Source organism: Arachis hypogaea, chromosome 10, assembly GCF_003086295.3.
Source record: "Arachis hypogaea cultivar Tifrunner chromosome 10, arahy.Tifrunner.gnm2.J5K5, whole genome shotgun sequence".
Lineage (NCBI taxonomy): Eukaryota > Viridiplantae > Streptophyta > Magnoliopsida > Fabales > Fabaceae > Arachis > Arachis hypogaea.
The window spans coordinates 12,522,496-12,594,584 of record NC_092045.1 but is presented as its reverse complement, the minus strand read 5'-3'; the positions used below and the strand labels follow the sequence as shown (position 1 = coordinate 12,594,584).

The window sequence follows — 72,089 nt, the reverse complement described above, 5'->3', positions numbered from 1 at the left end:
CAATTCCACCGCCCATTGTAGGATTCGTCCTGCCATGTCTGTTTTTTGTAGGATGTGTCTCATGGGTTGGTTTGTCCGGACCTTGATGGTGTGGGCTTGAAAGTAGGGACGGAGCCTTCGGGCTGTGAATACTAGGGCGTAGGCGAATTTTTCTATTTTCTGATAGTTTAACTCGGCCCCTTGTAGTACCTTGCTTATAAAGTATATGGGGTGTTGTCCTTGGTCATTTTCTCGTATTAATGCTGAAGCAACTGCCCGATGTCCGACCGAGAGGTATAGTACGAGCTCTTCCCCTTTTAAAGGTCGGGTTAGGATTGGTGGCTGCCCGAGGAATTCCTTGAATTCTTGGAAGGCTTTTTCGCACTCCGGGGTCCACGCGAAGGGTTTCCCTTTCTTTAGGAGTGAGTAAAGAGGTAGTGATTTTATCGCTGATCCTGCCAAGAATCTTGATAGGGCGGCTAGCCTTCCATTCAGTTGTTGTACTTCTTTGACACACGTCGGGCTCTTCATATTGAGTATTGCTTGGCATTTATCCGGGTTTGCTTCGATGCCTCTTTGAGTCAGCATGAAGCCTAAGAACTTTCCGGCTTGTGCGGCGAAGGTGCACTTTGTCGGGTTGAGTCTCATGTTGTGCTTCCTGAGGGTGTCGAAGACACTGGTGAGGTCGGGCACCAAGTTTCTGTCTTCTTGTGTCTTTACCAGCATGTCGTCGACATACACCTCTAGCTGTAGTCCGATGTGCTCTGAGAACACTTTATTCATTAGCCTCTGGTAGGTTGCCCCTGCGTTCTTCAGCCCGAAGGGCATTACTACGTAGCAGTAGTTTGCCCTTGGGGTTATGAACGAGGTCTTTTCTTGGTCGGGCCCGTACATCGGGATTTGATTGTATCCCGAGTATGCATCCATGAAGGAGAGATATCTGTAGCCTGAGGCTGCGTCTACTAAGGCGTCGATATTTGGTAGTGGATATGGATCTTTGGGGCAGGCTTTGTTGAGATCTGTGTAGTCGACGCACATCCTCCATTTTCCATTGGGCTTTTTTACCAGGACCACGTTCGCGAGCCATAGGGGGTATTTTACTTCCTTAATGAACCCTGCGTCTAGTAGTGCTTGTACTTGTTCTTCTATTGCTTGCATGCGTTCGGGCCCGACCTTCCTGCGTCTTTGTTGGACAGGTCGGGATCCCGGGTACACTGATAGCTTATGGCACATTAGGTCGGGGCTTATGCCTGGCATGTCGGAGGCTTTCCAGGCGAAGAGGTCGGAATTCTCCCTTAAGAGGGTTATGAGTTCCTCCTTTAGGCCTGCTTCGAGGTTTGCTCCTACGTTTGTTATTTTTTCAGGCGTGTTCCCGATCTGGACTTTTTCGGTTTCGCCCTCAGGTTGTGGCCGAAGGTCTTCTCGGGCTTGAACTCGTCCGAGTTCTATTGTATTGACCTCTTTCCCTTTTAGGCTCAGGCTTTCGTTATAGCATCGCCGTGCCAATTTTTGGTCGCCTTTTAGGGTAGCGATTCCCTTTGTGGTAGGGAACTTCATACAGAGGTGTGGGGTTGAGACTATAGCTGCTAGTCTATTTAGGGTTGGTCGCCCAATGAGGGCATTGTATGCTGAAGCGACGTCGACTACGATGTAGTCGATGCTTAATGTTTTAGATTGTTCGCCTCTTCCAAAGGTGGTATGTAGCGAGATGTATCCTAAGGGATGGATCGGGGTGTCCCCTAGTCCAAATAGGTCGGTGGGATAGGCCTTTAGCTCTTTTTCTTCAAGCCCGAGTTTGTCGAAGGCCGTTTTGAATAGGATATCTGCTGAGCTTCCCTGGTCAACCAGGGTTCGATGTAGGTTGGCGTTTGCTAGGATGATGGTGATTACCATTGGATCGTCGTGCCCGGGTATTACCCCTTGAGCATCTTCTCGGGTAAACGAGATAGTAGGTAACTCGGGCAGGGGGCTGTCTTCTCGGACATGATAGACGTCTTTGAGGTGTCTTTTTCGCGAGGATCTGGATGTTCCTCCGCCTGCAAAACCCCCATTTATCATGTGAACGTGCCTTTCAGGGGTTCGCGGGGTTTGCTCAGCCCGATCTTCGTTATCTCCCCTCCTTCTCTTTTTGGTCTCTTCTCCCTTTTCTGCTATGTGTCTGTCGATTTTTCCTTCTCTGGCCAGCCTTTCTATAACGTTCTTTAGGTCGTGGCAGTCGTTAGTAGAATGACCGTAGAGTTTGTGGTATTCACAGTACTCGGACCGATCTCTCCCCGCTCTCTTATGTTTTAGAGGTCGGGGTGGTGGGATCTTTTCGGTGTGGCACACCTTTCTGTAGATGTCTACCAGGGAAACTCGGAGGGGAGTGTAGCTATGGTACTTCCGTGGCTTGTCCGAGTTGGATTCTTCTTTCTTCTTCTGTTCCCGATCTCGATCTCGGAGCGGGTAGGTTGATTCCTTCCTAGAAGAGTCTCTTAGCTGGGAGGTTTCCTCCATGTTAATATATTTTTCTGCTCGCTCCTGCACCTCGTATAGGGAGGTCGGGTATCGTTTGGATAGGGATTGGCTAAATGGTCCTTCTTTTAGGCCGTTTGCCAGTCCCATGATGGCCGCTTCTGTGGGCAAGTGTTGTATGTCCAGGCAGGCTTTGTTGAATCGCTCCATGTATTCTCGGAGGGTTTCTTGGTTTCCTTGTTTGATCCCGAGTAGACTGGGGGCATGTTTTGCCTTGTCCTTTTGAATGGAGAACCTTGTTAGGAATTTTTTGGTTAGGTCTTCGAAGCTGGTGATTGATCTTGGTGGCAGGTTGTCGAACCACTTCATGGCTGACTTGGTGAGAGTGGTGGGGAAGGCTTTGCACCGAATCGCGTCGGAGGCGTCGACCAGGTACATTCTGCTTCTGAAGTTGCTGAGGTGGTGACTTGGATCGGTGGTGCCGTCGTAGAGATCCATATCTGGTGGTTTGAAGTTTCGCGGTACCTTTTCCTTCATGATCTCTTGTGTGAAGGGATCATGATTGTTTTCGGGGGTGGTGCCGCGTTCCGTTCGGTCTTTCAGGTTGGCCTCTATTTTCCGCAGTTTTTCTTCTAATTCTCTGCGCTTGCGAGCTTCTCTTCTCAGATCTTGTTCAGTTTCCTTCTGCTTTTTTATGTCCTCTTCGAGTTGTTTCAGCCGGTTTTGCTGTGCCCGAACTGCTTCTAGAATTTCCGAGTTCTTTTCCTTCTCGGGATTTGGTGGATCTTTGTTTGGGAGTGGTGTCTTTGGGCGATTCTGTTTGTTTCCTCCTGGAGTGTGCGGTGATAGAGGGCTGTCCGGTCGTTCTCCGGTGTCAACTTCCTCCTCTTGTTCTGAGGTAGCGTGGTTATTGTTGGGAGGATCGTCCGCCATGGTAGAGGGATGACTTCCAGGTCCCCGGCAACGGCGCCAATGTTCCGAGGGTTACCTGAAACGCGTAGCTCGGTCGTCTGGCAAGACCCGAGGTGAGGGTTCTGTGACCCGAGCTTGATGAGCTGAGCGGCTGGTGGTTGTACCTGCAATGACACTCCGATGCTTAAGTTAGCATGGGTCCAAGCAGATATTTAGTAGAATTAGAGTATGAGTTATACCTGGGTGCTCCAGTGTATTTATAGTAGTTGGTCGTGATCTTCCCTGGATAAGATATTCTTATCTTATCTTATCTTTTGGGAGTTTTATCTCTATCTTTGCGGAACCGCCTTTCCCAGGCCTTTTCGGCCTTTAGGTTTTGGGCTTCGTTCCTTTTGATGGGCCTTCTTAGCCTATTTGTCCGAGGTCCGACCTCAGGCTTGGGCCTTGGGACGAGGTCGGGCCTTCTATGATCTTGACCGGTTTTGGGGAGCTCGGTCAGGGTATGAACACTTACTATCAATTAATAATTTGATTCAACATTTCAAGTATGTTGCCTTTTCTGTTGAGAGAGGTTTAATGTTTGAATCATATCTTTTCTTGTTAGTCAAGTTTTTAATTTTCAAAATCAAATCTTTTTAAAATGTTTTTCAAATCACATCTTCTCAATCACATTTTTTAAAAACCAATCATATTTTCTTAATCACATCTTTTTCAAAATAAGTTTTCAATCAAATCTTTTGGATTTCTAATTTCAAAATCTTTTTTTCAAAAAATCACTTGATTTCTTTTCTACTTTCATTTTCGAAAATTAAGTAATGTTTTTCAAAAATATTTTCAAAATTTTACACTTAATTTTCGAAAATCACTTTCCTTCTTCTCACATCCTTCTATTTATGGACTAACACTATTCCTTAATGCAAAATTCGAACTCCATCTTCTTTGATAAGTTCGAATTTTCTACTTCTGTCTTCTACCTTTCTCTTCCTCTGACACTTCAAGGAATCTCTATACTGTGACATAGAGGATTCCACATTTTCTTGTTCTCTTCTCTTTCTTATGAGCAGGAGCAAGGACAAAAGCATTCTTGTTGAAGCTGACCCTGAACCTGAAAGGACTTTGAAGAGAAAGCTAAGAGAAGCCAAAGCACAACTCTCTTTAGAGGACCTGACCGAATTCTTCAAAGAAGAAGAACATATGGCAGCTGAAAACAACAACAATGCCAACAATGCAAGGAAGGTGCTGGGTGACTTTGCTGCACCTACTCCCGACTTCTATGGGAGAAGCATCTCTATCCCTGCCATTAGAGCAAACAACTTTGAGCTTAAGCCTCAATTAGTTTCTCTAATGCAACAGAATTGCAAATTCCATGGACTTCCATTGGAAGATCCTCATCAGTTTTTAGCTGAGTTCTTGCAAATCTGTGACACTGTCAAGACTAATGGGGTTGACCCTGAGGTCTACAGACTTATGCTATTCCCTTTTGCTGTAAGAGACAGAGCTAGAACATGGTTGGACTCTCAACCTAAAGAAAGCCTGGACTCTTGGGAAAAGCTAGTCAATGCCTTCTTGGCAAAGTTCTTTCCACCTCAAAAATTGAGTAAGCTTAGAGTGGAAGTCTAAACCTTCATACAGAAGGAAGGAGAATCCCTCTATGAAGCTTGGGAAAGATACAAACAATTAATCAGAAAGTGTCCTTCTGATATGCTTTCTGAATGGAGCATCATAGGTATTTTCTATGATGGTCTCTCTGAACTATCCAAGATGTCTTTGGATAGCTCTGCTGGAGGATCTCTTCATTTGAAGAAGACGCCTACTGAAGCTCAAGAACTGATTGAAATGGTTGCAAATAACCAATTCATGTACACTTCTGAAAGAAATCCTGTGAACAATGGGACTAGTCAGAAGAAAGGAGTTCTTGAGATTGACACTCTGAATGCCATATTGGTTCAGAACAAAATATTGACTCAACAAGTCAATATGATTTCTCAAAGTCTGTCTGGAATGCAAAATGCACCAAGCAGTACTAAGGAGGCTTCATCTGAGGAAGAAGCTTATGATCCTGAGAACCCTTCAATAGAAGAGGTGAATTACATGGGAGAACCCTATGGAAACACCTACAATCCTTCATGGAGAAATCATCCAAATTTCTCATAGAAGGATCAACAAAGACCTCAACAAGGTTTCAATAATAATAATGGTGGAAGAAACAGGTTTAGCAATAGCAAGCCTTTTCCATCATCTTCTCAGCAACAGACAGAGAGTTCTAAGCAGAATAACTCTGACTTAGCAACCATGGTCTCTGATCTAATCAAAACCACTCAAAGTTTCATGACTAAAACAAGGTCTTCCATCAGAAATTTGGAAGGACAAGTGGGTCAGCTGAGCAAGAAAATTACTGAACTCCCTCCTAGTACTCTTCCAAGCAATACAGAAGAAAATCCAAAAGGAGAGTGCAAGGCCATCAACATGGCCGAATTTTGGGAAGGAGAAGAGGCAGTGAACGCCACTAAGGAAGGCCTCACTGGACGTCCACTGACCTCCAATGAGTTCCCTAATGAGGAACCATGGGAATCTGAGGCTCAAACTGAGACCATAGAGATTCCATTGGACTTACTTCTGCCATTCATAAGCTCTGATGAGTATTCTTCCTCTGAAGAGGATGAGTATGTCACTGAAGAGCAAGTTGCTAAATACCTTGGAGCAATCATGAAGCTGAATGACAAGTTATTTGGAAATGAGACTTGGGAGGATGAACCCCCTTTGCTCACCAAAGAACTGGATGACTTGTCTAGGCAGAAACTGCCTCAAAAGAGACAGGATCCTGGGAAGTTTTCAATACCTTGTACCATAGGCACCATGACCTTCAAGAAGACCTTGTGTGACTTAGGGTCAAGTGTGAACCTCATGCCCCTCTCTGTAATGGAGAAGTTAGGGATCTCAAAGGTACAAGCTGCAAGAATCTCACTAGAGATGGCAGACAACTCAAGAAAACAAGCCCATGGACTTGTAGAGGATGTTCTGGTAAAGATTAGAGACCATTACATCCCTACTGATTTCATAGTCCTAGAGACTGGGAAGTGCATGGATGAATCCATCATCCTTGGCAAACCCTTCCTAGCCACAGCAAAGGCTGTGATTGATGTTGATAGAGGAGAGTTGATCATTCAAGTGAATGAAGAATCCTTGATGTTTAAGGCCCAAGGATATCCCTCTGTCATCATGGAGAGGAAGCATGAAGAGCTTCTCTCAAAGCAGAGCCAAACAGAGCCCCCACAGTCAAACTCTAAGTTTGGTGTTGGGAGGCCACAACCAAACTCTAAGTTTGGTGTTGAACCCCCACATTCAAACTCTAAGTTTGGTGTTGGGAGGTTCCAACATGGCTCTGAGCATTTCAAAGGCTCCATGAGAGTCCTCTGTCAAGCTAATGACATTAAAGAAGCGCTTGTTGGGAGGCAACCCAATGTTTTATAATTAACTATTTTCTTTTGTTATTTTATGTCTTTTGTAGGTTGATGATCATAAGAAGTCACAAAATTAATGAAAAACAGGAAGAAAAATAGCACACCCTGGAGGACGCACCCACTGGCGTTTAAACGCCAGTGAGGTTAGCTGTTGGGCGTTTAACGCCCAGTCTGGCACCATTCTGGGCGTTTAACGCCAGAAAGGGGCACCAGACTGGCGTTAAACGCCAGAAAGGGGCAAGAAGCTGGCGTTAAACGCCAGAAATGGGCACCTGCCCGGCGTTTAACGCCAGAAATGGCCAAAAACGTGATTTAGTTTACCATTTGGTGCAGGGATGACTTTTCCTTGACACCTCAGGATCTGTGGACCCCACAGGATCCCCACCTACCCTACCACTCTCTCTCTTCTTCACCCATTCACCAATCACCTCAACACCTCTTCCCCAAAAACCCCTCACCTATCAAATCCCATCTTTCTCTTCACCACTCACATCCATCCTTCATAAAACCCCACCTACCTCACCATTCAAATTCAAACCACTTTCCCACCTAAACTCACCCTCAAATGGCCGAACCCTCCCATCCCCCTCTCCTATATAAACCCTCCTTCACTCCTTCATTTTCACACATCCTAAACACCATTTCTCTCCCCTGTGGCCGAACACAAAGCCATTCCCTTTCTCCTCCTTTCTTCTTCTTCTACTCTCTTCTTTCTTCTTTTGCTCGAGGACGAGCAAACATTTTAAGTTTGGTGTGGTAAAAGCATTGCTTTTTGTTTTTCCATAACCATTTATGGCATCCAAGGCCGGAGAAACCTCTAGAAAGAGGAAAGGGAAGGCAAAAGCTTCCACCTCCGAGTCATGGGAGATGGAAAGATTCATCTCAAGGGTGCATCAAGACCACTTCTATGAAGTTGTGGCCTTGAAGAAGGTGATCCCCGAGGTCCCTTTTTCACTCAAAAAGAGTGAATATCCGGAGATCCGACATGAGATCCGAAGAAGAGGTTGGGAAGTCCTCACCAACCCCATTCAACAAGTCGGAATCTTGATGGTTCAAGAGTTCTATGCCAATGCATGGATCACCAAGAACCATGACCAAAGTGTGAACCCGGATCCAAAGAATTATCTTACTATGGTTCGGGGGAAATACTTGGACTTTAGTCCGGAAAGTGTGAGGTTGGCGTTCAACTTGCCCATGATGCAAGGAGATGAACATCCTTACACTAGAAGGGTCAACTTTGATCAAAGGTTGGACCAAGTCCTCACAATCATATGTGAAGAGGGCGCCCAATGGAAGAAAGATTCAAGAGGGAAGCCGGTTCAATTAAGAAGGCATGACCTCAAGCCCGTGGCTAGAGGATGGTTGGAGTTCATCCAACGCTCAATCATTCCCACTAGCAACCGGTCCGAAGTTACCATAGATCGGGCTATCATGATTCATAGCATCATGATTGGAGAAGAAATAGAAGTTCATGAGGTTATAGCCCAAGAACTCTATAAGGTGGCGGACAAGTCCTCTACCTTGGCAAGGTTAGCCTTCCCTCATCTCATTTGTCACCTCTGTTATTCAGTTGGAGTTGACATAGAGGGAGACACCCCTATTGATGAGGACAAGCCCATCACTAAGAAGAGGATGGAGCACACAAGAGACCCTACTCATCATGAGATCCCTGAGATACCTCAAGGGATGCACTTTCCTCCACAAAACTATTGGGAGCAACTAAACACCTCCCTAGGAGAATTAAGTTCCAACATGGGACAACTAAGGGTGGAGCATCAAGAACACTCCATCATCCTCCATGAAATTAGAGAAGATCAAAGAATCATGAGAGAGGAGCAACAAAGACAAGGAAGAGACATTGAGGAGCTCAAGCACTCCATAGGATCTTCAAGAGGAAGAAAGAGCCGCCATCACTAAGGTGGACCCGTTCTTTAATCTCCTTGTTCTTTATTCTTCTGTTTTTCGAATTTTAGTGCTTATGTTTATCTATGTTTGTGTCTTGTGATCATTAGTGTCTTAGTGTCTATGCCTTAAAGTTATGAATGTCCTATGAATCCATCACCTTTCTTGAATAAAAACGTGCTTAAATTAAAAAGGAAGAATTGCATGAATTTTGAATTTTATAACAGTTTAATTATTTTGATGTGGTGGCAATATTTTTGTTTTCTGAATGTATGCTTAAACAGTGCATATGTATCTTGAATTTGTGGTTCATGAATGTTGTCTCTTGAAAGAATGATGAAAAAGGAGACATGTTACTGAGGATCTGAAAAATCATTACAATGATTCTTGAAGCAAGAAAAAGCTATAAAAAAAATCGAAAAAAAAAAGAGAAAAAGAAAAGAAAACGAAAAAAAGAGAGAAAAGAAAGAAATAAAGTTGTGATCCAAGGCAATAAGAGTGTGCTTAAGAACCCTGGACACCTCTAATTGGGGACTCTAGCAAAGCTGAGTCACAATCTGAAAAGGTTCACCCAATTATGTGTCTGTGGCATGTATGTATCCGGTGGTAATACTGGAAGACAGAGTGCTTTGGGCCACAGCCAAGACTCAATAAGTAGCTATGTTCAAGAATCATCATACTTAACTAGGAGAATCAATAACACTATCTGGATTCTAAGTTCCTAAAGAAGCCAATCATTCTGAATTTCAAAGGATAGAGTGAGATGCCAAAACTGTTCAGAGGCAAAAAGCTAAAAGCCCCGCTCATCTAATTGATACTGATCTTCATAGATATTTTTGGAATTCATTGCATATTCTCTTCTTTTTATGTTATTTGATTTTTAGTTGCTTGAGGACAATCAACAATTTAAGTTTGGTGTTGTGATGAGCGGATAATTTGTACGCTTTTTGGCATTGTTTTTAGTATGTTTTTAGTATGATCTAGTTAGTTTTTAGTATGTTTTCATTAGTTTTTAGTTAAAATTCACTTTTCTGGACTTTACTATGAGTTTGTGTGTTTTTCTGTGATTTCAGGTATTTTCTGGCTGAAATTGAGGGACCTGAGCAAAAATCTGATTCAGAGACTAAAAAGGACTGCAGATGCTGTTGGATTCTGACCTCCCTGCACTCGAAGTGGATTTTCTGGAGCTACAGAAGCCCAATTGGCGCGCTCTCAACGGCGTTGGAAAGTAGACATCCTGGGATTTCCAGCAATATATGATAGTCCATACTTTGCCCAAGATTTGATGGCCCAAACCGGCGTTTAAAGTCACCTTCAAGATTTTCAGCGTTAAACGCCGGAACTGGCACCCAAATGGGAGTTAAACGCCCAAACTGGCACTAAAGCTGGCGTTTAACTCCAAGAAGAGTCTCTACACGAAAATGCTTCATTGCTCAGCCCAAGCACACACCAAGTGGGCTCGGAAATGGATTTTTATGTCATTTACTCATCTTTGTAAACCTTAGGCTACTAGTTCTCTATAAGTAGGACCTTTTACTATTGTATTGGGAGACTTTGGTAGCTATATTCATTTTTATGCTATCTTAGATCATTGGGAGGCTGGCCATTCGGCCATGCCTAGACCTTGTTCTTATGTATTTTCAACGGTGGAGTTTCTACACACCATAGATTAAGGTGTGGAGCTCTGCTGTACCTCGAGTATTAATGCAATTACTATTGTTCTTCCATTCAATTCCGCTTGTTCTTGTTCTAAGATATCACTTGTTCTTCAACTTGATGAATGTGATGATCCGTGACACTCATCATCATTCTCACCTATGAACGTGTGACTGACAACCACCTCCGTTCTACCTTCGATTGGGTGAATATCTCTTGGATTCCTGATTGCACGATGCATGGTTGATCGCCTGACAACCGAGTGCTCGTCTGACAAACGAGCCAACCATTCCGTGAGATCAGAGTCTTCGTGGTATAGGCTAGAACTGATGGCGGCATTCAAGAGAATCCGGAAGGTCTAACCTTGTCTGTGGTATTCTGAGTAGGATTCAATGATTGAATGACTGTGACGTGCTTCAAACTCCTAGCAGGCGGGGCGTTAGTGACAGACGCAAAAGAATCGATGGATTCTATTCCGGCCTGACCGAGAACCGACAGATGATTATCCATGCTGTGACAGAGCATAGGCAACGTAATCACTGAGAGGATGGGAGGTAGCCATTGACAACGGTGAAACCCTACATAAGCTTGCCATGGAAAGGAGTAAGAAGGATTGGATGAAGACAGTAGGAAAGCAGAGAGACGGAAGGGAAGGCATCTTCATGCGCTTATCTGAAGTTCCTACCAATGAATTACATAAGTACCTTTATCTTTACCTTTGTGTTATTTTCGTTCATCATCATATCCATTTGAGTTTGCCTGACTAAGATTTACAAGATGACCATAGCTTGCTTCATACTAACAATCTCTGTGGGATCGACCCTTACTCGCGTAAGGTTTATTACTTGGACGACCCAGTGCACTTGCTGGTTAGTTGTGCGAAGTTGTGTAATGCCATGGTATTGAACACCAAGTCTTTGGGGTTCATGTCCGGGGGATTATGAGAGTTGTGAAAAGTATTTATCTTTTTTATTTTTTATTTATTTTAATAAAATATATTGACTTGGGGGCTCCATACCCATAACTAAAAAACACCGAGTTATAAACCATCATTTAAAGCTTAATCTACTTTATCAAAATATCACCAGGCCAAGTTTAGGGGCTATGATATATCTATTATAAATCGGTTACATATTATAACTCATATTCATACGTTATAGATCGGCCATTAATATCAATATCAATATCAATATTAGAGAAAAGAACAAATAGGTCTCTGACCTTTTTTTCCGAGGACATTTTCGTCCCCGATGATTGGAAAATTCATTCATGTCCCTGACCCTTTAAAAATGTGGACAAATCTACCCCCCCCATTAAACTCAGTCCATTAGCCCCGTCGGAAAATGCTGACGTGGCTCTCGTGGCGCTGACCTGGCCATAACGGGATGACAAGTGCACCGAGTCGTACCAAGTAATACCTTACGTAAGTAAGGGTCGATCCCACGAGGATTGATGGACTAAGCAACAATGATTAAGTGATTGGCTTAGTTAGACAAATAGAAAATAGTGTTTGGAAGTTCAAAAGTATTAACAGTAAATTCAGAATATTAAAGATAGGCAGATAAATAAGTTGGGAATAAAATATTGAGAAGGTAGTTAAGGCTTCAGAGTTATCTATTTTTCTGGATTTATTTTTCTTACTAATTATTTTAATTATGTAGGATTTAATTTATGGCAAACTATGTGTGACTAGACCCTAATTTCTTAGACCTTTCTAGTCTCCTCTAAAATTCATTAACTGCCAATTCCTTGGTCAATTAATTCCAATTAGAAGCTACATGATCAAATTCCAGTTTATATGCCACAAAAACTGTAATTACCCAAAAATAAAAGGATTATATGTCACGTATCCCGTTAAATCCAGATAATTAAAATTTAGGAGAATATATTTTCAAGCTGTTGTTCAAGTAAAGAGCTTTTCCAAATTTTACAAGAACTCAAATAGAAAGAGAGTTATACTTCCGTTCCACCCAAATTCATAAGATAAAGAGCAAAAATAATTCTTAAATTATAAATTCATACGTGAATTAAAATAGAAAAAATAATAAAATCAATCTATACAAATAGATAGAGCTCCTAACCTTAACAATGGAGGATTAGTTATTCATGGAATGTGGAATGTAAATTTGTATAGAATTCCCTAATAGAATCTCCCTAATAGAGTCTCAATAGAAGAGAAGTGTCCCCTTTTTATAACTAATCCTAATTAATTCAAAATCTAATATCTAAAATTAAGATAATATCTCTTCCTATTTTCAAATTCAAATTTGAATTTAAATCAGAATTAACTAACTAGTCTTTAGTTGATGGGTGGGGACCACTTGATTTCTTCACTCTGCAGCCTCTAATCTATACTTTTTGGGCTGAAAATTGGGTCAAAAGCAGCCTAGAAATCACCCCCAGCATTTTCTGCACGTGGCGCATATCACGCGTACGCATCAGTCATGCGTACGCGTCGCTGGTCTTTTTCGCAAGTCACGCAGACGCGTCAGTTACGCGCACGCGTTGCTGTGAAATTCTTCAAATCACGCGTACGCGTCAGTCACGCGCACGCGTCGCCATGGAAAGCTCAAAATCACCCATACGCGTCGCTCCTCGCTGCCATCTCCTTTGATTCTTGTGCTGCAGAAACTCCATCAAATTCCGCCAAATGCTACCTAAAATTAACAAAATTGTAAAAGACTCAAAGTAGCATCCATATTGGCTAAAAGATACTTAATTCTTTATTAAACTCAACAAATTAGATGCAAATTTACTAGAAAAAGATAGGAAAGATGCTCACACATCAGAGAACACGCCATCCTCTTCATGTCGAAGACGAGCAGCAACCCTAACAAATTATTTCTCGGCTGTCCGTTTTATAAGGTATGTATAACTGTGTGGAACTATGTTAGTGTTAGGGTCTCAAAACCAGTTTTTTATGGTGAATCTGTGGATTGATTTTGTGCATGTGAAACAACCCGATTGCATGTTTTTTTTTTGTGGTTGGATGAGCACATTGCAAGGCTTGGGTTGAGTGATTCAAAGGACCGGGAAGAGAAGAAATTTGGTGACGTTGAAGAGCATCAATGGAAGCAAGACATGAAAAACACGATCAGTTGTTTAGAAAAGAGGATAGTAGCTTTAGAGTTGAAAAAAAACCCAACAGGGTGGTGTATATGTGTGATTTTAATTATCCTGATTGCTGCTCTTTTAAGTTTTAAGAACTAATTGATGGTTGAATATGATAAATGTGGTTACTTGTAGCCAGGAAAAATTTGAACATGTTCTTTCTAGAAATGTATCAGTTTTTAGCCTGTATATTGCAATGTATAACTGAAAATGAAAGCTGGCAAAATAACAAATAATCAAACATTGAAGAACTGACATTAAAGCTATGAATGTAAACATTGATCATTGTAACTAACAACCCAAAAAAAAGACGACTAGTTGGCTAGTAATGTCTGCACATGTATGGCATACTACCATTAAGAAGTTTTTACTTAACCACCAACAGGTAACCAAAAAACCGGCTAATACAAAAAAAGATAGTTGTATCTGGAATTTGCCATAAAGTTATACAACAGGACACATTTGTCACAAAATAACATAATGACATGATGCTTCATTCCTTGGAGTCCTTAGACGCTGACACACTTGGTCCAGTTGGTAGTTGAGCCTTCTAATCCTGTGCAGTAGCTTGCGTGCTAGATAGAGTTGGTCCTTGGGAGGCTTGGGGAACTAGTGCTTACTGCTATGTGCTAGATGGTGTTGGCCCTTGACCAAGTGGAGCAGGGGGCCTAAAAGTCTTCTGCTTTGGTATGTACTTTGATGGTTTAGGGTGAGTTGTGCTGGTGACCATGGATGGAGCATTTTCTAGGGGCTTAAAGGAACGGCTTGAAGTTAGGGCGGGTGGCCTGCCATAGGTGACCGTTGGCCCTGGTGGTGCTAATACAAGTATTGATCTTGTAACTCTTGTTGGAACTGGTGCAACATTTAGAGCACTTGTGCCAGTCCCGCTCGGAACCTGAAAGAAGAAGGGTAATAAAACATGACAAAATAATTAGGCCATAATTACTCAATACATATACTAAACAGCTTATAATGACAAACAATTGAATCATTATAGTAGGGTATTGCTGCTGGGGTGTTGAGCTGCCTGGTTGGCTATTTGAAGCATCCTGGACATAGTGGTCAAATTAGTAGACAATTTAATAGGAAGACATATTAGTCCCTCAGGAATAATATACTAAGACAGATCAATCCTTGAAGATTGTGGTACCAAGATATAAAAATCCCTGAGGTTTCTAATACTAAGATATTTTAAAACCTGAACTACTTGCACATGGACACAATAGTGGCTGGATCATATAAGCAAAGATACTATTATCACGAAAGTGATCTTACCTCTGGTGGTGGAGCAGACTGTGACAAAGGAAGCACAACAAGTGCTTGGGATGTGCTAGCTCCCTTCTTCTTTGGCTGCTTTGTCTTCGGCTTCCAAATTGGGGTTCAAAGGAGCTCCCTTGCAAGTTTTGTAATTGTGGCCCTTTTCACCACACTTGCTGCAAGACACAGAGAATGACTTCTTCAGTTTACCCCTTGCATCAGTAGCTCAGCAGGGTCTTTCTGCCGATTATGAACCTTTGGCCGGCCAATCCGTCTTTTGATGATGGGTGGATTTGGCTGTGAGAATTCAGTTCTGGCCCAGAATTTTGAACTTGGCACTAGTTGAATGCAGGGTGCATATGTCCTCCAGATTGACTCCATACACAGCCAAGAGTGCACATAGTCCTGTGGTATGTCACATCTCTTCCTAATGTCAGCAAGTGCATGTATGCAAGGCATGCCTGAGGTAATAGGGGAAACAGTTTTAAAATTGGCAAAACAATTAGTGCTAATAACAACATAACACAGCAATGAATGAATCATAGTGACTATAGATGTTACCAGTAAGTTGCCATTTGTTGCACGAGCAAGTGTACTTAATTAGGTCCACGTCAACCTTGCTTGCTTTGCGGCTCACCTCAAACCTTTTCCTTTTGTTGTCACCAACCAATTCAGCCATCCACTTAGTGCTAAGATTGACTAACCTCTTCATCCTCTTTTGCTGGACTGGTGCTAGCTTTCCAGTGTAGTTGTCTAGGACTCTTTTGTGATTCACCATCCTCCTTATCAGGTAACACCTGATTTCTTTACACATGGTGAGGATGGGCTTGGTACGATAATTAACTATCTTGGCATTAAAAACCTCACACATGTTATTTGTGAGGTTATCAACCTTTGGCCCATGGGAGAAATATGCCTTAAACCAAGTTTCTAGCTGAAACTTGCTGAGGTATTCCCAAGCCCCATGGTTTACTTCCTTCAACTTTTCTATACATTCCTTGAATTTCGCAACAGTAGTGCATCTAGCACACTCCAACACAACCTCTCTAATGTACAAGTCCTTGAAGCGACTATGAAATTCTTCCACATGTGCATCACGCAATTATGGAGCTTTGCATGTGGCATGACCTCCTTTAGCGCAGGGAGTAAACCCTACATTGAACGATGACATAAAGGAATGATATATCAAGTTAAAGTGGTAATATGTGAACCAAACATATTGATTAACCAAAATTACATTTTACCTTTTGTTGGTCCGATATGAAGGTCCAGCCATGGCTGGCATCGTCTTCTATGTCTTCCTGAAGATTTGTCAGGAACCATTCCCAGGCATTCTTGGTCTTAGCCCTGACAACTCCATATGCAACAACGTAGAACTAATTGTTTGCATCTTGTGCAACTGCTGCTAGAAGCCAATCCATGTAGTAGGTTTTCAAAAAACAACCATCTAGGTGCACAAAGACCTACACCCATCCTTGAACCCTTTCTTACAAGCATCCAAGCATATGTATAATTTATCGAATACAAGAGATGATTCTGGAATTGGCATGAGCTCCAATTTGGCCGTTGAACCTGGATTACTTATCAGAATCTGCTCACAGTAGTCCCTGCTTCTTTTGTATTAGTCCCTCTCGTTGCCCATGATCTTCTCCCTGGCCTCCACTACAGCTCTGTACACCATCTTAGGGTGGGGACATAATGAAAACTCCTCCCTTAGGAATTCAATTGCCTCCTTGATGTTCATGTGGGGTTAGGTTGCCATCCTCTTTTCAATCTTCTTGCTAAGCCAATGCTGATCAGCTGCATTACTCCCTAAATTCCTTGCACAAGTATGTTCTTGCTGGTATGTCTTAACTTGATAACACTGCAAGATTTTGTTGTAGGACAAATGAACCAGGAATGGACACTCCTCATCTTTGCAACCCACTCTAACCCTCTCCTTGTTGTTCTTTATCCATTTCAGCTCCCTCCCCTTAGAAATGAAGGAATCATTTACTAAATCGTTAAACCTTTCAACAGTAGCAAATCTGGTTCCTAACTCAAATCTCCCCTCACCGTGAGCATAGTCATCATCAAACTCGGGAAATCTTCTGCTGTTACCTTCATCATCGGATGGAATCGGTGTATGCAACTCCTCGGACTCATACTCAAATACGATTTCCTCCATTTCTCTTGGCACTTCACTTATGTAGAATTCCCCTACCCCTACATTATTCGGCTGCACACCAGGATTATCACCACCACCTCTTTGATCATTCGGCCTATTAGCCCCCTGACCACCAGCATTACCGCCTGCACTATTTTCTCCTCTTACATTCACCCTTGTCCCATGCTGAACCCTCTTCTTTCCAACCTTCGACTTTTTCTTTTACCATTGCCTTCTTGCAAATGACTTCTTCGGGGTTACTACCTTTTTTCCACCCTTGGTACTTATTTTTCTCTTACAACCAACAACCCCGCTATTATTGTCACTTTTAGTACTATCGGTCTCCACTCCAGTTGGTGGAGGTTTGTACAGCACATCTTCCGGGCTTTTGTACCCGTCATCTAATGAAGAGGATGTCTTCAGTTCCTCTAAAATCTCATCCACATCCACATCCACTGCGCCATCACTATTCTTTCTAGCATCTTCAACAACCTCAGGGACATCGACTCCGTGATCAAAGTATATAAATCTTTTGGTTCATCGATATGTTCTCTCGCATTGCATTTATCCCTGCATCCCTAGTTAACATGTTCAACCCAAACTCAATGTCACTACTTGTGGGATCATACCAGTATACTTCCTTGTATGACTGGTATCTCAAACCCTTAAATAACGTTACAAGGTCTCCGAAGTTCACAAAGTTTAGGTCCATCTCAAGGAACCTCTCTTCTTTTCCAGTTTCATAAACCAGGGCTCCATCACTTCCTCTAACAAACTTACCTCCATGGCTCCATGGTGAAAAACCAGCACCACAAAAACATCAACCATCTGAAATTAACCAATGATCAACAACGCGTCAGTCCGAAAATAGTTACCAAAATTATGAACGAAGCCCTTTTACCCAAACACAATCCCTCCTTCTAATCCTACCCACAACATTTTCAAAAGAGTTTTTCCACTTCATTACACTACTGCTTCCCACACTCTCAACATGCACACATACTGCCTTCACCCTTTGTTCACACCACAACCAAAACTTAAACGCTAAGCATCACGATCTTACCTTCTGACGAAGACAGCAACTACGACCTCAACAGAAACCTCCTTCTTGGCCTTCCACAGCAACTTCACCACGCACTGATTGCTCTTCTATATAGTGTAATTTTTGGAGGGAGAAACAGGGGGGACTTTGATCGTTTGTCTTCTTAGATTTTTAGTAATTTAGAAGAGCAAACATGGGTGTTATAGGTATTGCATATGGGAGTTAAACTGTGTTTAGAGGGGTGGGGGAGAAACAACGTCATTTTGGAGCCTGGAGACTTATACGTCTTCTTTTCAGAAGGTCTAGTCCACGTGTCATCCCGTTACGGCCAGGTCAGCGCCACGGGAGCCACGTCAGCGTTTTCCAACGGGGCTAACGGACTGAGTTTAACGTGGGGAGGGGTAGATTTGTCCACATTTTTAAAGGGTCAGGGGCATGAATGTATTTTCCAATCATTGGGGACGAAAATGTCCTTAGAAAAAAAGGTCAGAGACTTATTTGTCCTTTTCTCTCAATATTATATAAAAAAACGCTTTAATGTGCTTTTATTGGTTATTAATGTAATTTGAACGGATAAACAACCACTAATACTTACTCCAATTATAAAAAGGCATAAGTAGAAAGAAAAATATGAGACTGATATGAGAATTACTCATAAAATAGAGTTTATTATTCATACATTAATTTAAGCATTGGAGTGTTTTTTGTAGATATTCATTCTTTTTGTTCTCTTAGTATCGAAATATAACTCGTCTTAACTGAAAACTAAAAGATAATCATTGAAAACGAACTATCTCCGAATTAAACTATATAAAAATATGTTGTATTTTTTAAAGTTATAATAATTAATTCAAACCATACAAGAATATCTTTTATCTTTTAAGGTTATAATAATTAACCACCATTTAGTCTAAGTTTTTCATATTATTTAAAATAAAATAAAAATATATCAGTATAAAATTTCACAAAATGGTGAAAATGCATTACTCCATTATTCAATAAATCATTATCAAACATGAACTGATGTAATCCTTTGAGGTTGACTGTGCTTTAGTGGGTGGTGGGTACCTACAAATTTTATCATTTGTTTATAGAATCAATGAGCCAAGTGGCGCCTCACCATCTTATATCAGTTTTTCTTTTCTTTTTTTTTTTTTTGGTTTCTATCTTATATCAATTTTGTACCATCATATATCATTACATCTGCTTTCAATCTTTTAATAATGCACTCTCTTAAATTTAATAATACTACTACGTATATATAACCCGCGATTCTTCAAACTTTGTCTCACTATACACCGGGTATGACCAAGCAGTATTTTTAACTGTAAAAATGAAGTGATGAATATTTATTCGGTCGTTTACATTTAAATTATTGTACGTATATACGTTGTACTTTAATTCTAAAGTTTAGAAATTACAAATTTAGTTCTTAAGATTATAAAACTTCTATGTCAAATATAACAAAATTTTAGTTGGTATAATGTCTATTTAAATATTTCGTAATTAATATTGTCAACTACCAAATTTTTTGTGATTAAAAATGATGATTCTTTTTAAGTTACTAAAATCAAACATTCATTTTAAGTTACTAAAATCAAACATTCATTTTAAGATTCATTGCTAACAAGTGTCCATCTGTCACTTTAAAATGAAGAATATCACTTCTAATTTAATAAATGTTATTATAAATAAATATATTTTATATTGAGAATAATATTTTTCAAATTAATAATTTAGATAATTTATATTGATCGAATTTAATTTTGATTTACAATTAATAATTTAATATAAAATAATTATATATGTATTTAATTACATATTATCATATTAATAAAAATAATTATTTTTTATTGATTATGTAAATAAATAAATATAATTAAAAAATTATATAAAACATTTTACATTAAGACTCTGTTTTCAAGGACAAGACACTAAGACAGGGACACGAAGATACAAAATTATGTTTGATAGATGAGATATGGATAGAGATATTATGTCTAGGAATACTGAATTAATGTATGGAAAAGTCTAGGAGCCAGCAACTTTTGTGTTTTCTGGTCAACATTTAACCATCAAAACAAAAGTGAGTGATCTCACACTATTAGATGTAATCTCACACCATTAAAAATACTATTGATGGCCAATTGATGGTTACAAAACACCAAAATTACTGGCCTCCTATCATTCCTCTGTATGTATTTTGTGTCTATTCTGACAGGAATAATAAAGAGACACTAATAAGAAATACAATTTATTTTTTTATTATTCTTATTAATTTTTTATAATTATATTATTTTATTATTATATTTTTCTTTTTAAATTTTTAAAATGAAAAAGAAAATGACAAATAAATTAAATTTTTATAATTTGTTTTAATTTATTATATTACCAAATAGAGGTATTTTGTTCTCAGTATCTTATTTTATCCTCTTCTCAAAAACAAAATTAAGTTGATATGAATTAATGATATGAATTAATATTTTATTTTTTTTACGGATCCAGCAGGTTAAGGAATTCATTACGGATTTAAGTTATATTTAAAATTCTACTGCTAACCAATAAATTATTACATACACAAGACAAAATTTAAACATTCCACGCTTATTTAAGAGCATCTCCAACGGGGAGCCCTCCCACTGTGCATGTCAGAGAGAAAGGAGAGATGGGCATTGGAGAGGAACTCAAATGAGTTCCTGCACGCCATTCGAAGCCAGGGAGTCCCTCTGAATGGGGACTCCCATAAAGCAATAAACAATTGCCACTTGGCAATTAAAATAAAAAATAAATAATTATATAAAATATTAATTAATTAAATAATTATATTAAATAATTTAATAATAATTAATTTAATAATAATTATAATAACTAATTAAATTAAATATTGATAATTTTATTTAATTAATAATTTATATTAATTAATTAACTAATAATTAATTAAGTAATTAAATTATAATTAATTTATTAATAATTATAATAATTAAATAATTAAATATTTATTTAATTAATAATTTATATTAATTATTTATATCATAATTAATATTAAATATTATTTATATTTATATTATTATATTAATTTAGCCGTTGTAAAAATAGCCGTTAGAAACTAGTCGTTACTATGTTACCGTTATTATTAATAAATTAATATTTTGTTACTCTATATATACCACTTAGATACACTTGTATTCTCACACTCTCTACAACTCTTCTTCATCTTCTTCTAAGTTTACAAAATCAAAATTCTGCTACTATTATTTTTTGTTCGAAAAAATGGATCCAAACCAACTCAACTCTTTCTTCAATTACTTACAAAACTTTCCTCAAATTCCAAATACCCAACAATCTCAAACCTCAAACTCTCAAGTTCCGAATCAAAACTTCATACTACCAAATACATTTCAAAATCCAAATCCACAAAATCTCTCTAATTTCAATTTTCAAACTCCTTATAATAATCAATTTCCTATATTCCAACCACAAAATCAAAATTCACAAACACCCCATTTACCATTTTCATCCATATTTAACCCTTCTATCGGAAATGTTACTCCAACTTCCTTGCCGTTTCCAACTCAATTTAGTGCATCAAGACATAACTCATCTGGTGTTGGTGGCTCTTCTAACCCATCCTCTCATACTCCTATACAATCTAGTCCAAATTCGCAATATTCAGATTTTGCCAACCCTCATGGATTAGATACTATCGACCTCAATGATGATATTGAAGATCGGAGGCAAGATAGTATTCAACACTGGCATTGGAAAGAGGATGAGATGTTGATCAGTGCATGGTTAAATGTTTCAACTGACCCTGTAGTTGGTACCGATCAAAAGGGGGAAACATTTTGGAGTCGAATTCATAGATACTGTGTAGAATTTTGCACCGACATGACAAGGGGGGTAGTTGCATGTAAGAAACGATGGTATAAGATCAACAAGGCTGTTGCACAATTTGCTGGTTGCTACGATCAAGCTAGTCGAAACATAAGGAGTGGTTCAAACGCTGATGATATAAAGGAGTTGGCTTATAAACTTTATTCCACAAATTATGGTCAAAAGTTCACTTTTGAGAGGCATTGGAACATGCTTCGATTGGAGCAAAAATGGAGAAGCCAACTACCTACACAGAGTGGTGGCTCAAAGAGAACCAAGGTTAGTGCAACTGGAGCATACTCATCCTCATCAAACCCAGAAACACCGTTGGCTGACGAACTCGGTGTGGACTCTCCCGTTCGCCCACAAGGATCAAAGAAGAGCAAGCGAAGAGGTAAGGGAAAAGCACAGATGTCTGAAGATTTTAGCGAAAGAAAATCATCGGTTGTCAAAAAATTATCTCTCATGGAAGATATTAAGAATGTTAGAGAAAAGGAACTAATGGAAAGGGAAAAAGAAAGAGAAGAGGAGAAGGAACATAGAGCTAAGATGATGGCAATCAAAGAGAAGGAGATACAAATTCAAGCGGCAATGAAAGAACAAGAATTACAAACTCAGAGGTATATTAAAGAAATGGAGATAAAAGCAAAAGAAAGGGAAATGGATATGCAAATACTTAATGCTGACACGTCTACAATGAGTGAGAAACGACGAGCTCTTCATGAGATTGCATGTGAGAAAATAATGGCCAAGTGGTTTACTTAATGGTTCCTTGTATTCGTAGAGTTTTGTAGTATGTTCTTATTTATTTATTGCGTATTACTGGTATGTGATGTAGTTTGTTTTATTTATTTCTGATGTAAGATTTGAAATTAGTCAACATTATTGTGTCGTTGTTGTTCATTAAAGTGACCGTTGCAAAACTAGCCGTTAATTAGCCGTTGCAAAACTAGTCGTTAAGTAGCCGTTAAGAAAAACTAGCCGTTGTAAAACTAGCCGTTGCAAAACTAGCCGTTGCAAAACTAGCCGTTACAAAACTAGCCATTAAGGTACTTATTGCAGACACACTTATAAATATCAACTATCAATGACTCCACAACTCCACTTCAACTCTTGTTTCTCACATCGACAGAGAACTAAAAATTACATTTCTCCATATGGCTAGAAATTTTGATGATATGTTCAATGAGGCTTTGTATGGCAAAAGAAGACGGCAAGATAACACACTCATAGATAATTGGATCGATGAGTATTTACTCGAAGATTCAGAAGAAGAAGATATCGATAGAAGCCCTATCCCAATTCCTCGTAGATGGATCAACAGAGATCGAGAAGCAGAACATGATCGCCTTTTCCAAGATTACTTTGCAGATGAACCGGTGTATAATGCTGACATTTTTCGACGGAGATTTCGAATGAGAAGAGATGTGTTCCTTCGGATAGTAGACGCTCTCTCAAACGTCTATCCGTATTTCCAACAGAGGGTTGATGCAACTGGAAGAAGAGGCTTGTCGCCACTTCAGAAATGTACCGCTGCGATACGGATGTTAGCATATGGCGTTGCAGCTGATGCTGTTGATGATTATGTGCGCATAGGCGAGAGCACTACAATCGAATGCTTGGAAAAATTTGTTGAAGGTGTCATTTTCGTGTTCCAGGATGAATACTTGCGAAAACCTAATCCAAATGACGTACAACGCCTGCTACAAATGGCGGAAGGTCATGGCTTCCCTGGCATGTTGGGTAGCATTGACTGCATGCATTGGCAATGGAAAAATTGTCCAAAGGCATGGAAAGGTATGTACATGAGTGGTTATCGTGGGGTTGCAACCATAGTACTTGAGGTTGTAGCATCTTCAGACCTTTGGATATGGCATGCATTCTTTGGAGTTTCTGGTTCAAATAATGATATCAACGTGTTAGATCGTTCTCCAGTGTTTGATGATATTCTAAATGACCGTGCTCCGGAGGTAAATTATACAATTAATGGTAATAATTATACAATGGGATACTATTTAGCAGATGGTATTTATCCTGAATGGGCCACATTTGTCAAATCAATCTCAAAGCCACAAGGTGAGAAACGCAAGTTATTTGCACAATACCAAGAAGGGCAAAGAAAAGATGTGGAACGAGCATTCGGAGTGTTGCAAGCACGCTTTGCAATTATACGTGGTCCAGCTCGTTTTTGGGAAAAGAAAAAGCTTGCCAACATAATGAGAGCTTGTATTATATTGCATAATATGATTGTTGAGGATGAAAGAGACAGCTATGCAGGAAATTTTGCTCAAGGCTTAGAGTATGATGATGTTGAAAATGGCTTATCACAACCTCAGCTGGGAGAGGAAGATTTTGCACCATACCATCAATTTCTCCAAAGAAATGCCCAACTTCGAAATAGGCAGCAGCATAGACAATTGAAGGAGGATTTGATTGAACACATATGGCAATTTCACAATGCTTGTCGTCAACTATAGAGTTTAATTATGTTTTTCTTTGTATTAAGTAATTTTACAAATTAGTGTAACCCCGAATTCATCTATTGTGTATTATTGTTATATATGAATTTATTTAATATTAATATATTTTAATAGTGAATTATTTTTAAATTTAAATATTTAAATTATATTATTAAAAAAAATTAATTACATTAATTACAAGTATTTTAATTAATTAATTAAGTGGGACCACAACAGGGACTAAAGTTAGTTCTTCCTAATGGAGAAGAGAGAGATGCTTTGAGTTCCTATTTACTGTTTATGACGCAAAAGCTGATGTGGAGTTACTTTTTATGACAGGTGGGCCATAAACAGGAACTGAGATGAGTTCCCTACTGGAGATGGTCTAAGGGAACAAAACTCCTTCGACCCAAATTAGTTCATTAATGTTCTAGTATATCTTACAATAGTCACGTGTCCTAGTCGTGGTTAAGATAAATTACAAAATCCATTGTGTTTTCCTTTTTACCGTACATATTACCATGTGTGCCACATGATGCACGCTCCAGTAGTCCTCTATTTATGAGACCAACTTTTTTCAACTCAAACAACAGAGCTTCAATGGCACTCTCCACAAGGTTCCTCCATCTCCTCTTCCTCCTCTCTCTATGCTTCATCACCACAACCGTCAGATCCGTAAGTCCCACCTCTCAATCTCACCGTCCCTCAAGAACTCTCAACTTTCATCTCATGTTTTTCAATTTTTCTTTTTCTATTTTGTGCAGGACGATGATTGTGTCTACACGGTTTACATCAGAACCGGTTCAATCATAAAGGGAGGAACCGATTCAATAATCGGTCTCAAGCTATACGACCAGTACGGCTACGGCATATACATAAAAAACTTGGAAGCATGGGGTGGGTTGATGGATCCCGGTTACAACTACTATGAGAGGGGCAATTTGGACATTTTCAGTGGCAGAGGCCCGTGTTTGAACGGGCCTGTTTGCGCTGTTAACTTGACTTCCGATGGGTCTGGAAACCACCACGGCTGGTACTGCAACTACGTCGAGGTAACTACCACTGGGGCCCACATACCCTGTGCCCAGCAAGAGTTTACTATTGAGCAGTGGCTCGCTACCGATACTTCGCCCTACGAACTATGGGCCGTGAGGAACTACTGTAATAGTGATATCAGTAAGGCCCGTGTCAGGCCCGCCGGCCCAGATAGTGGTGATAGGTTGAGGTCCGGGTTCTCTATTGTGGACTCTGCAGTGCGTGTGTAGGGATGGGGTGTGTGTTTTTAACTTGTGTTGTTGTGGTATGTGGTCATTTTTCAGAGTGTGTTTTTTATTTTATTTTATTTTATTTTTTTAGTAGTGTTGGGACATGGTTGTGGTGGTGGTAGAAAAATAGAGATGGCCAAATCGGAATTGATCGCCAGGTTCAGTAGTCAAAGAACCTGTATCCATCTTTGTTATTATTTTGTCTGAATAAAGATTTGGCATAACCAATTACCAATGGGCGGTGATTTTTATATGGAGAGAATATAAGGAACGATTATTATGTAAATAAAGCCTTTGTGTACAAACTGCCAAGAAAAAACGGAAGAAATCATTTATAAAAAATAAGGAAATTTTTATTTATTGATAAAAAAAACATATCTCCAAAGTCCAAACAATATGAATTTATAAAGTATGTATTCAATATTTCCTTTAGATAAATATACCTAAATTACATTATGAAGTTATTTGACTTAATTATTCATCAATATAATCCACCTATTTGCTTGAATGTAAATGAGCTGCAAATATTATTTTGGAGGTATCTGTGAAATTAGGGATTACTGCAGGCAGCTGCTTTCATTACAGCACCTAACTCCAACGGGCCAATGTTTTTTTTTAAATAAAGAATTAATTTAATTTAGTGACTACACAAGTACACAAGGCTACAAGCTTCCGGCAACTCCTAGATGCCTTAAAAATTAAAATAAAGGATATTCTTATTTTATTGCATATTTATTTGTTACTTAAAAAATATTTCCCGTCACATATAGTAGCGTAGGAATACTAAGTTCTAATTATAAATATACAAAATTCAACATTTCGTGTAGATTCCTGAATCATCATCTGAGATTATATATTGCAAATCAATCATTTTTTTTTATTATTTTGTATCATTTTTAAGGTTGTTACTTGTTAGATATATACAGAATTAATAGTCAAATTCGTCTCTAAAAGATTATTTATTTTTTAAATCAGTTCTTAAATGATTTTTTTAGTCATATTAGTACTTAAAAGATAAAACGTAAGTCAAATAGGTCTTTCCGTTAGTTAGATGATGGCGTGTCACGTTAAGTGTCACGTGTTACCAGATGATTGGTTGACATGTCAGGTTAGTGACATCTAATACGCCAGTGTCAATTGACATGTAAAAAAACTATTTATAATCAAAATAGTCCCTAAAAATCCAAACGTAAGTCATTTTCATCCCTAAAATTTTAAAAATTAATCAAATTAGTCCTTATATAATTTTTTTATTTTTTCATAATATTAAATTTAAAATATTTTTTGATAGTACTAATTTTAATATTATTTTTAGACCTTAATAAACAAAATCCTCTTTACATAAAATAATAAAAATAATTAAACTATTATAAAATTATTTTGTCATTTGTATTTTAAAGTTTTATATTTTAAAATTGTATGTTTTTTTATAGTGAAATTTTTTTAATTAAATGAGTTTATCAAATTATTGTTAATTATATATTTAAAATTTTAATATTTTAAATTTCACTAAATAATATAGTAGTTATTTTAAAATTTAAATTTTTAAATTTTTTAAAATTATAATTTATATTATTGTTTAATTTATATGATAGAACTCAATAATTTAAAAATTGATTTATGGGATCACTTGTTGAATAAAAGATTAAAATATTTAAAATAACTATTATATTTATTTAGTGAAATCCAAAATATTAAAACTTTTAGTATATACTAGTTGTTAATATTCAACAATAATTTGAGTTCTATCATTTAAATATTTTATATTAAAATATTAAAATTCAACAAGTGATTCGACAAATCGATTTTTTAATTATTGGGTTCTACCATATAAATTAAACAATAATAAAAATTATAATTTTAAAAATTTAAAAGATTTAAATTTTAAAATAACTACTATATTATTTAGTGAGATTTAAAATATTAAAATTTTTAATATATAATCAACAATAATTTGATAAATTTGTTTAAATAAAAAAAAGTTACTATAAAAAAGTTACAATTTGAAAAGGTAAAATTTTAAAATACAAATGACAAAATAACTTTATAATAATTTAATAATTTTTATTATTTTATGTAAAAAGAGAATTTTATTTATTAAAATCTAAAAATAATATTAAAATTAATACTATCAAAAAATATTTTAAATTTAATATTATGAAAAAATAAAAAATTATATAAGGACTAATTTGATTGATTTTTAAAATTTTAGGGATGAAAATGATTTACGTCTGAACTTTCAAGAACTATTTTGATTATAAATAACTTTTTTACATGTCAAGTGACACGTGAAGTGCTAGGTGTCACTGACTTGACATTAACCTGACATGTGACACTTAACATGACATGTCATCATCTAACTAACGGAAAGACCAATTTGACTTACGTTTTATTTTTTAAGGATTAATATGACTAAAAAAATCATTTGAGGACTAATTTAAAAAATGAGTGATCTTTTAGAGACGAATTTAACTATTAACCCGATATATATACTATCAAACTTATAAGAGAAACTGAGAAAGTATAAAAAACTACGCCTTTTTCTTTGTTTCTTACGTAAATAATGTTAAAAAAGAAAAACTAATTTTAAATTTGAAAATTAAATTTTGAATTAGTTAAATTTAACTTTTTGAATTTTTTTTGTTGCAACTACTCTCTCGTAATTCTGTGCCACTGCTGTCGCTACTGTATCGCGACTTTGGTTCCTTTGCAGCTGCTATTACTTGATTTTTATCAATTAAGTTGGATGTTCATTTTAAAGTAGATACTTATTTGGGTTTCTAGAGTAATTTTTATCCGTTGAGCGATGGCCCTTTCACTCGACACCGTCAGATCACTAAGGCCGACTTTCGTCTCTGCTCGATGGATGGGTCTTACAGTCAAGCTCGCTTCTGCCTTTGCACTCGAGGGTCAATCTCTGTCTGGCCCGAGAAAACCTTTGCACGCCTCCGTTACCTTTTGGGAGGCCTACGCCCCACAGAAACTGTCTACATGAGACTGTCCCTTGGCCCGTAGGTCCTGGCACAAGGTTAGAATCCTAATTCTTCCAGAGTGGTATCTCACTAATGGCTCGGGTCCCCCGGAAGGAGGCCTTCTTTGCCCTCCACTTAAGCTGCGCAGGAAAAGTCCAAAGCTAATTCCAAGGAACAGTGAAGCTTTATAGGGTCTTTCTATCCAGGTAGAGGTAGTCACATTTGCATAGACATGTCTATTTCACCGAGTCTCAGTGCCCAGATCGTTACGCCTTTCGTGCAGATCAGAACTTATCCGACAAAGAATTTCGCTACCTTAGGACCGTTATAGTTACGACCGCCATTCACCGGGGCTTCGGTCGCTGGCTCCCTTGTCATCAGGTCACCAACTTCCTTGACTTTCCGGTACTGGGAAGACGTAGCCCCCATACATGGTCTTACGACTTTGCGGAGACTTGTGTTTTTGGTAAACAGTCGTCCGAGTGTGGTCATTGCGACCCTCTTTGTGAGGGGCACCCCTTCTCCCGAAGTTACGGGGCTATTTTGTTGAGTTTCTTAGAGAGAGTGGTCTCATATCCCTAAGTATTCTCTACCTATCCACCGGTGTCGATTTTGGGTACAGGTACTTTTTTATTGAAGGTCGTTCGAACTGATATTTGAGTGAGCCTGTGGTGCTAACTGCGAAAATCAACATGTGAAATCGACACTATGTGACGGGCTGCAATTTGGACGCGTGCAAGTAATCTTTAGCTACAGCAACGGATTTGAAAAAACAACTGTTACAAAACCAGATATATTTAATTTTCCATTGAAGAAAGAAGATTAATTAAGCGTGATTAGGTAATTAAATTTAGGACGCTGATGGACTAAATTTTTGACACCTCAGGAGTGATATGGCCTGCCTTCTTTTTTAGTAACATTCATAAATTAGAATGCCATGCCAAAAATATTGGTCAGATAGGAAAATTTGGGTACCATGTATTATTAAAAAATTATCTTACCAAAAAAATTTTAATATATTATAAATGTTTGAATTAATTACCATTCATGAAATACTATAAAATAAATATCTATAGTAAGATGTAGTTATTTTTTTTGAAAAAAAAAACAACGATAATTACAAATTTGTATGTTTTTTGAATTAGTTACCATTTATTTATAAATTTATTTATTTATTTATCGTTGTATAATAAATTATTACTCAAATAATAAATAAAAAATTTATTATCTTAAATTTATTTGAGTAACAATTTATTACTCTAAAAAAATTATTACTCAAATAAATTAAAAAATAGAAAAGATCTTTTTATTATAATAGATTTATTTGAATCATAACTCAGTAAAAATAATAAATTATTACTCAAATAAATTTATAATAATAAATATTTATTTATTTAAATAATAATTTTTTAAAAATGATAAATTATTTCTCAAAAATAAATAAATAAATTATTAGATTAATAAATAAATAAATAGTAATTAATTAAAAATATATAATGACTAGAGTGATGAGTTATTTTTTTAAACAAATAATAAATATATATTATAACAGATATTTGAGACATTAGGAAGGGTTAATATAATAAAATTTTGAAGTACTCGATACAGAAAATTTAACTCGAACAGTAGTTAAATACATGTTAAAATAAATCGAGAAGTTAAGGTTTTACTATAGAATTGTAATATGGTTATAAGGTTAGTAAAATGTTTGATAATAGATTATATTATTTATATTCCTAATGTATTTGTGGTCCATATGAATAATTGCAATATAATTATAAGGTTAATAAATTTTTTAGCATGGCATATTACTCCTAGCCTATGAACATGTTAAAAATTCAGCCCATCAACGTTTCAAACTTAATCACCTAATCACACTTAATTAATCTCCTTTCTCCAACAGAAAATAGAAAATGGGATACATCTGGCTGCGTCAAATTTATTTCATCAATCCCGTCGTTGTGGTTAAAGGTTACATGCACGCATCCAAATTACATCTCGCCACGTAGTGTCAACTTCACTTGTTGATTTCCGCAGTCAGCACCACAGGCTTTTTCTTGGTTATTTTACTTGATTTGTTTGATTTTACATGCACATACTTCGCAGGATATTCTTTTTACTATGTATGCAGATGATTCTTTTACTAAAATGTGGATCTTTATTTGAGTAATACTATTTGGGTGTACGAGGCAAAGCGTCACGCGATGGAAGTGGCGAATATACGACGCCGCGACGTGGAAGTAAGGGCAGAGGTGCAACATTGGAGCAGCGGCGGAATAAGGCTTTTGGCTCAGTGACGGTGCGTGGTGCGACGTCACGAAGGGGAGAAGGCGCGCAGCGACAGCATCGCTTGTAAGGAGGACAGGGGCGGCGCAACGCATGGGAGAAGGTGTAGCAGCAACGTTGAGAGCAGGGGGTGCGACGCAGGGAAGAAGAAGGTGCAGCGGCAGCGTCAGTTGCAGGGAGCATAGGGGCGGCGCAACGCAAGGGAGAAGAAGGTGTAGTGGCGGTGCAGCGCGTTGCTTCTTCAAACGATGGCGGCGACTATGAGGTGCGTTGGTGACGGTGTGATAGAGAAGGGAGAGTAAAGCGGCTGCATTAAAAAGAGAGAAAGATGAAAGGTGAGAGGTTAGAGTTGTAGTGGATAAATAGAGTGAAATATTTTTTGTTTTAGTTGACTTGGAGTGTAATTTATTGTTCACGTTATTCAGATCTTATATCTACCTAACAGAACTCAACTTATAATAACATATATAGTTAATGAATGAAACACATCTTTTCCGATATCAATAAAAGTTGACACCCTCTAGTGTTTATTTTCAATTTTTATAGTTTATTTGAAAATTTTTAATAGTAAAAAATTAAATTAAATTCTAGTTTTTGGAATGAATTAGTAAAATGATAGAATTGAATTGAATTCTAGTGTTTGAAATATAAATGAATTGAAGTTTTATAGTGGACAACTTTTTCTTTTATTAATATAATATTATATTTAAATAATAAATATACTTATTTAGTAAATTATATGAAATAATAAAAAAATTATGTTTTTCACCTAAATTTTTTTAACTAAAATTTATTCACCTCTTTTAGAAAATTTTTTTGGATTAATCTAAAAATATTAAATTTAAAAAATATTTTTATTAATTAAAAAAATTAAATGGTTCTCCAATAACAAACCAACAAAAAAAACAAAATATAAACTATTAAGAATCAACTTATTGAATGGTCTAATGACACAACAAGTAAAAAAAAAGTCAGTTATTAACAACAAATTATAGCAACTAATTAATGTCATTAAAATGAGACAAAATTATGTCATCTTTTGCTAGTGTCATGATTGACACAATTCACTTGAAATATTCGGATGTAAGAGACTAACAAATATTTGGTGTCATTAATCTAAGTTAAACCCATAAAATCTATACGTGTGGATATTTTTTTTAGATTTACATAGTATACCTTCCAAAAAAAATAGGTATATATTATATTAAGTGAGTTGAAGGAATGGGAAGAAAATGGAATGAAGGCGGTGAGCGAAGAGAGAATATATGTTGAAAGGTGGGAAGCCTTAAGAGAAAGTGAGTGAGAAAATTTAAAGTGTTGCCGTCCAAATTCTTCGTGAGGAGGTGGCGAGGTGGTACCTCTAAAAGACTCCGATACTTAAGTTAGCAAGGATTTTAGACAGGTTTTTAGTAGATTAAAATTTGAATATACTTGATGGGTGTCAGTGTATTTATAGTAGAGTTGATAATCACTTTTGTTGAAGTAGTTCTACGTTTATTGATGGATAACCATTCTTTTATCTTGAGAGTTTGTTAAGATCTATCTTTTAAGAAAAATAAAAATAGTTGTAGAGATTCGAAAAGGCAGTTACTTGTTTGGGCAAGTAAGGTTGGACTCTCCTCGTAGTGTCCGACCTCCTTAAAGAGGTCGGATATATGATGGAAGCGTTCTCCTTTGAGTCAGGCCTTTTATCTTTATTAAGTTTGGCTTTTATGAGTTAAAATAGTGTTATAAAACAACTATAATTATTACTGTTAAAATTAATTAAGGGCTGAGATTAAACACCGAAGGATATTGACACCGAAGAGAATCCGCTCCTTAACGAGTCTCTTTACAGTTTACATAATGTATAAAAATAAATCTTATATCCCATATAAATTTTTTAAAAGAGTTATATTGAATTTGAAGATGGATCATAAATCTGGTTAGAGAGAAGTAGAGAACATAAAATCTATAGAAATGGATTAGTCAAGGGAACAAAACAAGAAATATATAATTAGCGCCGCCGAATTCCCTAAAGAATAAAATCTAATAATGTACACTGATGAATTCCTTCAAAGAAAAATCATCATACAATATATCTCCCAACGAGAATTTCTGTGGAATTGAGAAGAGACACATATCAAGTACTAGTTCTACAATATACATTGAGAATTTCTGTGGAATTTCGTTCCAGCTTGTAAACAAATGGGGCAATTTACTTCCGATGGAAATGTTTTAAAGTGCATATTGATCATCCAATCCTTTGTGTTGCAATTTGCTAACACGATAATAAGGCCTCTGTTTTCTTTGTATGATTCTCTTCTCTCAATTATATGAATCAAATATATTATTTCATCTCCTTTATCCACCTCTTTGCGTCTTTAGCTTTTCTTGGGCCTCCAGCAATGCCCGTTTTACTTGTTCATCATCTGGTGTCTCTTTTAACAAAATTTCATAGTCTTGTATGGAAGCTTCCCACCTTTCCAACTAAAATATCACAAGAAAAATCACAAAAGAGAGAATAACATTATTCACATAACTAGAAAACCAAATTTGGATTGCACTGAAACTTATTTTGTCTAACTTACATCCTTGTTAATTATGGACTTGGCATCTAGAAGGTGAAGTTCAATATTATGAATTGTTCATAAACAAAGATATATGCATAACCTACTGGATAGCCAAACTTATGATTTTTTCATCAATTTAAATCTTGCACTTTACCCTCTAAAAGTGTACCTGTAAGAATTCATTAATTATGCAAGACTATTTCTCTGTTTTAAGGCCCTCATTTGGTAACCGTTCCAAGATAACATGCAGAGACGTTGATAGAGATAAAAGGAAAATATATCCCCATCTTCCCTATACTTTTGATTGACAAAAAATATAGAGAAATTTGTTCTGATACAGATATTTTATTTGTCTTTGTAGCTGTCACCTTGTTTAAATTCGTTTGCGGCACTCAGTGTATTTATATTTCTGAGTAAATGTTCTTTTCGGTTCCTGATCATTTATTAGAAAGACAAAATGCCTCTCTACAATTCGAAAATTTTTAATGGGTCCCAAACCATTCAAATAACTGGTCTAAAAGGCCTCTGACACATCAACATGCAATTGTTGACAAGAGCCGCTTAGATGTGTTACTTGGACGGTTGGGAACTGAATAGATTGTAGAGGGGACTTCGAAGAAATGGGAGACCGGAAAGGACACTTGCTCATTTCTATCACGTGACAACCTTCGAAAGCAGCCTAAGTGTATGCTGCATGACATTGACATGAACAAAACAGAATAAGTAGGTTAGATTGTTCACCTTGGCATTGCAATCAGCTCTTCTCAACCTAGCCTTGGCATAAGATGGGCGCAAGTTAAGTGCAAGAGTGCAATCTTCCGCAGCTTTCTCATATTGGCCTAGTTTTGATCTGCATGCAGCACTGTTGCATAGTAAAACAGAGTTATATGGATCACGTTCAAGTCCCTCTCCATATGCGGCACAGGCCTCAGAGAACCTTGATGCCTTGAAAAGCTCGTTTCCCTTTGATCGAGCAGCGCTGACATCTCGAGCCTTTCTCATAACCATATTGGCCTCCCTATTATTGGGATCCAAACTAACTGCTTTCTGTGCTGCTTCTAAAGCATCTTCAAATCTACAGAGTTGATATAGGTTTCACTTTAGAATCTTGCTACATAGTTTGAAGGTTAATCGTACGAATCTATAACAAATTAATTTGATTCATGTAAAGATACATATTTTGCACAAATCATGGGTGGGATTTCTACTAATTGTGATGAACAAATTTTGCTGAATTTTTTACTGAGAACTTCTTAGTTAGCAATTTCAATGGTATGATCACTTCTATGCAGGTATTCGGTTTAAAAAGAAGAAGATCTGCATATAGGTAGCATGTATTAGTAAGTAGATTCTTACCATGGACCTTACAATATATATTGGTACTATAGTTATCTAATTTTTTAAAACAATATTAATTTAAAATGGATATGCATTATTAGTCAAGCATGAAGACAGTGGAGAAATCATTAACTGCTAACTAGCTATAATTCACAAACTAACCCTGCCTAACTCATCTGTGACCTATCTTCAAGAGATTGATAGGCACTCTACACTTAATTGAATTGTAGAAAGCAAATGCCAATTTGAGTGTTCAGAATTCAGATTACCTAATAAATTTCGAGGTTCAAATAATAAAATGAAACCAAAAGGATTCTAACCTCCCAGCTGCTATATCGACTTGGGCATGTGTCACCAACAAATTTGCATTGCATATAGGTCCAAAGAACCTAGTACACTCATCAACATCAAATTTCGGGCACTTTGACATTATTTTTTCTGCATCTTGATGTCTACGAAGCTTTAAGAGTGCTTCTGCTTGTAATGCAAATATCTTCCAGTAAGGCAAGACCATAGTCATATTAGCACATGTTTAATTAGCATAGTCATATTAGAACATGCAATGATAAATGTATATAATTTAAAACTACTCACCTGTTGAGCAGAATCTGCACCAGATGATATAACCTTGTTAGTTTCAGTGATTAGTGTGTTGCAATCACCCACCCTGCGAGCCTCCGTGCACTTGTTTAGATGAACCTGAAGAATCTTCACTTTAGCAATCTCATCAGGATCAGCCTCTGGTCCTGCTTGTTTATAATGATACAATGCCTTTTCTGGGTCTCCTAGTCTGAAAGAAAGTCAATGAGACTATGAATAACAAGTAAAAGACATTCTTATTGCTCCAAGCCAGAAACTGCTGTTGCTATGTAAATTCTCCTGATACATTGATTTTCGTATGTGCTACTTTGTCTAAATTGACAGTTAATTTGAAATGGAAGAACTACCCTTTTACCATTTTTCAACATTAGCAATACATTAAAATTGTATGTAAATGAAATACGAGGGACAATGAGATCGCGGGGGATGCTGAAAAATCTCTTATAGTTTATTGTTATCACCTTAATAATCAATTTTTATTGAAGCAACAAAAAGAGAATATAGTAGAATAAGAAATTTCTCTTATTCTATAAATACCTAAGAATCTCTCTCATATATACAAGGAAAATAATTAGAGATGCATGTTGGAAGATGTATATGAGAAACATAATCTTTTTTCTACTGAAAGGAAAGTGCTGCATGGATACTTACCTAAAGTACAAGTTTCCCAATCGTTGATGAGCTCTTTGGTAATGCTGATCAATCCGAATGGCTTCTCTACATTCAAACACAGCCTCCAAAAGCCTTCCAAGAGCTGTTAATGCTGCACTTTTATTGCTTCTATAAGCAGCCTTATTAGGATCAATTGCAATTGCTGCATCATACAGAGCCAATGCCTCAGCAAAGTTCCCATTCTTATAATCCTCATTCCCCATTATCTTCAACTGTTCAGGGTCCATTCTAGTAGACACAGCCCTACAAAGTGAACCTGATTCTTCTTTACTATTCCTAGTAACCTTTTTATTCCTATTATTGTTACTACCACCACCATTTTCCACTTTATCCATTGGAATGTTTGAACTAGGATAATTTGTTCCTCCTCCTCCTTGTCCAAGGTTACCTAAGTTACCATATATCATCACATTGCTAGAAGCTCGAACAAGCTTGTTGCTTCCCTTCGGCTTCTGGTAATCGTTTAACATGCTATCAAGCTCACCGGATATTCCAACGGCATCTTTTGGAACCTTTCTTCCTTGATTGACATATCCTTGTACAGGTGACACCTTTGACGACCTAGATGACGAACACACTGCCATTGATGCTGCTGCTGCCTCATCATGTTGTTGTTGTTTCCTTTGGTGGTTTTGGTTTACACTTACAACTACATGCTTTTGCCTTTGGGGAGTGTTGGAATTGCTTGATGCAGAAGAAGCAGATCTTCGGGCATCATCAGAGACATCACTCCGGGGCCGTTTTGAATCTTTGGCTTTTGATGGTTGCTTCCCATGATTATGAGCATCGTCATTACCAGAATATCTTTCAGTTTTGCTCCTAGATGAGCCGCGCCTGCGAAGCAATGATGATAGCAAACCACAACCTCTGCTTTCTGGTGAAGTGTCTCTCATTTTGTTTTTCCCTCTCTAATTTTCCTTGAATGTGTTCTAAGACTTATGTTTTTCTATACAGATTTGGCTATTGAGGATAATAATGGATGATCATTAGTGTTTTTAACAAGAGTAATGAAAATTCTATGTTATGTGAACTTGTCTTGATAAATCTAGTGAAATGGGAAACATTTCAAATTGAGACATTACAACAAACACTTGGAATGCAAAAGTAATCCAGAGATCGAAATGAACCCTTATGGCTAAGGATTATAAGCCCAATAATATTTCCAGCAGATAATTCTAATTTCTAAAGAACCTCCTCCTGGAAAGGCTGCAAGGGAATGATTTTTTTTTTTAATAAATTCTCTAATCTAAAAAAAATGGATAAAAAGAACCAAATGGCATGATCTCCAAAAGGAAAACTTATGGGGAAAAGGGAAGAAAAGAACGACGAAACGAAAATCTGTTATTTTATTGATGTATATACATTGCTCTAGCTGGCTTTCAATTTCCTTCTCAATATTTTTGTTTTTTCAGGTTAGTTTCATCGGAACAAGAAAAGCATTAGACCCGGTCTTGGTTACAACTCACAAGAAGGATGTCGAAAATTATGGGAAATGATTAGGTTTGTTATCTGTTTTGTTTCCTTGTAAGTTGTAACCTCAATGGCTGTAACATGCCAAAATCATAAGCACAGTAGTTACATATTATAGGATTATTTTATATGGACACTAAAACTCAATTATTAATGATTAATTGGTCACCATATAAAAATAAAAAAATACTAGTCATTAAAATTAATTTATATAATTGTGTATAAATATATAAGTAATTTAACTTATATTTTTAGCCAATGAGTAATAGCTCAAATGGCATAATCTTCTTATATTCAATTAAAAGGTTACGGGTTCGAATTTCTTATTTTTTATAAAAAAAATTTAACTTATTTTTAATATATGGATATTTATATTCTAATATGTATTTTATATTTATAGTTAATTTTAATATATGTCTAATATAATTTTTTATTATTTTGATATTACCATAGTTGATTATTTTATTGTGTAATATTTGATTATTTTGGCTACTAATTTCTTGTTAAAAAAATGTATGAAATAAGATTCCAATTTAGATTAATTGATGAATTTATGATTATAATTTATAAATGTAGATATGGACTAAATTAGGGTATGAAGATGAAAAAATTAGTCTCCATGGGGATAATAGTTGTGCCAGATAATTACTCTAATAGGTAATTTACTGCTAGAAAAGGACATAAATTAAGGATGTCAACAGGGCGGGGGGCGGGGGCGGGGATGCCTCCCTGCTCCCCATCTCGCCTCCAGATTTGCTTCTGCCCCAGTTTTCGTTTCTCGTCGTAGGGAAATATTGTTCTCCATCCTCATTTTTCACAGAGCCCCATGATCCACGGGGATCCCATTTCCCATCTATCTGATCATTCTAACTAATTATTAATTTTCATATAAATAGAGTTGCAAGTATCCATCTTATACAAAAACAAGATTTTATACAAAAAATCTAAACAACAAGATGGTGACTTCTTTCGAAATGACGCATTGGGGGAACGCAATGGCGAGCCAGAGGACAGAACAGTGGACAAGGTGGGAGACGGGAGAACAGAGAGGAGAATGGACATGACAGCAGAGTTACGAAAATGAACACCGCAAATAGAGAGCACGATGCGTTGAGGTGTGATGATGCAGTGAAAAGGGAGCGTGGCTGCAGAGAGGTTGGATGGAGTATGGACAGCGTTAGGGATCTTTGAATTGAAGAAGGGTTATCCAAATGAGAATTAGGATAATTCAACTATTAAGGGTAATTCAATAAATTTATGAATTTCGGAGATTAGCGGAGACGGGACGGGGATCCCCGCTTGAATTTTCGCGCCTGCCTTGGAGGAATTTTGTCTCCCGTCCCCATCCCCACAAATAAAATTCTCCACAGTCAGATCCCCATTCAGAATAGTCTCTGTAGAGATTTCCACATCTCGGAGAGTTTTGCTATCCATAACGTAGACACTGCTATAATATCTGTGATATGAATTCAATTTCAGTAATCTTAATAGTGTAATTAAAATTTTAATAAAGACTATTTTAATATACATGTCTACTCTTAAAATGCATACTATAGTATTTATACTATGGTTACTATAGTCGTTACAGCATTTTAAAAATTTTGATAAAATCTAAAGAATATTTTTTATTATATAACAATATTTCTTAATTTAAAAAAATTATTATTAAAATATAAAAAATATTATTTTAATTTTAATAAAAAATAAAATAGCATTTGAAAGATTATATTTTTAAGAGATATTGCTTAAAAGAATGAAATTGGTCTATGATATTTAAAAGATGACAACTGATTAACAAAATATTTTGATGGTGAATTTAAGTCTACATTTTATAATGGAAATACTTATATAATTGTTAGTCAAAAATAAATAAATTCGAAGGAAAAGATTGTTTGAATTGATAAGTAAGTTTTCGAAAGAGAAGTTTGTATCGAAGGAGGTCTATTTAGGGACATTAAGTAAGAGTTTGATTAGCTCAACAAATCGAGGAGTTACTCGAGTAAAGAAGATCGAAGATTATTGAAATCGAAGGTTATTCTGTAACTGTTATGTGATCAGGCAAAAGAGTTGGAACAGTTATCCATGTTTTCGCACACGTGGGAGTTTCATTTCAAAATTGATCAGTTAAGGAAATGCTTATAAATAATAGAAGACTCAAAGTCACAAGGGTTGGAACTTTGCTTCAGAAAACACTCAGACACACTCACATCCCTAGCAAATTTCTGAGTCTGCATTCGAGTTTCTTTTTTGTAGGGTTCCTTCCATGTTTTTTTATCTTTTCATGTTCAATTTATCTTTCGAGCAACTTTAATTTTCTTGTCAGATTTACCTTCCAGCATTTTTAATTTCCATGTCAAAATTCCTTTGATTCAGTCGAAGGTATTTTATATCTTTGTTTAAATTTAATGCAAACCATTTCGATTTCAGTCTATTTTACTTACAAAATTTTTATTTAACACCTTTTTCAGTCTTTCCTTTTAAATCTTGTCTGATTCGAGGATCATTGATACACTTCTAAAAAACTGGTACTCGCAAAAAAGAGGAGTAGGTTTTGCTCCCAGACCATTAGAATCGAACCACCATTGATTTGCTAAAAATTGACAAAACAAATTGGCACACCCGATGGGATAGTTTTAAATTGAAGTGTGTCAAATGATTTTGGTGTTACTTGGTGTATGCAATTAAGAAGTTGAAGAATTGTTCACATAGCTGATGAAATATCGAATGTGAATGGTGGTTCATCCACTAATGACAATGCACCAATAACTGTACAACCTTCAGACGTTACTTCACATTCTGAAGGGGTGGTTATCAGTGAAAGTGTCGCAGTTACAAATGTGCAGGCTGGAAATAACGAACGTAATACTCGTCCACGTGGTAATCCACCACCAATTCAGCCTTAAGTAACTGCTGGTTGGCCTCTTTATGGCCTTCCTTCTGGTTTTACTCTATCGGTGAGTGGTTTTATTCCTCCGATCCGATTTGGGGGTGTAAATGGAGTAAATAATGCTCAAAATTCACAACAACGATTCGAGTTTTCTAGAGATTATAATGTGGGCTCTACATCAAATGCTTCTAATTCAATAGCAACATTTTGACAACATGTAGAAGAAAGTCATCATGATTTGTTTAATTTATTGACCCAGCAAATAACCACAATTCTGAGTCTTATTATGGCTGATCACGAATCGAAATTCGATCACCTTGCAAGGCAAGTTGAGCGAATTGCTTGAATCGTTGATTATGATGAAGGAGAAAGGCAAAATGCCACAGGAAATAGTGAGGGTTTCAAAACCTATTTCAAAATGAGAATGACGTTTTTAGAAACAGAGAAAATCCTCAGGTAATTTCTCATGGTCAAAATGCAGATGATGTTCTGGCTCGATTACGCACTAATCAAGTCGGTGAACATTATCAAGTTACTAGAATTGATGAAAATGTTCTAAATAGGGTTGGAATCAATATAGGGTTCATGAATTGACCCCACTTTTTGTCAGTTTTTCCTCATCATGTTCAAATGGCTGAAGTGCCAAGAGGAGTGAAAAATCCTAAAATAATTACAAAGTTTGCAGGAAAAGTTGGAGAATCGACTACTAAATATGTTGCTCGATATTTGGTCGAGATTGGAAATTTAGCTAATGATGAAAGTTTGAAAATGAAAGTTTTTTCCTTCTTTGTTAACGAAGAATGTATTTACTTAGTTTTCGAATCTTAGACCGAATTCGATAACAACATGGGCTTAGTTAGAAAATGCCTTTCATGCCCAATTTTATCAAGGAGAATTGAATGTGGCAGTTACTGACTTAGTAGCTTTGAAACGAGAAGATGGTGAGACCATTGACGACTATATGATTTGTTTCAAAAACGCTAGAAGTCGTTGTTATGTATCACTACCTGAAAGTGAAGTAGTAAAGATAGCAGTTATGGGATTAGAATTTTATATGCGTCAGAAGTTACTCAATATGCATACTCTTGATTTAGCCCATTTGGCTGAAAGGGTGCGCCAGGTAGAAATTTTGAAGAAAGAAAAGAGAAGTATAAGAGCGAAAGGAGGTTGAAGAGTAAAACTTTTTCTCGAAAGGAAAAAGTTGCTTACGTGGCCATAGAATCCTCTGAGGAGGAGTCCGATTTAGAGGCGGATGTTGATTTGGCCGAACTTAAGAAAGGTCTTCCTTATGTGTGTTCTTTACTTAAGAAACTCCTTAGCAATGAGAAGTCAAATGATTCAAAACTGAAAAGTGGAAAGAGATACCGTTTTGATATTTCAAAATCTGATCAGATTTTTGATGTGTTGCTTAAAGATAAATAGTTAATTTTACTAGAAGGCAGAACTTTGCTTTCGGTGAAAGATTTAAAAGGTAAACCCTAGTATAAGTTTCACCAAGTAACTAGTCATTCGACTAACAATTGTGTTCGTTTCAGGAATTTAATATAAGAAGCCATCATGAAAGGACGATTGAAGTTTGATGATGGTAAAAAAGAGATGAAAGTTTATTCTGATCCTTTCGATTCTAAGGCCAGTTTTGCTGAGCCATATTTAGGTGTGAATATGGTTAGAATATCTTATGACTTTGACATGGCTCTGGAAAACTTTGAGTCAGATGTATGATCTGTATACCCTGGAGCAGATAATGGGTTGTTGGATTTTCTGGAACAACAGAAGATAAAAGATCGGGACGTATCTCTATGCCCTCAATGCAATGCAGTTTTCAATGCTGAAGCTGTAGCAATTTTTGAGAAGGAAATGATGAAGAAGGAGTTGGATCACAAGGAAGAACATGCCCGTCAGAAATAACCTATTCGACGAATAGAAGGGCAAAGTTCTGGTGGTCCTCAGAAAAACAATACTGCATCTATGAGTCGTTCTCAGGTTTTAGGTGTATAATAGATTCAAAATTGTCATGAATCCCAGAATAGAGATGCTCATTACAAACGTAACCCACAATGGGGGCACAGGGGGTCCTCCTCGAGGGCGTTATCCCTACTTCCATGGCAAAGCCAAGGGGTACCCACGAGGCAGAGATAGAAGAGGACGGCAGCCACCTAAGGTATCTCCTGTTGACAAGGGTAATAGGGCAACACTGTCTGTACACTCTCGAATAGTCTTACCAACTGATAGAGAGACATATCCGAAAGGAGTTTCTTCTCCAGTGAAATTGGACAAGGGCAAAGCAGTGGTTAGAATTACAGTCACTAATAAAGACAAGGGTGCTGATCTGGATGAAGAATATTTTGAAGAAAGAGACGAGGAAATGGTCAGTACCATTTTGATTATCCCAACTGAGTACTTGGGAGAATATGAAGGTGATCCTGAGGATGCTTATGACGTGGATGATGAAGAAGCATTCTTGTTCATTCGATATGAGGATGAACCAGGTTATTTTCAAAGACCTTCCGAGAAACAAAAATTCCATTTGCGCCCACTTCATATTACTGCAACTATGAATGGAATTAAAGTAAATAAAGTTCTGATAGATGGAAGGGAAGCTATAAGTTTGTTGCCTGAGAGGATGATAATGAAGGTAGGCAAGCATCCTGATGATTTGATCCCAACCAATATTTCAGTAACAAACTTTAGTGATGCATTGACCCCTGCAAAAAGGTTAGTTACTTTGGGGGTGAAAGTTGGATTTTCTGATCGAAACACTATCTTTGTGGTGGTGTCTTCGAAGGCAAGTTATAATGCCTTGTTGGGTCAATATTGGATTCATGGAGTTGGGACTGTACTATCTACTGTGCATCAGAGCATCCTTCTTTAGACAGATGATGGGAAACCTGAAGTAGTCAAGCTGATTCGAATTTATATGTCGAACAGTTGCATATCGATTTCAAGGTGTATAGTCCAAAACTAAAACCTTTGAATGTTGACAGGGTACTTAATTCTTAAGAGTGTGTATTGATTTTAGATATTTGAATAACCCGAAAGATGAATATTTTATGCCTATAGCAGATATGTTAATTGACCTGTTGCAGGGAATGAAATTCTAAGTTTTATGGACGGTCATTCAAGGTATAACCAGATCTTCATTGCTGAAGATGATGTGTTAAAAACTGCTTTTCGATGTCCCGGGGCGTTGGGCACTTATGAGTGGGTATTTATGCCATTCGGTCTAAAAAATGCTAGTGCAACATACCAACGTGCTATGAATACCATTTTTCATGAGTACATTGGAAAATTTATGAAGGTATATATTGACGATGTTATGGTTACGTCGAATTCGGCAACTCAACACATCGATCATTTGAGAAGAGCATTTCTTACTATGCGGAAGAAAGGATTAAAAATGAATCCTGTAAAATGTGCATTTGGTGTGTCAGCAAGAAATTTCTTAGGATTTGTTGTCCACAAAAAAGGGATTGCTATCAATAAGAATATGGCTGATGCAATCCTGGCATTATCCCCTCCTAAGTCAAAAAAGAAGTACAATCTTTTCTTGGAAAGGTTAATTACCTTCGAAGGTTCATATCGAATCTTTTAGGACGAACTCAAATATTTTTACCTTTAGTAAAGCTAAAAAATGAATCACAATTTGAATGGACGAGAGAACATCAAAAAGCTTTCGAGTCAATTAAAGCTTATTTTCCAAAGCACCAATAATGGTGAATGTTCGCCCTCATGAACCTTTGAAACTGTATTTGCCGCATCTATGAACATGATTGGGTGTATGTTGGCTCAAGATTATGAGAATGGTCATGAATGAGCCGTTTACTACCTTAGTCGAGTGTTAACTGATATCAAGACAAGGTATTCACCTATTGAAAAGTTGTGCTTATCTTTGTATTACACTTGCACAAAGTTAAAGTGTTATATGGTTGCCAAACCTGTGAAAATCATTTCACAAACTAACCTCGTTAAATATATGTTGACTTCTCCAATGTTGCGAGGTCGACTAGGAAAATGGATGTTAGCATTAACAGAGTTCGACTTGCAATATGTTCCAGCCAAGGCTGTGAAAGGACAGGTCATTGTAGATTTTCTAGTTGACCATTAGAATAATCTGAATGGCCAGGGGGCAAATATAGTTGATGTCCGTGTTGATTATTGAAAGTTGTATTTCGATGGTTCGAAGCATAAAGATGGTGCAGGAGTAGGAATTTTAATTATCTCACCAAAGGGAATTCCATCAGAATTTTTTGTTTGAGTTAAAATATTCTTGTTCGAATAATGTGGCTGAGTATGAAAATTTAATTTTGGGCCTTGAAATTTTGATCGAAAGAAGGGCTTTAAAAGTTAAAATCCTTGGGGATTCTCAGTTAGTTTTGAAACAATTGTCGAAGGAGTTCAAATGTAACAATGAGAAGTTACAAAAATATTTAGCAACGGCATAGGAATTGTTAACTTCCTTTTGAAAGGTTTCATTAGTCCATATTTCAAGAATTCAGAATGAAATTGCTAATGAGTTGGCTCAGATTGCTTCGAGATATAAAATAGGCCCAGAAACAATAAGAAAATTGGCAAATTTTGCCAAATATTAGTGCCAATGGATGAAAGAGAAGTTTTATGCTTGGATGAATAGGAAGATAATGATTGGAGGAAACCTATTGCCAATATTTAAAGAATCCTAGTATTCGGGTTGATAGGAACATAAAGTTGAGAGCAATGAATTTTGTGTTGATGGCTAGTGAATTATATAAGAAAGGAATCGATGGAAGCCTTTCGAGATGCTTGAGGCAAGTGATAAAGACATTGCTCTAGGGAAAGTCCATAGAGGTATACGTGGCGCTCATCAAGTTGGGAAGAAAATGAAATGGGTATTACGTCGAAATCATGTTTATTAGCCTTCTATGATTAAAGATTGCATCGATTATGCAAAAACGTGTTAAGAATGCCAACGCCATGGAGTGGTACAACAAATTCCAGCATCTGAGTTGCATTCGATCATTAAGCCATGGCCATTTCAAGGTTGGGCATTAGATCTAATTGGGTTGATATATCCCCCTTCGTCAAAAAATCATAAATTTATTTTGGTAGCAATAGATTATTTTACAAAGTGGGTTGAAGCTATACTTCTAGTAGAAGCTGGGAAGAATGAAGTGATAGACTTCATCGAGGAGTATATAATTCATCAATTTAGAATTCCTCAAACTTTAAGTACTAATCAAGGGACTATGTTTATTTGTCAGCGAATTAAAAATTTTGCAGCTTTGAGAAATATTAATATGGTAACCTCTACCCCTTATTATGCACAAGCCAATGGGCAAGTCGAAGCAGCAAATAAAATTTTAATCAGTTTGATTAAAAAGCAGATTAGAAATAAACATCGAACTTGGCACGAGACTTTGAGCCAGGTATTATGGGCTTATCGAAATTCTCCAAGAGGATCAACATGTACTTCTCCTTATAAATTGGTATATGGGTATGATGCGATTTTGCCATTAGGGATTTATCTCAATACCTTGAGGATTTTAAGGCAAGATGATTTGCCAGTTGATGATTACTGGAATACAATGTATGAGGAGCTAAATGATTTAGACTCAGAGCGTGTTTTGGCTCTTGAAAATATAATTTGACAAAAGGAAAGCGTTGCTTGAAGTTATAATCGTCGAGTAAAAGAGAAACATTTCAACATTTATAAGCGTGGTCTCATACTTGGGGAATGGCCTTTTCAAGTAATTGAGTTGTACTCTGGCAATGCATATCGAATTAAAGATATTGATTCTAGAAATTTGATTAACTCAATAAATGGGAAGTATTTGAAGCAATATCGATGTATGCTGAATCAAGATTAATAATATAAGTGAATAAGTCAGAAAATAAAAGAGTCATTACAGCATATAAAATATCCTAAGGTGGTGAAATATTAGGTGCCAAAAGTTCTGCTAAGTTAGAATAAAGTTGGACTCTCTCACTATCCAGAGTAGAGAATGCTTCGATTTGTTCATACTCCTCATTTTGGACCTTGTCAAGTTATTTTTCACAATCTTTTTGTTTGCTTTCGATATTGTGGAGCTGATTTAAGAGTTTTTGTTGCTTGGTCTGGGCAGTAGCTAAGGGTATTGCCATGTCAGCCTTCCTTTTTCGAATTTTGGCTAGCTTTTCATTGAGCTAGGGTGCTTTTGCTTCGAGTTCTTCTTCTTGTTTATCATAATGGGCTCGAGCGGCGAAGGCTTGAGAAATTCTCAGATTGAATTATCGGCAAGAGGCCCTTATTGGCTGAAGCACTTCACCAAAATTTTCTGACTCAATTTTGATTTTCCTGGACAGTGATGCAGTCATTAGAAATCTTTATGAATTTCTTGACTATAGCAGAGAATTGAGGAGGAACATAGAATTCAAGGGAGGAGCTTAAAATGTCTGAAAGGAGTGAATTCAGATCTGATTGGCTAGTCTATTCAATAGGTGGATGTGATAAAAGTATAAGAAGAGCAGTTAATTGTTCACGAGAACGTTTGTTAAGTTCTAAAAGAAGGTTAGATGTGGAAGTTTTTGTAGAAGCTGTAGTTGAAATTGGCACCTTATCTTCTTGGCCTATTTGAGTCAAAAAGGCAATCAATCCAACTAAATCATCATTAGAAGGCTGAGAAGGTATATTAGTGGTTTCAGAAGGTGGTTCTAGACCTTGAAAGATCGAAGGATTGGTATTTTTGTGTGGACTTGGAGATTTTTGAGGAGAAGGAATGGTTTTTGGGACGTGAGTAGGCGAATCGGAGTTAGGAGCAATAAGAGAATCATTTGGATTTTTAGCATGGGTTGAAGAAGGAAGATTGTCAATGTTTTGAGTTTGTGAGAGTGAAGGCTGTTCTTGAGTCAAATCGACTACTTGTGTGTCGATCGAAATGGGTGGAATGACCTGAATTGGTTCAACAGATACAACAGTTTGAGTTGGGGAGTGAGATTCTTATTGTTGTGGCCTTGGTTGATCTTGTTGAGTGGTCTGTTCAGGAGCGAGTGAGGAAAATGTATGAACTATGCTCGTAAAAAAGGTGATTGTAGTTCATTTTCTGTTTTTGATTCGCGGAGAGACAAATATCGAGCGCTTCTTTCGAAACCAACTCAATATGACAAAAATGTTTGCTGTTTCAAAGGAGTAGGGTTGGAATAGTTTCGGAGAAGCCCAATTGTCTAGCAGTGTAGTGAGGAGCATAGAGAGTTGCCTTGAATTATTCTTTTTTGTGTTGTGGCAAGCCAATTGGGATCAACTGAACATCCAGTAAATTTGCCCAACTCCTAATAGCAATCTCATCCTCTTGATCGTCATTCGGAAAGAGGAGGCGTTCGAGCCATGCAAGACCAGAATTTTGACGAAGGAAAGGAGTGAAATTGAGGTCATTATTGTTGAAATTTTTGCACGAATGAAAAAGAGAAAAAACAGCCCAGACGGTCTTTAGTCGTCTGGGCATTGGGAAGTTTGGTTGGAAGGAGGTTAATCAAAATCCTTCAATGTGTTGTTTATCAGATGAGTTATACCCATCTTTCTGCATAAAATTTTCAAAAACAGCATTTAATCAGAGTTGGAGAAGCCAGAGGGGACCTCCTGTGTTGATCGAAGAATGGGTTCGAAGGCATTTGACTAAAAGGCCAAGTTCTTCGAATAGATGTCCTAGGATTAACTTGGCTAGATTGAAGTTATTTTCCTCATGTAAGAGGGCAGCTAGAGGGAGGAAAAGATTTTGCAATTAGACACTTCGAGCAGAAAATAATAGCATTCAGCCAATAAAAAAGGAATGCAACATGTTCGTCATCAGTCACAGGTTCATTCTCCTTACCCATATTGTGAATGATAAACTCACTATAAGAAGTCTTGTGGTTGATCTTGTACTCCCGATTTAGTTGTGCATCAGAAGTCAACTCGGGGAAGCTTATCGGGAGGCCAGTGATGGCAGCCACGTCTAGGAGTGAGGGGCCAATCATTCCACAAAGGGAGGCGAAAGTTATTTGTGGTCCTGTTCTAGAAGTTGACCACCTCCCCAATCATCTAGGGGTTTGTTATGGGTGTGAAATGGGAGAGTCGTAAAAGATCCTGGATGCCAAGAGCCATCCAGACAGCGTTTTTCTCTGATTCAAGACGTCTGTGCCAAGCTTTGAAATCAGCCCCTCGTGGGGGGTAACTTTAGGGTTGTTTTTGAAGGGTTTTGTGGATTAATGAAATGAGAGATGAAAAGGTTCTAGTTGATTAAAAAATCTTTCCTTTGTGCATTAGGAAAATAGTGGATACGTTTGTGAGCCCGTTCCAAGTTTTGGATAGGGCCAACGAAACAGTGAGTTTCATCGCCAACGTTAAAAGGAATGAGAATTCTAGCGTCGTCTAGTTGAGGCTGAGGATCCTCGATGATCTCGTCATTAATTTGATTGAGTATTTGCAAGGTTGGGGGAGCCTAAGGTTGAACCATAGGACCTTTTCCCTTGTCTTGTGCAGCAACACGGGTTGAAGGGGAAGTCATTGTTGGTTAAAGTGAGAAATGAGAAGGAGAAATTGCAGTTGCAGAGCAAAAAGGAGTTCAGAAGTGAAAGAAGAATTGGCACTTTGAAAACTAAGGATTCGAGAAGAAAGACGATGGTAAGAAATTTTAATTTAAAAGAAGGGGATTTGTTTCTTAACCGTTGTTACAGAGGAGAATTTAAAAGAAGGAGGTAACTTCGTGAAGAAGGTGAAGTAGTGGAAGAGAGAGATTGTGAATTATGGGAAGACGTGTCAAACGGGTGAAAAATTAATAAAAAAAGTAAATGACATTTATGATTAATTAAGGTGATTCCTGTTAATGATTAAATCAGGATTAAGTATTTTTTCTTCTAAGAAATAATTTCGAAAACAAACACATTAATCCTAGGGGGCAATTTGTTAGTAAAAAATAAATAAATTCGAAGGAAAAGATTATTTGAATTGATAAGTAAGCTTTCGGAAGAGAAGTTGGTATCGAAGGAGGCCTATTTAAGGACATTGAGTAAGAGTTTGATTAGCTCAGTAAATCGAGGAGTTACTCGAGTAAAGAAGATCGAAGATTCTTGAAATCGAAGGTTATTCTGTAACTATTACGTGATGAGGCAAAAGAGTGGGAACAGTTACCCATGTTTTCGCACACGTGGGAGTTTCATGTCAAAATTGATCAGTTAAGGAAATGGTTATAAATAATAGAAGACTCGAAGCACAAGGGTTGGAACTTTGCTTCAGAAAACACTCAGGCATACTCACATCCTCAGCGAATTTTTGAGTCTACCTTCGAGTCTCTTTTCTGTAGGGTTCCTTCCATGTTTTTTTTTTATCTTTATTTACCATCTCTGCAAAATTTTATTTTTCATGTTCAATTTATCTTTCAAGCAACTTTAATTTTCTTGTCAAATTTACCTTCCAACAGTTTTAATTTCCATGTCACAAGTCCTTTGATTCATTCAAAGGCATTTTATCGCTTTGTTTAAATTCAATGCAAACCATTTCGATTTCAGTCAATTTTACTTTAAAAATTTTTGTTTAACACCTTTTTCAATATTTCCTTTTAAATCGTATCTGATTCGAGGATCTTTGATCCACTTCTAAAAAATTGATACTCGCAAAAAATAAGAGTAAATTTTGCTCCCAAATTATTAGAATCGAACCACTATCGATTTGTTAAAAATCGACAAAATAATAATATATTAAATCATGATATCGCAATATTTATGTCTCAAATGATTTTTTTTTTGTGGATATGTCTCCCATGATCTTTATAGTTCTTGGTACTTGGTAGTGAGAATAGGGATATCTTTATATTGCATTGTAATTCATCAATTCCTAATGGTTGCTTGATTTTCTTGTTTCTTGATTCTCCAACCCCTGAGAAACAAATCCACCAAAGTGAAATACCTACAAAGTGTAATGGGCCTCATTATTAGATGGGGTGTGATCTAAAGGCACAGGCCTTCCTATATATATATATATATTTTTTTTTTCTTTTTTTATTTGGGGTCATTCAGTCATGACGAACCATGATGCAATGTGTGATGTCATACTAACATTTTTGACACATTTTTGTTAATAGGATAAACCGCTTAAATGAGATTGATTAACAAAGGTAGTAGCTTAGTAGGTACCGTGTACCATATACAATTGTTACTAGAAAACCCGAAAGAAATTCGCATTTAAAGCCCTTAATCTCTTCTTCCTTCCATTACTCTGTCTTTTTCTTTTTCTTTTTTTTTTTTCAACCATTTCCTTTCTTCTTTCTCTCTTTACTCTGTCAATCTGATTAATTTTTTTAAAAAAATAAAAAAATTCAAATTTACAATCTCTAAATAAATATAAAAAATACTATATTATTTGAATTATAATTAATTAACTTATTATTATTATTATTATTATTATTATTATTATTATTATTATTATTATGAAAAGAGAAAATAATTTTTGACCTTCTAATTATAAATTTTTTGAACTCGAACTAATTTGTGGGTTTAGTGAATTGGCCAAATCTATTTTGCCAGACGCCACCTACAAAAATGAAATTTGCGCATTCTGAAGTATTTTTTGGATAATGTGAATTTAGAAAATTAATTTTTTTTATTTATTTTATTAAAAAAGCCGACCTATACTTAGGGGTGGCAACGGGATGGGTAGAAATAGGTTTTTACTCTATTCTATAAAAATTTGTATCGAATCCGTCCCGCCTCTACTTGTAACTAGTAAAATGTTAAACCTTAATCCGCTCCGTCTTTATCCACTCCTATAATTATTAAATCCAACAAATAAAATTAAATTTTAAAAATTATATAACCATTATTTATATACATAATATAAATTAAAATAAAAATTTAAATATAATATAATATTATTAATTATTTTACTAATTATATTATATTATTTTACCGGAGTAGATAAGGACAGATTCAACCTAAATCTAATTCCACCCTACCCAAAAACCCGCCCTATTAAAATTTGTTTCGATTTACCCGCTTCGAACAAGTAGGTACATGATGGATACCCGCCGATTTAGGTAGTATCGTCATCTCTACCTACATCTTGCCTCTCATCTCTTGTTTTTTTGTTTTTTGGTACTCTCAAATCTAAATAACAACATTACATAAATTAGTACCACAAATACTATTTGAGTTTTTTATTTGATATATTGTTAATTTGACACATAATAAATTAATAATGTAATTTTTTTTAAAAAAATATTTTGTCAATTTTTTGAAAAATAATACTTAAAATTTTTAAAATTACTGTTTAAAAACAAATAAAATTCTTAACTTATCAATTCTCTAGTTCGTCAAAACAAAAAGGAGAAAAACTAGTGTATCTAAATACATTCACAGCAAAGGAGAAAAGTCTTAATTAGTTTTCACTTTTCAGTTTTTACACCCAAAAAATAAAATTTAAAATAAAATAGTTTGGTGTTGCTATGATACCATAAAATAGTTTGGTGTTGCTAAGTGAGTGGTATCTGGAGGATTGTTTATAAGATAAGACACTAAAATAAAAATATAAAAATATAAAATTGTGTTTGATAAATGAAATATGAATAAAAATATTGTGTCTAAAAATATTAAATTAATATATTTTGTGTCAATAAAAAAGATATACAGACACTAATAAAAAATATAACTTATTTTTTATTTTTTTATAAAATTTTTGTTAATTTTTTATTATTATATTTTTTCTATAAATTTTTTAAATAAAAAAATAATAATAAATTAAATTTTTATAAATTATTTTAATTTATCATTAAATAAAATACAAAAATATTAAATTTTATATTTCTATCTTTTATATTTTATTTTTAATATCTTATTTTATTTTATTTTTAAAAATAAACGGCGTGCGAAGAAATTGTAGAGGATATGAAAGACAAGTCAATGGTCAAAGTGACAATAGCTGATGGTGTTCCAGGGAACACCATGGACCGACGCCACCCGTAATGCACCCCAAGCACCCAAACCTATAACTATATTTGGGACCACACTCACTGCCATGCCTTACTACACTTGTATTCACATTTTCTACTCCTCTTCTCTCAGATTTTACTGCAACATTATCAAACTAAGCTTCTTATAATTAAGCTACGGGCTAACAAGTATTTTAAATGAAAAAATATTATTTGTAAATTAAAATTAGTTATTATATATTTGTGTATAAATAAATATAATTTAACTTATTTTTAATATATATTTTATTATATTATTAATTAATTTTAATGGTTAATTTTAGTATATACTTATTATAATTGATTTTAGAAATATATTTTATTAGTGTCATTTAAAACATCTGACTAAATTATTTTAAAGCATAATAAATTTAAAGCATTTCTATTGTTTGTACTGTTAATATGGTTGATTTTTTAAAATACCTTCTAGCTAAATCTTTTTGTTATTAATCTTGGATTTTGTTGCTTGAATACGGGAAGCCTTGGAATCGAATAAAATCAAATAGGAATATTTTAACTTATCTAAGAATAAAAATGGCTGATAATGGTAACCAAAAAATATTTATATAACTAGGTGGCATTATTGGACTTGTCAAAAATAATACTTTGATATTTTCATGAGTCACATTTAGATTCCGACTTGAAAATAATGTTTGTCTATTCAGTATTCACATCACTATCTTAATATCAAATCTATCTCAATTTGATGGATGATGAAGGCCAAATCACCAAAATAAATGTTGTCTCATGTGCATCATCATTGAGGTATCTATCCCACCTTCCACGCCAGACGCCACAAGACTGAGTGAGCCTCTAATTAAGCAAGAAATAAAAATGAGAGTAAAACACTCAAATAACTTAAAGTCATCTAAATATTACATAACTCACTCAAAACTAAAAACATTACGATACATATCACTATATAAATATAAGGGTAAAAAACGTTATTAAGCCATGGGAAGAAACAATTTATGCAATTCAGCCAAAATGAATTCTGATACACCATTCCACCAAATATGACTTTTATATAATTCGAATCAATAAAATTCGAATTATATTTACACGTAATTCGAATTGAATCACATCGAATTACTTCCAAGCAATATTCGAACGTAGTTCGAATCAAATTGTATCGAATTATGCATGCATAGTTCGAGTTATATTAACTCGAATTACTTGGAGCACGTGGCCTAGAGTAGTTCGAATCAAATTGATTCGAATTACTCACATTTCGAATCAAATGGCTAATTACACATTGTACAATAAGATATTAGAAAAAATACTATATAATATAAAAAATATATACTAAAAGAAGTATAAAATAAGATTATAGTAAATTAATTTTAGTATAAAATTATTAAATATAAATTAATTTTAACTCCTATTAGTACATTGAATTAAAAATAACACATAAAAATGTACTTGTATTTATTAAATTTTAATAACATATAAAAATTAATGACTTTTTAAATATTTTTTTATAATAAGAATACATTTTTATATACTTAAAATACTTTGTATAAAAATGTACTTATATTTATCATACAAAAATAAAGTGGTGTGCCAATATAATAATATTATAACATTTTAAATCATTTTTTTTCTAGGATTTTAGATTAAAAGCAGCACATGAAAAAACATTATTGGTATTTTAAAGCTAACTTAATTAAAAAAGATAGAACTGTATTTTTTAGAATTTTATGTACATAATTAGGCTAATTTTTTTTAATATTGATCAAAGATGTGTGTTACACTATGTTATTTGGTTTCAGGTAAGTTTTACTCTACTATATTTTTTTTTTATTTTTCGAAAGACACAAATCTAAAAAATTTTATAAATTAATTTAAAAGAAAATATCATTGACGTTTTATAAAATTTTATAATTCAAAAGACACAAATCTACAAAATTTTATAAAACGTCAATGATATTTTTTTTAAATTAATTTATAAAATTTTTTAGATTTGTGTCTTTCAAAAAGTAAAAAAAAAATATAGTAGAGTAAAACTTACCTGAAACCAAATAACATAGTGTAACATACATCTTTGATCAATATTAAAAAAAATTAGCTTAATTATGTACATAAAATCCTAAAAAATACAGTTCTATCTTTTTTAATTAAGTTAGCTTTAAAATACCAATAATGCTTTTTCATGTGCTGCTTTTAATCTAAAATCCTAGAAAAAAATTGATTTAAAATGTTATAATGTTATTATATTGGCACAATACTTTATTTTTGTATGATAAATATAAGTACATTTTTATACAAAGTATTTAAAATATATAAGAATGTACTCTTATTATAAAAAAAATATTTAAAAAGTCATTAATTTTTATATATTATTAAAATTTAATAAATACAAGTACATTTTTATATGTTATTTTTAATTCAATGTACTAATAGGAGTTAAAATTAATTTATATTTAATAATTTTATACTAAAATTAATTTACTATAATCTTATTTTATACTTCTTTTAGTATATATTTTTTATATTATATAGTATTTTTTCTAGTATCTTATTGTACAATATGTAATTAGCCATTTGATTCGAAATGTAAGTAATTCGAATCAATTTGATTCGAACTACCCTAGGCCTCCAAGTAATTCGAGTTAATATAACTCGAACTATGCATGCAGAATTCGATACAATTTGATTCGAACTACGTTCGAATATTGTTTGGGAGTAATTCGATGTGATTCAATTCGAATTACGTGTAAATATAATTCGAATTTTATTGATTCGAATTATATAAAAGTCATATTTGGTGGAATGGTGTATCAGAATTCATTTTGGCTGAATTGCGTAAATTGTTTCCTTCCATGGCTTAATAACGTTTTTTACCCTAAATATAATGAGTCAAATTTGATTTGTAAATTATAGTAATAAATTGAAATAGAATGATTCAATTTATGTAAATATGTATTTACTATAAATCGAATAGAACATACTCGAATTAGAGAAAGTTATAATAAATTTAATCAAGCCTATTTGATTTATATAGTGTAAGAATAAAACAAACTTCACAAATTCGATTTATAAATATTTGATGACAATGGTAAATCGAATCACCCATTGTCGATTTAGTATAAATTGAGCTATATGTATAAATCGAATTTGACGATTTGGATTTATTATAAGACCAACGTATATAAATAGGAGCTGAACGTGAAATCCTTATGATAGCGTAAGTCACAATAGCTAGTGATGATAGTTTTTTAGTTTTGGTACACTATAGAAGATCGATTAAAAAATGCATTCTGGAATTAAATTTACTGATAAGGATCCGCTTAGTGCTTTTCTCAAAACTTCAACGAGTTTCACCGAGTTTTAGAATACTATCATCCAAAAATTGGGGATGTAAGGCGTTAAACGGGTGGAGAAGTTATTTTATAGAATTCCGATTTCCGTATTGCGGGATGATGTGAAGTACGATTCGTTCGTCATAGGCAGCGATGAAGATTCGCAAGGTTTGTTCTATTGTTGTTGCCAATTTTTCGAGGTGAGGACTCTTGAGTTGTTGGCCAAGCTTGTAGATGTGGTCTTTAGTTCACGAGGTTTGAACTGGAATCCTCAGCCTTCAGCCACGGCAGCCTGCTCTAGTTTGATACATGTTAGTGCCTCTTCCTCTGTGCCCGTGATTGAGTCTAAGGCAGTTTTGGTTGCCTCCTCGTCCTTCGCTGCTGATCTAAACCGCACTCGTGATGGAGATGTTGCGATTGCGATGGCCGGTACTACTGATGTGGTAGCGGATTCCTGATAGGGTGGAGCACCGGATGGTGTGGAAGATATATTGCAGGATGATAATGATGATGATGATGATGATGATGATGATGATGATGATGATGATGATGTAGAGCCCACCACAATTGCCGATGATAGCGATGATGACACAGCGAGGAGTACTCCAGCTGGGGGTGGTGGAGCGGCTAGTTTAGGATCTCAGCAGTACCCCCCCACACTTTCAACTTTGGACTTAGATGCCATGAGATATCAGGGGGTACCTGGCGTGCTTGTCGGATTTGGGGTAAAAGACACGAAGGATACAGGAGGACTAGCTGAATTCCAAGTCGGTCAGTAGTTTCAAGATAAAGAGGAGGTGCTAAGCGTGAAAACTTACAGCATCAGACGTGGGGTTGAGTATAAAGTGCTAGAATCCGATTATCGCAAGTACCATGAGAAGTGTAAGGAATTCGACAACGGGTGCACGTGGTTGATTCGTATCAGTCTCTGCCAGCGAAGAGGTGTTTGGGAGGTAGAACAGTACAATGAACCGCATACTTGTCTGGCCACGTCGATATCTAGTGATCACATGAGGCTTAATTACCATGTGATCTCGGCTTCATACTGCCTATGATTAGAGCTGATGCTACCATGTCGATCAAGGTACTACTGAATGCGACAGAGACCCATTTTGATTTTAGACTGATTTACAGGAGGGTTTGATTGGCTAAGCAGAAGTCCATGGCTCAGATTTATGGAAACTGAGAAAAGTCATATAATGAGTTTTCATGATGGGTGCTAAATGTGCAGATGACGATGTCAGGTAGTATTGCAGCGTTGAGGACGAGTTCTGTGTGAGTGAGTGGCCAAGTTGATGACTTGCATGCTTATTTCCACCATTTTCTTTGGACAATCCCACTGTGTATCATGACCTTCCGACATTGTAATCCGTTGGTTAATGTCCTCGGGTCCCATTTGTATGGCAAATATGGTGGTACACTGCTTGTTGCGATTGCTCAGGATGGCAATTCTAATATCATTCCTATTGCATTCGCACTTGTGGAGGGTGAGAATGCAGATTCGTGGTCATTCTTCTTATTCCACCTTTGGCAGCACATAATGCCTCAACCAGGTATTCTAGTCATATCGAATAGGCACAACAGGATCAAGACTGCGTTAGAGGCTCCTGATGGGGGTTGGCTTCCACCGAATGCATACCGGGCATTTTGTATCCAACATGTGACAGCGAGTTTTGTCCTAAGTTTTAAGGGAAAGGATGCTAGGAGGTTTCTAGTGAATTCTGCTTATGCAAAGACTGAGGTCGAGTTTCACTACTGGTTTGTCTGACAGGCAGCTTCTCACTTGGATCTTATAGAGTGTTCCTAAGGGACCACACCTGTGATTGTGGGTATTTTTAGGCACTTCATTATCCATGTCGCCATGCCTTAGCGTGTTGTACATACTCACATCTGGATCGGTCACTTTATGTCCATGAGGTGTATCGCCTTAGCTCAGTATTTGATGCCTATCGAATAGGGTTCACCCTTCCAATCCATAAGGGGTTTTAGCCACCATATGATAGTCCGACAGTCATCCCCGATCCTACCAAGAGACGTGCGTCTGAAAGGCGTCCCAGGACTACCAAAATTTGAACGACAATAGATGAGGCTGAGTCGAACAGACCCAAGAGATGTGGCCTTCGTAGACAGCCTGGCCACACACGTAGGATGTGTCCTCAAGTAGGCGTCAGCATTGGTTCTACTTCTACCAGTAACATTTAGTGTTCTTTTTATTTAGTATAATGTTTTGTCTTCAGTTTTAGTCTTGTTGTTGGTTAGTCCTGTTGTCTTTAATCTCTTTGTTTACATTGATGGTTTGTGTAATGTTTAGTTGTTGTTGCTTTATTTTAGTTACGGTGTCTTGTTTAGTCTTATTTAGTGTAATGAAATATCAACTCGTATTAAAAATTTTGAATAACATACATGTGCTTCTAAACATAATGAAATACAGGTGCTTTTGAATGTTCTTATCTATGCTCGTAAGAAACGTAAATAACAGATAACACGAGTACCTTAAAAGGAAACATGAACACACACAATGGGGACACAGAAAACAACTAGTAATCAATGGAATACCTCATCGCCAAGGGCCAGTGAAAGGCGTCAAACCCATCCGGCCTGAAACCCGAAAACCGCTAGAAGATCCATGACTGGAGGAGCTGCAGTGGACTTGCCAACTTAACCATGTGCTTGTTAGCCATATGGCATAGGCACCTGTATAATCACGACAGAGTAGCAGATCCCCAACTATATCTGCCCATGTCCTCTAACCTTGCTACGTACGGCAACCACCTGATATGCATGCATGTACCAGACTTGTCACCAAAGAGCTGCGTCGAGAATAACATCATGATGTACGCTCTCGCGTATCTCCTGACAGTCTCCTGATAGAAGGTCACTGAATGTCTCCTGCATCCAAGTTCACTTAATAGTGAACTTGTCGATGCAGTCCGATGGCAGCAACACACCCAACAACTCTTCAAACCAAATCCATGCCGGACAGCCGTCGTTGTTGTACTGCTCGAAGTTCGTCAAACATCCGCTGACGTACTGTCTGTTGATCGGGAGTCCTAGCTGGTAGGCTACATCCTGTAGCATAATCGTGCACTCACTGAATGGCAGATGAAATGTATGCATCTCCAGACTCCATCTCTTTACAAATGCACTCACTAAAGGCTCATCCAACCTAAACCAGTGGTTTTTAAGCCTTGTAAGATGAATCAGGCCAGCCATCTACAGGTATAACATGATCTTATCATCTAACAGCATACCATGTTGCCTCCTCATGCTTGTGATACAGCGGTGGGGCTGCATGACATTGAAAATATTCTCTTAGAATCATAACATTTTAGAAAACAACAATCACCTAAAACAGATACTCTAAATCGAAAAATACTTTAACCAGATATAAATTAAATTTTAACAGAACATAGTTAACCTACTATTTACGGTATACAGCTAAACCCTTTAGTATATAACTAACATTTTAGTGCCTCGTTAAACTAACATTTAATCATTCAATTTTTTTAAACACCACAAAATCTCTAACCTCGTTAAACTTGTAACAATAAAAGCCCACAAACTCTAACTAAACATGTTAAATCTACTCGTCAATATATTTAGTTACCCCTTATTCAACATACATTTGTCATTTTAATTTTCTAATACACCACTATCACTATATCAATACTCTAACTACTATTCGAGGTTTAAAAATTCTAATAATTATAATATTCAAGTTCTAGACGCTTTAATATCACTACCAATCTTCTAACACATGACTACCCCTAAATGAATAATACGCTAACTACTACTTGAAGTTTAGATATTCTAATAATTTTAATAATCAACTTCTAAGCGATTTAATATCACTAACAATTATTAATTTCTTAAAGAAAATAAAAAAATTAAATTTCATTTATTAACCTCTTCATGAACGCTACCAGAAATATGGGTGACTTCATTCAACTGATAGATTCGATTCGGGTCGTCTTCCATTTTTGTAGTATTAATCTTGTAGTATAATTTTCCTTACTTTCTTTAGATTTTCGACTTTACTGGGGTATGGGGTGGTGAAATATAATTCGAATCAAGTGAATTCGAATTCTATATATAGGGGTTTGAGTGTAAATCGAATGAGGGTGAGTTGATTTACTTTGGTGCACGTTTACATATAAATCGAATTAGGACTCATAGATTTACATGAGAAGCACTTATATATATAAATCAAATTACTTTGTGTCGATTTACCATGTGCGAAAACCATATGCTAAAACGACATAGCCTGTATCAATTTACTGTATGTGATGCCAAAACAATGTCCTCCCTTAGTAAATCGAAGCTACCTGAATCGATTTATCCTAAACCCTATTAAATCGATATAGGTTAATTCGATTTACTATTAAAATTTGTAATTCGATGAACCCTCATTCGATTTATATAGTAATACAAATGGAGATATGCACGTAATATTTTTTGGCTTTGGATGATCTACGTAATATTTGCATGACTTTGGTTTATTGAAGTGTTTTAGCTAACAATTATAAATTGTCACTTATTATTATTATTATTATTATTATTATTATTATTATTATTATTATTATTATTATTATTATTATTATAAATTCTCCCTTTTAATTATATATTATTTTAACCCTAGAATACATTTAATAAAAATAATTCAGTTTGACTTTTAATTTTAATGCAAGATATAATTTTAATATATTTAATATTTAAAACATTGATTAATAAAATCCAACTCTAAAAAATATTGTATAAAAAATTTATTTTGATGACTATACTAACAAATAATAACTATAATAAAACAGAAATGCTCTATGAATATAAAAGTTAAACTAACACATATTTATGTAGACTTACATATCTTTCACAAATTTTTTTAACAAAATGATCAATCATAAAAATAATCAAATGTTTTCAAAGAAACATACCAAACTTTTCATGAACACAAAAATAAGGCTATTAGTATCTTGCTTATATTATTTTTGAAGTGTGGTTATAAATTTGAATCAAATTTGATTATATTGTTTATAAAATTTTATTATGTTACTTATAAGGGTTAAGTACGATTTGGTCCTTAAATATAGGTCAAAAATTTCTTTCGTTCCTAACATTTTTTTGCATGTAAAATCGTCCTTATGGTTTAACTTGGTTTTAAAATCGTCCTTCAGACCAAAATACCATCGTCTATACCTCTTCCTCTTCATCACTCATCAATACATTCTTCTCCATTATTCCAATTTCTCCCTTTCTCTCTCATAACCCACCTTCTCCTCCAGATTGTCATCGTTCTCTGCCTCCTCGTTGCCTTCTTTGCCATCACCGCTCCTACCTGCTCGCCGTCTCTTCCAACTTTTTCTCTGTCTCACTCTCACTCTCACATTCACTCTCAATTTGCTACTGCTGTCATTCTGCTTCCGGCTTCGAGCCCTCTCACCTCCCTCAAGCTTGCACCCTCGCTGCCCGTCACCCTCGCTCCTTCGTTGCCATGTTGTAACACTCTCACTATCAGAATGTCACGCTTCCGGCTGTGCTACTTTGATAGCAAGAAGTAATACGACGACTTTATATACTTAATATTAAAATAGGAACCATTGACTCGATACCGCATCACTGATTTCTTTGAAAACCGGAAATAAATACTTTATCAAAAAAAAGGAGGCTTTGATGCAATTGGTTATGGTTCGACTAACTGAGGTAGGGGTTTTCTTAAAATTTATTTTATCTTATATAGTTGTTATAAATAGATATTACTATGAGAAACATATGTCTGTGATTATGATTGTCTTATAGATATGGTTGTTTGCTGGACTTAATGATAGATTACTTGATTGCTTGAGTGGTATGTGATTGTTGAAAAGAAATTAGTTTTAAAAGTTATTTAATTGATTATTATGAAAAGTGGTTTTTCTTGGTTTTGAAGTTATTTTGATCATGTAAATGAATCAATTTTGGAAATAACTTGAGATATGAAAATGAGTTAATTTTGGAAGCGGTTTAATTTTTAATTAGTTTGATTTTATAAATGATTTAATATTTGAGCTGGTTTAATTTTAAAAAAAGATTTATTATTGAAAATGGTTAGCTTTGAAAATAATTTGACATTAGAACTGGTTGAATTTTGAAAAATGATAGAGATTTGAAACTGGTTGAGAAAATGTTTGAGGAAGGTTTGGACGGGACCCGAAAAGGGTGGCAGAGTCCGAGTTTTAGAGGAGATACTGCCAAAATTTTATAAAATTGAAAGTTTCGTTTGAAGTAATTATTTGGAAAGATTTGGTTTTAAACATTACATGTTTTAAGATTGATTTATTTAGAAAAGAAATAATTATACTTTGAATTGAGATTGTTGATCAACGGAATGGAAAGAAGGATAATGAGAATTGACATTGAAATATGATTTTTGAATGAATTTGGAAATGAGATATGGATTGATGAATGATGATGATATTGATAATGACTTAGATATTGATGAATGATGAATGAATTATTCATATAGCTTATGAAATTGAATTATCTGAGACACGAGTTTCCCTGGGTAGACGCAGTGGCTTGCCACCACTTGCTCTAAGTTGAGACTCGATACTCTGTTGACCCTACGACGTAAGGGTGACCAGGTACTTAAAATTTTCGGGAATGGTACTCCCGTTGCGTGATTTGATATATATATATATATATATATATATATATATATATATATATATATATATATATATATATATATATATATATATATATATATATATATGAGAAAAAGCTATGCATAGACTCATGGGGATGTGCGCGGGAGACAGTCCGATGGTTTAGCAAACCGAACTTGTCGGGTTGGCTGTATAATCGACAAATGAGCTCATTAGCCATAGGACAGGCATGCATCATATGCATTTATATGATTTGCTTGGGTTTGAATTTGTTTTGGTGTTTCTAATTGTTAAACTGTTCTTAACTGCTACCTGAACTATTTGCTGTAATTGCTACCTAAACATGTGCTTTCCTTGTCTGTTTTCCCTGTGTTTGACCTGGTGTGCTACTTTTGAGAATGAGCTTTGGTGCTAAATTGATGATTGTATTGATTGATTGCGTGGTTGGTTTCTGATTAAGATTTTCTTATAAGAAAAGAAATGTTTTGGATTTCGGAAAGATTAGATATTGTTTCTTTGAAAAGGTTTTAAATGATTAGCTATTGGTATTTTAAAAGATTCATAAGGCAATGATAATCATTGAGCTTGAAAATAGTTCTTATTAAATATCTTCTTATGATAATTCTGAAACTTCTTGGTGAGACCGTGTGGTTAGGTCCTCATCCCCTACAACTTTATCTTTTCAGGAATCGGATGATGGAGCATTATGAAGAGTTATACTGTATTTTGGTTTATATGATATTGTATTAATTAGATAATTTTTCTTCCCTCGTCTTATTATTATAATTTTGTAAGAGGGATAGAAGTTGTATGTTTTATATGTATATTACATTACAAGCTATTATGTAAGAAGTCTTGTATATGAATTTATCCTGTTTGTTTTTTTTAAGATAAAGTATTTATTTTCGGTTTTCAAAAGAACAACAATGCGGTGTCGAGTCAAAGGCTCCTATTTTAATATTAAGTATATAAAGTCGTCGTAATACTTCTTGCTATCAGAGTAGCGCAGCCGAAAGCATGACATTCTGATAGTGAGAGTGTTACACATGTCGCATCGTGTCCAGCCACTCGCCGAGTCGTTCTCTCTCTCCGCAACCCATCAGTCTATTAGTGCGCCTTTACATCACCTCGCCTCTCCTTTGTTTGTCTTGCCATCCATCTCCCCTCTCAGCATCTGCATCATCGACGGCCTTCTTAAATCTCTTCTCAATGGTGGTAGCGGAAATTTTGGATTCTCCCTCTCTTCTCATATCTGTTTCCCGCATGGTGTGTTGTTTTTGTTGAAGTTGAAAATTTTTTTCTTTTCTTGTTTTAGAAAAGAAAATATGAATGTTGTGTTGTTGTTGTTGTTGAATTTGAAAGATTAGGGAAAAGATGTTGTTATTCTTGAATTTGAATGTTGTGTTGTTGTTGGTAATGGATGTAATGGATATTTCTGCAATTTGGACGGCGCGGCGGAAGTGGATCGTGGACAATTTCTTTTTTTTCTTCTTCTTTCTTCTTCTTCTTCCATTTTCTCTTCTTCTTCTTCTCTTCCCCTTTCGTAGGAGCAGAAACACTCTCTTTCTTTTATTTTTCTTTTTTTTTGTATTTTATAATTTTTATTATGGATAATTTAGTCTAAAATTTTAAGATTTAAGTAAAAAAGACTATTTTAAAATCAAGTTAAACATTAGGAATAAATTTGTACCAAAAAAAAATTAAAAATAAAAAATTTTTAATCTATACTTTATAGATAAAAATCGTACTTAATTCTACTTATAAAATTGGATTTTAATGGTCAATATGTAGTCATTTTATAATCTTATATGTATGTCTATATAAAAGTAGTTGATCCTATTCTTTGAGACCATGTAGCATATTTAATACTAACAAGAAGATAGATAGATAGATAGATAGATAGATAGATAGATAGATATTGTGAACTTATTTTATGAATTTCATCAATTAAAATAGATATGTCTCTTACCTTTGGTACTTGTTAGTGTAATGGTGTAACTGAGTTGTTTATATAATAATTGTTACTTTTAATTGTATCAATATTATTGCCATTTCATTGGCCATGTAATAGAATTTTATTTTCCTCTTTTACGTAGTATTGTTTTTAAGATAAATATAAAATGGTCTCATCTAACCCTTTATATTTCATTGTACAAAATATTGTCATCTTTTTTACTCTTTTTGTTCTTGATGGATGGTGGAGAATAATGCCAGAGATGAAGCCACCGAAAAAAGGGACGGTATTTAAATAAAAAGAAATAAATAAATAAAAAGGCATGCAGAAAATATTCTCACGATTTAAATGTTAAAGTTGTTCAGGATCAAAGAGTCATTTGGGAATATATTGTGAAGTGGACTGTAATTTAACCTTCGTTTTGAAAATTTTAAAATATTATTCTTATTTTTAAAAAATATGTTTGAGGAAAAAAAAATAATAAATGTAGTGTTAATATATAGATAGTATTTTTTTAACTTTCTTTTTTAGAAAAATTGGAGTTAAAAGACCATATCCTCCTTCTTCCTATATTAAATAAATTTTTTCACCAAATTTCTTAGGGTAGGTATCATTGTAAGTTATTTTATAAAAATAATAATATGGTCATATAATTAATAAAATTAATTCTAATTATAATGAATTAAATACGATAGCTGTTACTCAATAAAATAAATAGAATTTATGAAAATTTTTTAAAATAAAAAATAAAATATATCCCTCCCTTCTCTGTTCAGAATAAAAATATAGAAGTTACAATTTTCAAAAAAGAGACGTGACAAGAAAAGAAAAATTTTTCTGAAAAAATAATAATTTTTGATTTTTTCTGTGCCATCAATGAAAAAGTTAAAGAAAAAAAGGAACAGAAGAAAAAACATCTAAAAATATTGGGAGGCTGCTCAATAGCTCAATTGATTAAAGCGTTATATGTCTAATTGCCCATAACACAAAGATCACTGGGAGTAATACAAGCATGAAGCGGCGTTCATAACCTTCAAGTTCCTGAATTAAAACAATCAAAGAACAACCATAACTCAAGAACAATCTAATAACATGCATGGATCTGGGTATATTTTGAATTATACTCTTATAATGTGATAATCATAAATTTCAAGATCTTCTATTATTGTTAAAAATAATTTTTGTATTAGTTGTAGAAACTAAAATTAAAAATCATATTTTCACGGATTCTATTTTTTTTCAAAATAGAATATACTATTATTCACTGTTATTTTATTTATATTTCTAATATTTCTAATATTGAATTATTTATTTTAATCTAAAAAAATTATATTATGTTCATTCAAAAAATCTACAATTATTATCAGAAATCCACAATTATGATTAGTAATTTATTTTGTAAAACTCGGTTAATTAACGGCTAATTAACCCATAAATGAGAATTTATTCTAGAAAGCCCAAAATGTGATTTTTGTGGCTAAATGTGACAGAGGAGATTGAGATGAGAATTTTGGTACCAATTTTATAGAATTCGGACCAAGATTGGACCGAACGGGCCAAACCGGGCCAATTGGACCTAAAGTGGGCCCTTGGCCCAACATAACTTAACCAAAACCCTAGTTTTCAGCACTCTCTCTCCTCATTTGTTACACACACAAGCTGAAATTAGAGAGAAAGGGAGGAAGAACACTCTCTCAAGTTCTCTCCCTTGGTTGATCTTCAAACCACCATAACTTTTGATCTAGAGCTCCGATTGCCGCTCCGTTTGCGGCCACGCGTTCACCGCGGAGAGCTCTACAAAACCCATACAATCAATCTTGAGGTAAGCCACAAGTTTCTGTTCGAAATTCCAACCCTTATTTTCGAGTTTCATGGGTGAAATGTTGAGATTTTGGGTTCTTTGGTGTTATAGGACCCAACTTTCTTGAAGGAGAAGGTTAATCTTGTCTCCTTGGACCTTGGGTGTGGTAAGATTCTTAACCCTAGTGTATTTTGTGATTTTATGATGTTTGGATTTTGAGATGTTGTGTATGGGTATGATGGTTGTGGCTTAGGTTGTGTATGTGTGGATATTGGAGCTTGATTGGTGATTTTGAAAAGCTTGGAAAGGGTTTGGTGGTGAAAAATCTGTTCTTGGAGGTATTGAGGCCTTGAGAGCTTGTGGATAGGTGATTTGGAAGTGCTCCGGTGGAGCTTGGGAAAATCGGCTAAGGTATGATTTCGGTTTCCCGTATCTAATATGTAATGTGGTAGGAAATACTTAGGCTAGAGGCCCTAAGATAGGCATTGAATGGTTGATGTTGTTGAATGATTGAGATATATGATGTGGTCATATATGTGATGATGATTATTGATGCCTTGATGGTATGATGTATGAGAAATATGCATGTTGTGATATATGCTTGATGATTGGTTATGGTTGAATTGTGGGTTGAACCATGTTGATGGTGAGCATGATGTTGATTGTGTACAATAATGAATTATTGGGATTGGTGTTGTTGGATTTGGCATGAGGAAGAGTATATGATATGTCAATATGTTTGAGTTTGAGCCACTTGGGTGAAGTGGGTTAAAATGATGAGATAGTGATTTTGTATATTTTGGTAAAGTGTCAATGTGTGAGTTGAGGAGGCTTGATGTTGAAATTGATGTATTTTGATTGATTTCAAAGGAAAGGGATGAAAATGGCATGTTTTGATTGATTTTGAAAAGAGTTGGAAATGGCTTGTTTTGAAAATGGCACTTTGTGGTTTTTATGAAAAATATGGTTTTTGGGCATACTTTGGTGGGACATAACTTGGACTACGGATCTCTGTTTTGTGCCAAATCTATTTAGAAATGAAATTGGATCCGGGATGTCCATGCCGTTCGAAGAACGGGTGAAAAATGATTTAAAATGAGAAAGTTATGTCCGTTGGAAGATTGGGGTTTAAATTGGTGAATTCTGCAGCTTTTAACTTAGAAAATTTTTAGCAGAATGACCCCTTGCGCGTGGGCGCACTTGGCGCGTGCGCGCCGTTCTTCCCGAAAATGCCATCCACGCGTGCGCGTGATGTGCGCGGGCGCGCCGATTGTGCTGCACCCAATGCCCAGCCATTTTCCAGAGAGTTATGCCAGAACTGTGCCAGTGTTGTGCCTGGGGCACGAGAACACCCACGCGTACGCGTGGTTGACGCGTACGCGTCGATTGGCAAATTTTGAACCCACGCGTTAGCGTGTATGACGATTGCGCGTCGATGAGTTTTGAGGCCATCCACGCGTGCGCGTGGAGTGCGCGTACGCGTGGGCCTGTTTTCATCCCAAAGTTGATTTTTGAGTTTTAAAAGCCAAATTTCATACTTCTAAGCCTCCGATCTCACCACTTATATCTTAAATCATTATGATATGCCTAGCCATGAGAGAAGGAGCTAGTGGATGTGGTAACTTGCGAGTGATGCAAGGGAAAAATGAATGATCATTGAGGATCAAGCATGACTAAGTGAGATGTGGAGGATGGTGGTGGAAGTGCTTGTTATGCCATTGGCCGAAGGGCTGTAATTGTTTATAAATTGGCTGGTTTTGGATTGAACCGTGAGCCGGAATAGCTGTGTATGCTATGAATATTGGCTGGTTCTGGATTGAACCGTGAGCCGGAATAGCTGTGTATGCTATGAATATTGGCTGGTTCTGGATTGAACCGTGAGCCGGAATGGCTGATATGGATGTTGATCCATGGATGAGAATTCATGCATGTTTATGCTGAATTATTGATAATTGTGATTTGCACTTCCACTATCTGAGATACGAGTTTCCTTGGGTAGTAGCAGTGGCTAGCCACCACGTGCTCCAGGTTGAGACTTGATACTCTGTTGACCCTATGTCGTAAGTGTGGCCGGGCACTGTGAAAGTCCCGGATGAGCTCGCCCCCGAAATATTCACCAGTGAGGGTGATGGATATGGATCATGTTTATGATCCAGTTTATGATGAGTATAACTCGAGTTGGGGATGCGCGACAGAGGGACAGTCCAATGGTTAGCTACCAGGACTTGTCGGGTTGGCTCTATAACCGACAGATGATATCATCAGCCACTAGGGACAGGCATTCATCATATGCATACTATATGAATTGTTTGAGGTTGCCTATTTGACTGCATAATACTTGCTAATTGTCTAAATGCCTTAACTGTTCCTATTTGCATATTCTTTGTTTGATATAACTGTGTTTGCTACTTTATACTCCTGCTGGTGGTTGGGAGGTCTGAAGGAATTGGAAAGGGAAGTATTAGTTAGACTGAAGAATCTTTAGTCAGATGCCCTTTATGGTTTAGTTTGTTTATAAGCTTCGATATTATTTGGAGGAAGTTCTAGGATTGCCTTCGGCTTTCCTCCATTATTATGTATTATATATGAGGAAGCTGTTACCATGCTGGGGACCTCTGGTTCTCACCCATGCGGATTTTGTGGTTTTCAGATGCAGGACGTGAGGTTTCCCGCTGAGGCATGCTGGAGACTTCTAGATTTGCGAAGATCCTTTGTTCTCGGGGCTATGTTTTGGTTTTATATGTTTTGTTTAGATACTTTTATCTCCATTAAACAATACAAACTGTGATGACTCCTCTTATGGGAGAATTTTGGAGAATAGGTTTTATGTATTGGTGTCCCTTTGGGTTTCCTTGGGGTTTTCCTTATTTTATCATATGTATATATTGCTATGCTCGGACCGGTTATCTTCGCAGCCGGATCTTGAGTCTTGATATTCCTATTTTTGACACTCCTTTATATATATATATAATCACGCGTTGGTTATCCGTGTTCGTTACGTTGCCGATCGGAGTGTTGCGTTTTGAGTTGCGATGGTTTTTGTTTACCCCTTTTTCTACAAAGGCTCCTAGTTATAATCAATCATTCCTACTACTATATGTACTAAATTTTTATTTTAGAGGTCGTAATACCTTGCCATCTCTGAATTATGACTTAAGCATAAGACTCTGTATGGTAGGGTGTTACATATTTCATGAATTAATAAGAATAAGAATAAAAAGTTATATGCTAAAAAATAAGAATAAATATACATTGCTATTTGCTTGGATGAAGCCGGATTGTAGAGAGAGGGCCGTTTTCTCTACTAAAATTTACAAATATATATATATATATATATATATATATATATATATATATATATATATATATATATTCCAACATTATATTATATTTTATCAATTATTTTCTTAAGTTCATATTAAAAAATATTTTATAAAACTTTATAATAAGAGTTATCTTATTAGTTTCGATCTAGTATCAAAATTAAAAACAAATAAAAAATAAACTCAATACAAAAATTGTAAATCCTGCAAAATTAGCAAATAATTAATTAATAAATTAATTTTTTAATAAAATAATTTAAAATGTAAATTTTATAGTAAAATAGGATAAAGCTAATTAAAACAAGAATTTTGACACTAATTTCAAAGGATTTGGATCAAGATTGGGCTAAACAGATCGAATCAATCGAACCCAACCCAACCAATCCATCACACTTAATGAGCTTCAACTCATTCTCTTCCCCATTTCACATGCAACACGCTGCCGAGGAAGAACAAAAGGGAACAGATGGGGAAGGTTTCAAAACCCTTGATTTCCATTCAAATCCACACAACTTCTCGCTCTGAGCTACGATTACCGCATCGTTTGCGCCCACTAGACTGCAGCGTCGAGCTCTACAAAGCCTAGTCAATAATTAGGTAAGAAAACCACTTCTGTGTTTCAATTTTGTCCTTTCCAATTTCAAAATTTATGAGCAATTATGTTGAAATTGTTAAATTCTGGTGTTTAAGCTCGAATTAGCTTGAAGAGAATGTTATGTTCAATCTCGCGTATTTGGTGCTTGTATAAGCTGAGAATCCTAGAACCCTTGCTAATTCATTGATTAATTGTAACATCCTAACTATCAAAGAGTACTTAAACCTTTCCCAAAACATTTCAAAATAAAACTTGTCAATAGACATTCAGGTTCTTTCAAATTCATTGAAACCCTCAAGTCAAATTCAAAGGCATTGCCCTTGTCACATTTAAAACAGCCTTATAACATAAGTTTCATTCTAAATAACTTTCTCCTGAAAGAGATACAATGCCTTTCTTAAGAAGCAAGACTAAATCATAATTTCATCTTTAATAATTTATTTCAAAAGCATAAGTCACCCCTTTCTTAATAATTCAGATAAAATAGTAGAGGCCGTTAACTCATAAGTTTTCGAAGAACATTTCAGTAAAGTCCCGGATTCTACCGGAATTTTGGCAGCACCTCCCCTAAAACTTGGACTTTGCCACCCGGTTCGTGTCCCAACAAAACAGTCCACAATCCTTTTCAACAGTCCAAAATCCAAAATCAGTTCAAGGCAAGCCAAAATCCAACAGTAATTTCAATTCCATATTTCAAGAAAATCGTTTCAAAAATCAAATCATTATCAGTCGAATAAACTCATTTCTAAAGTTTCAAAAAAAAAACAATTCAATAACAATCATTTATCAAAAACCAGATCATTTAAAGCATGCCAGGCCGAATTCAAGAGTGTATTATATTTTTTACATTATCAAGAAAGTCAACTCAACTCAAATCAATTCTCAACGGATCAAACTCGATTTTAAAGCTTTAAAAGAATCAACTTGAAAAGCATTCCGTTTCACAAAACCGCACAACAATCCATTCATCGAAACCAAATAATAATCCATTCAAACATATAATTACATTCATCCAGTACAATCAACATCACATAAGGCTTATACAATCACCAAATACATTGTCTCACATCAGTATCCATATGTAATAATTCCAATATATAAAATATAGTTTTCGGAAAGCGCCCCTACCTCAAAACACAAATCCATAATCCAAATGCCTCATAAGTTCTTTTTGCCTCAACTCGAAATCACCGGCAACCAAAACCTCGGCTCCAAGCCACTTTCGCAATAACCATAGCAACACTAATCACAATGTACAATAATCAGGACACGACCCCACGTTATCAAAACTCATATTCATTAACTGAACACAACAAAACACTAATGCGAGGCTTTTCGAAACATAATTTCTTACCGAAATAACATAATGAGGCAGCTACAATTTCGAACCGGCCCCCGCAACAGCTCTAGCGGCAGCCAGAAGCTCCGATGGATCAACTATAAAAAATCGCGCAACATTAAAACCTTCTCAAAGTCAAAAAAGGCAGAAACTTCAATTAAAACCCTTACCGGCAGAGTTTTCCGGCAATGGCAGCAAAGTTTTTTGGCGGCCAGAACAATGATAACAGCACTAACCAAAACAAAGCAGAATCTGAATGAGTGGCAAAACCCCGGAATAGTTCCGGCGACACAACAGTAGCATACGGCGAGCCTAGCAGCTCCGGTGATGGTGGAGGAAGGCGGCAACCCTTCACAGCGGCGAGCCTAGCCTCGCAGTGGCAACGGCAACCCCGCGGCAGCTCCTTTTTCGTGCACCCTCTCTCTGTGCGTGTGGTCAGCAGCGGCGGTAGGGACGGGTTCGAGGGCGGAAGTCCGACAAAACCGGCAGCGCTGTGCTTCCTCCACGCTTGCGGGCTCGGCGGCGATGCAGTGAGAGTGCAGTGGTGATAAAGGCGCGGCGGCCCCCAAGCCCACGATAGCCATCACTCACGGACCAACCCTCTCCTCGGTTCCGCTCTCCCTAGCGACGGCGCAGATGGTGCGGCGGTGGCGGGCTGAACTGGAGCGCGATCGACGGCTCGTGGTGACTTAACGACGACAGCCCCAAGCAAGGTCTCCCTCCGAGACCCAGCGACGATGCGGCAGCGACGATAGTGGCTCCTCGCTGGCACCGTCCTTCCCCTCTCCCCTCTCCTTCTTCATTTCTTTCTTTCAGGGAATCAAAGGGGACTCAGCGTGTGTTTGCCGCTGCTGAGAGCAAGGAAAGGTTGGGGGTGTGGCTGAAGGAAACC

At 35.9% G+C, this 72,089-nt stretch overlaps 4 protein-coding genes and 1 non-coding gene across 5 annotated transcripts; 3 read left to right on the top strand and 2 right to left on the bottom strand.

Annotated features, from left to right (window-relative positions):
• Positions 1-4,944: 4,944 nt before the first annotated feature.
• Positions 4,945-5,052, bottom strand: LOC112719492 (small nucleolar RNA R71). Its single transcript, XR_003161792.1, has one exon. It is a non-coding gene; the product is annotated as a small nucleolar RNA R71 (small nucleolar RNA).
• A 13,061-nt stretch (positions 5,053-18,113) lies between these two features.
• Positions 18,114-22,731, top strand: LOC140175586 (glutathione S-transferase T3-like). The gene is made up of 3 exons (XM_072204102.1): positions 18,114-18,126; positions 21,594-22,187; positions 22,658-22,731. Exons 1-3 carry the CDS (start codon positions 18,114-18,116, stop codon positions 22,729-22,731), a joined length of 681 nt encoding a protein of 226 aa, XP_072060203.1.
• Positions 22,732-22,971: 240 nt separating this feature from the next.
• LOC112717336 (uncharacterized) lies at positions 22,972-24,358 on the top strand. The gene is made up of 2 exons (XM_072204101.1): positions 22,972-24,239; positions 24,316-24,358. Exons 1-2 carry the CDS (start codon positions 22,972-22,974, stop codon positions 24,356-24,358), a joined length of 1,311 nt encoding a protein of 436 aa, XP_072060202.1.
• A 318-nt stretch (positions 24,359-24,676) lies between these two features.
• On the top strand, positions 24,677-25,807 carry LOC112715187 (PLAT domain-containing protein 3). Its single transcript, XM_025766955.2, has 2 exons — positions 24,677-24,927; positions 25,017-25,807. The coding sequence occupies exons 1-2, from the start codon at positions 24,814-24,816 to the stop codon at positions 25,515-25,517; spliced, it is 615 nt and encodes a 204-aa protein (XP_025622740.1). The 5' UTR covers positions 24,677-24,813; the 3' UTR covers positions 25,518-25,807.
• A 6,932-nt stretch (positions 25,808-32,739) lies between these two features.
• On the bottom strand, positions 32,740-37,506 carry LOC112715186 (inactive TPR repeat-containing thioredoxin TTL3). The gene is made up of 5 exons (XM_025766954.3): positions 35,917-37,506; positions 35,260-35,455; positions 34,986-35,158; positions 34,069-34,402; positions 32,740-33,244 (listed from the first exon to the last, which is right to left on the bottom strand). The coding sequence occupies exons 1-5, from the start codon at positions 36,828-36,830 to the stop codon at positions 33,119-33,121; spliced, it is 1,743 nt and encodes a 580-aa protein (XP_025622739.1). The 5' UTR covers positions 36,831-37,506; the 3' UTR covers positions 32,740-33,118.
• Between the last annotated feature and the right edge of the window lie 34,583 nt (positions 37,507-72,089).

Excerpts from the sequence above, each read along its gene's own strand:
- LOC140175586 (XM_072204102.1), top strand. Across the intron at positions 22,188-22,657 it reads AAAGAAGAGCAAGCGAAGAG|ATTTGAAATTAGTCAACATT; the intron begins GTAAGGGAAAAG and ends TTCTGATGTAAG.
- LOC112717336 (XM_072204101.1), top strand. The coding sequence starts at position 22,972 with ATGTTCAATGAGGCTTTGTATGGCAAAAGAAGACGGCAAGATAACACA. Across the intron at positions 24,240-24,315 it reads GATTTGATTGAACACATATG|TGTAACCCCGAATTCATCTA; the intron begins GCAATTTCACAA and ends TTTACAAATTAG.
- LOC112715187 (XM_025766955.2), top strand. The coding sequence starts at position 24,814 with ATGAGACCAACTTTTTTCAACTCAAACAACAGAGCTTCAATGGCACTC. Across the intron at positions 24,928-25,016 it reads TCACCACAACCGTCAGATCC|GACGATGATTGTGTCTACAC; the intron begins GTAAGTCCCACC and ends TATTTTGTGCAG.
- LOC112715186 (XM_025766954.3), bottom strand. The coding sequence starts at position 36,830 with ATGAGAGACACTTCACCAGAAAGCAGAGGTTGTGGTTTGCTATCATCA. Across the intron at positions 35,159-35,259 it reads GTGCAGATTCTGCTCAACAG|ATATTTGCATTACAAGCAGA; the intron begins GTGAGTAGTTTT and ends CCTTACTGGAAG. Across the intron at positions 33,245-34,068 it reads GAGCTGATTGCAATGCCAAG|TTGGAAAGGTGGGAAGCTTC; the intron begins GTGAACAATCTA and ends GTGATATTTTAG.